This window comes from Citrus sinensis, chromosome 3 (assembly GCF_022201045.2).
Source record: "Citrus sinensis cultivar Valencia sweet orange chromosome 3, DVS_A1.0, whole genome shotgun sequence".
NCBI classification, from domain to species: domain Eukaryota; kingdom Viridiplantae; phylum Streptophyta; class Magnoliopsida; order Sapindales; family Rutaceae; genus Citrus; species Citrus sinensis.
The window spans coordinates 29,785,513-29,857,601 of NC_068558.1; the positions used below are offsets into that span (position 1 = coordinate 29,785,513).

Here is a 72,089-nt window from a genome sequence, read left to right on the forward strand (position 1 = left end):
TTAAAATTACTTACCTCCCCGGCAACGGCGCCAAAAACTTGTTGTACAAATTTTATTGAACTCGCAAGCGCACGAATCTATTGTAGGATAGATTAATGGTGACGAGTGTCGATCCCACGAGGAGGTGGATTTTAATTGTGTAGAATTAATTTTGTAAATGAGTGGTTGGATTTCTGGTGAAATTAATTTGGAATATTCTAAAACTTAAACTAAAATGGCGAGAATAAATTGAAGATAAATCTATTGAAATAAAGCACTTGGGTATCTGGATCCGTATCAACATGCACCATGGGCTAAATATTCCTTATTAATGCTAATTAAATCATGAGGGGGGAATCCACACCTCATGAACCGCACTCTAATCAATATGGTGCTAAGGGCTTATCGTGTCAAATAATAATAACCTTGTACTAGGGAGCCGGTGAAACAAGGGCGGTACTAGACAAGATTATTATTATTTGTTAACGAAAAGTCAAAACATCCACAAAAACTAGAGGGGAAAAGAAAATAAATTTACCAAATAAAGCCCATGACACATGTTGAGACTTCACCTTCATCCCAAGCTTGAAAGAAAATTAGCCACTCATAATTGAACTAGGGGCAAAATGGGAATTTATTAAAATACGTAGAAAATACAAGATGGAGAAGGAATTATAGAAAATAGAGTCCAAAAATGAATTCAGAGATGCCAAATTAGGGGGAGAGGCCCCCCTTTTTATAGATACATGGAGTAAATCATAGCCATTGGATTAAAAACAGTTTGGACGCTCAGGATTGCGCCACGTCATCAGTCAACAGTACGCGGTTTGACCACGTGGATGAACAGCAACACGGTTTGACCTGAGTTGAACAGTGACGCGGTTTGGTTGAAAATAATCCTGTGTGATGCATGTACCGTACGCGAGATTTTTGGTCCACTGATATGCTGCCACGCCACCATCAACAGTACATAAGAATCAATCAACCCAATCCAACAACAAGCCTTCCAGTAAGACTCCCAGCTAAAATACCATATTCCCGCAGCACTCTAGTTCCAGCCACACACCTAGCAATACTCCAACTCATGCGCAACAACTGTCATATTCCAACAACACTCTAATTCCAACCATATACCCAGCCACATTCCAAACCAAATCCAGCAAACAGGTTTATATAGAATCAATCAACCCAATTTATAAACTTAATAAAAGGCACATTGCATAATAGCATTAGCATACCAACTTTACATGCATAATCAAACATGAAATGTTGAAAATGCATAATAGAAAAAATTATTGGAATAAATACATGAACTGATACAAACTACAAGCATTATTTAAGAATATAGTAAATTAGAACAAGGCACATCTTTATTTAAATTTTCTAAAATATGGATGTCCATATTTTCTAGCTTGCTTGAATTCTATAGAGTTACAAGTGCACACACCCAAAGGTTCACATTTTGTGAAATGCGAATATCTTCACAAAACACTCACTCCAAACATTTATAATTGAAGTTAGAAATGCAGAATTTCACATGCATTGAATGGACAATCATTATTCAAAAATGCAGATTTTCAATCCCTTAAAACAATAAACTAGATCTTTCATCAATTTAACCCAACAATAGAATAGTAAATTAAAGGTTTTATTAATTTGTCACCACATTAAAATGTTTGTGTTCCAAACCCATTATTAAAAAATTATAGAGAAAATAAAGGAAACCAAACACACTCTTTGACTTTCAGCTTTTTATCTCTACATCAATGTTTCTTTAACATGCTTAAGAAAACATGCAAAGAACCTCAAAGCTCAAATTTTAAAGTATATAAATAAAAAGATAAACACATGTACTAAGAACATTTGCCTAAAAAGTAAAAGCCTTTTTCCCTTTTGTCCTTTTTTCTTTACTCTCGAAGCTTCCAGCCTCCAAACAAAGTTTTAAGCTTAATAAAAAACACAATCTAAAGTTTAAAAAATTTAATCAAGCATTAAAAGAAAATTAAAAAAGAAAAGATAACTTTTTCTTACACAATAAACCTTCAAAAGTGAATGTAAAAGCATGGCTCACAATTGCTTTCACTGAAGCAAAATGCTCTCACAGATACAAAGTTTTTAATAAGATGGCGTTTCAAGTTTCTTGCATGTCAAACAAAAGAATTGCCATTTCTTACACATATAGGGACATTCATTATCCGAGCTCATCAAGTCTGTACACAAGTTAAGACCAAGTTAAGACCACTGCAAAAAAAAAAAGATGTTGTCTGTTAAATGGGTTCCTTGTAATTTTCAAGTCCCTCAGTTGCATTTAAAGGTAGAACCTCTCATAAATAAAAGCCTATAACAGTTTTTATCCTTTTAAGCATTCTATCAAACACTTGCTAGGCATAACTCTGTAAAATATCACCATTTCATTCCAAAACTTATCTTCAAGAGTTTGTCAAAAATTATATCTAGATGCAGTAAATAGTTCAATCCTTCAAAGCTAAAACAAAAAAATATAAATCGAGGCATAAATCGAGAAAGCACCTTAAAATTATATATATAATAACTTATAATCAACCTAAGCAAGAAAAATAAATCAAAACCCACATGCATTTGATTTTATAGTACCCAAATTTACCCCACATGTATTCTTTTTCCATATACTTTCATCATGAAAAATAAGTAAATGAAGAATTGTGGGCAAAAAAGGTTGAATAATTGGACTTACTGTGAGGTCCCGTAAATAACCGATCCATGTTGGGGCTATTTCTTATTGGTACTTTTGGTTGAATTTGCAAGTGTTTATTGACCCTCAACATCTCAATTACTAGTACAAATCTCTTCCCCTGCATAATTGAATAAATTAGCACAAAATCTCACAACATCATATCCAATTCAAAGATTGCCTATTCAAAATAGAAAGAGAAAAATGCATTACATTTTCTAATTAAAATTTCACAAATTTCATAAAATTGAACCATAGAAACTAAAGCTGAAATTCATACCTTCAATTTTAAGCAACAGTAGGGTTTGGGTTAGTGTCCAATTAGGGTTTGGCTGGGGCTTGTTCAATGATGTGTGGTTATTACGATGGTGTGCCCGATCACTGGTGATTCGTATTGCTAGTGAAGAAGCAATGACAACAAGCAACATTTGGTGTTTAAGCGGCTATTCCGACAACTGAGTGATAACTATGATAGGTGGGTTTGATCTCGAATTCTCGAAATCTTATGATGAGCTTAATTGGTGGTGAAGACTGATCGTGCAACTGCTTATAGTGGTGGTTGTAGGAGTTTCGGCTCTGAGTATTGAGTGTTGAGTGTTCGGTGGTAGCCATAGTATCTTAAAGCTTAGTGTCGGTAGTAGAAATTTGATTGATAAAGTATGGGTTTGACCTAGGGTTTTTAATTTGAGAGTTGAGACAGTGAGGTGGTGAGGATGAGCGTATAAATGGAGTTAGAAAATTTTTGGGTATTTTTAATCTAACACTATCTAAACAAACCGTTTGTTTTTTTCTTTTTTAATATTTATTTATTGTAAAATGCAACACTTCGATTTTTTTAATAAATAAAATAATTTAAAATTTAGTCAAATATGGTCAATCCTAGATTTCTATCATAAATTTCTTGATAGAAATAATTTCTATCACCATTCTTTCGTACATTTATGATAGAAAATAATTTTATCATAAGTTTATCGTTAATCCTTGATGGACAGTAATTCTATCAAGAATCCGACATTAATCCTTGATAGACCTGTAATTCTATCACGAGTCCATCATAATTTTATGACATAAGCCATTTTGTCTAGAATCTGTCATAAAGTGTCTGTCATCTATTATCAGTTTTCTTGTAGTGATTTCTTCCATGCTTGATTTTGAGATCTCAGTTATTGTGGGAACCTGAGGATACCGACTTAAGAAGTCACGGAGTACCATTATCCGCCATTTATACGGGAAAATAAATCAATGACACTACTTCCCTCATTCTCTTGAGTATTCCATTGCGAAGGCATTTTACCCGTAACAATGAAGTTAACAATGTTAGCATACCATGGTATTGAAATAACAGATAATAAAAATTCATTAGGAAATGAATCATTGATGGGTGTTATATCAGTACAGATTTCATATATGAGTCTTGATAAATGATCAGCAACGACATTTTTGGTACCCTTTTTATCTTTGATAGTGAGGTCAAATTCTTGAAGTAACAAAATCCAATGAATTAGTCTTGGTTTGGCATCCTGTTTAGTCATCAAATATCTCACAGCAACGTGATCAGTAAAAACAACTGTTTTAAAACCAAGCAAATAGAAGCGAAATTTGTTTAATGTAAACACCACAGCAAGTAATTATTTTTCAGTTGTGGAATAATTCATTTGAGCACTATCCAAAGTCTTACTCGCATAATAAATCACAAATGGCATTCCATCCTTTCTTTGTCCTAAAACAACACCAACAACAAAGTCACTTGCATCACACATTAATTCAAAAGGCAAAGACCAATCAGAAGATTGCATAATAGGTGTGGATGTCAAAAGACAAATTATTTTCTTAAAAGATCTTTGACAATAATCAGTCCATTCAAATGGTTCATCTTTTAATAAGAGGTTACAAAGTGGTTTAGATATGACACTAAAGTTTTTTATAAACCTCCTATAAAATCCTGCATGTCCTAAAAAGAATCGCATATCTCTAACTGTTTTTGGTTGTGGCAATTTAGATATGACTTTAATTTTTGCTTTATCAACTTCAATTCCTTTAACAGATACAACATGACCAAAACCAATTCCAGAAGTAACCATGTAATGTCATTTTTCCCAATTTAACACGAGTTCTTTTTAAACACATCTTTTTAAAATTTTTTCCAAATTATCAAGGCAATCATCAAAAGAATTCCCAAACACAATTAAATCATCTCTAAAGACCTCTAAACGGTGTTAAATCATATCGGTGAAAATACTTAGCATGCATTTTTGAAATGTTGCAGGAGCATTACAAAGTTCAAATAGCATTATTTTAAATGCAAATGTTCCAAAGGGACATGTAAATGTGGTTTTTTCTTGGTTTTCAAGTGATATAAGAATTTGATAATAACATGAATATCCATCTAAAAAGTAGTAGTAGGGATGTCCAGCTACTCTTTATAAGATTTGGTCAAGAAATGGTAATGGAAAATGATCTTTTCTAATGGCTTCATTTAATTTCCTAAAATCAATGCACATGCGCCAACTAGACGTAATTCGTGTTGGAATTAATTAACATTTTTCATTTCTAACCACAATGATTCTAGATTGTTTAGGCACTACTTGTGTAGGACTTACCCACTTAATATCAGAGATAGGGTAGATAATTTCCACATCAAGTAACTTAAGAACTGCATTTTTTACTACTTCTTTCATGTGTGGGTTTAATCTTCTTTGAGGTTGTTGACACGTTTTAGCATTTTCTTCCAAATTGATTCTATGTGTGCAAATTAAAGGATTAATACCTTTAATGTCATTTAAAGTCCATCCAATTACGTTTTTATGCTTTTTAAGAATAGATAACAACTTACCTTCGTGGTCGCTTGATATGGTCGAAGAAATCACAACAGGATAAGTTTGTTCTTCTCCAAGATAAGCATACCTCAATCCTTCTGGCAAAGGTTTCAATTCCAATTTGGGTGCTTCTTGTTGTTCAATCTTTTCAATGATTCCAAGCTCGTCAAATTTTGGTTTCCCATCGTCATTTTCCAAAGTCTGACAAGAATAAAAAAAAATTATATTAGAAGTATCATGTTCAAGTTGTTTATTTGATTCAATCGAATTAACCAAACAAATATCACTAAGTTCAGAAAATTCCCTTTTTGAATATTCTCATCTATACAAGATTCAAGCAATTCCTTTTGCTCATCAATTTCATCTTCATTCTCATTTTCCTCATTAGGTTGCCTACACATGTTCAAAACATTCAATTTCAGAGTCATATTTCCAAATGAAAAATTCATCAAACCATTCCTACAATTAATCAAAACAGTAGCAGTTGCAAAAAATGGTCAACACAAAATTGCAGGAATTAGTTTATAATTATTCACAACAGGTTCAATTTCTAAAACAATAAAATCCAAAGGGTATATGAATTTATCAATTTATACAAAAACAACTTTTACTATTCGTTTTGGTACTTTAACTGCTCTATCGGCAAGCAAAAGTGTAGTTGAAGTTGATTTTAACTGACCAAGATTAAGTTGAAGATAAATTGAATATGGAAGCAAATTAACACTAGCACCAAGGTCTAACAAAGCATGCTCAATTTTTTGATCTCCAATAATACAAGAAATAGTAGAACAGCCAGGATCTTTATATTTCAACTTATTATTGGCAGACAGAATGGTACTTACCTGTTCAGTAATAAAAGCACTATTTTTTACCTTCAATTTCCTCTTAACAATGCATAAGTCTTTTAAAAATTTGCATATGAAGGTACCTGCTTGATTGCATCTAATAGAGGAATGTTAACTTTCACTTGCTTAAAAATTTCATAAATTTCAGAAGAGTGATTTGATTTTCTTGGTTTATTCAATGCATGCGGAAATGGTGGTTCAGATGGAACAATAGTTATTTCTTCATTAGGTGTAAGTTTATTTAGTTCTTTCTTACCCTTTGAATTTTCATTGTTGTTATCTTCACAAGGTTCAGGAATAAGCCGATCAATAACCTTACCGCTACGAAAAGTTATAACTAACTTGACTTGGTCCATGGGTGCATTTTGAATCTCAGGATTTGGTTGTCATTGAGCTAAAAATTTTCATTTTTCTTGAATTGTGAGTGCAGAAGCAATTTTAGCAAGAATATCTTTCAAATCAGAAAAGGTTTGTGCATTTTGATTGTTAATAGCATCTTGCTTCCTAATGAATGAATGCATTGTATCTTCCAAATTTTTCCATGGTGGTGGAACATAGGGTGCATAAGGCTGAGTATTTTGAAAATTTTGTGGAGGTGGTGGTTGTGAAGATTGTGCATTATTATTATTCCTCCAACTAAAATTTGGATGATTTCTCCAACCAGGATTATAAGTTTGTGAATATGGGTTTGGCTTGTTAAAAGTGTTGATGGCATTAGCTTGATCATGCAAAGTGTAGGCAGAGTGGGACAATCTTGAGTGAAATAATCATTAGAACTACAAATATCACAAGCAATTTCTTGAACAGATTTTACTTGTTCACTTTTTTTTTTTATTTTCCAAAGCTTCAACCTTCCTAACTAGAGATGCAAATTTTGCTTGTAAATCATGATCTTCCCTAAGGTTATAGATTCCTCCACTAGATGGAGATGGTTGTGGTTTATTAGTTAATTCAAAAGTTCCAACAGTATCCCAATGTTGTGCATTTTTAGCTAATTAGTCAAGGTAATCTAGTGCATCTTCAGAATTTTTATCTCTAAATTCACCATTACACATCATTTCTACAACTTGTCTACTTTGTAGTGTTAAGCCCTCGTAGAAACAAGTGACCAATCGCCAAGTTTCAAAATCATGGTGTGGACATATGTTAAGCAATTCTTTAAATCTATCCCAACATTGGTATAATGTTTCTGCATTTTTTTTGAGTAAAATAAGTGATTTGTCTTTTAAAAGAATTGGTTCTATGAGGTAGAAAGAATTTTTTCAAAAAATGTTCTTGCATGTTATTCCAAGTTCTTATTGATCCTTATCTAAGGTTTTGTAGCCAAGTTTTAACTTTATCTTTTAATGAAAAAGGAAAAACCTTTAATCTAATTATGTTCATGCTACAATTTTGGTTTGTGTATGTATTACAAACTTTCTTAAAATCTCTTAGATGCAAGTATGGATTCTCATATTCTAAACCATGAAATGTTGGTAAAAGTTGATAATACTTGGTTTGAAATTGAATCGAGATGCTTCTAGAGGAAATACTATATACGACGATGCTTCGGTTCTCGTTGGATTCATGTAATCTCTCAAAATTCTTGGTTGATTCTGATCATGTTGAGATTAGTTGTCTTCTTGATCAACTGGAGGATAAAGTTGGCCTAAAATATTTTCGTCTTGAATTTCGTCTATGATTGGTGGTGGTGATTGAGATCTAAATTAACCTGCCACTTGAAGTTCGAGACCAACGTCTCATGCAATGATGATGTGTGATTATAAAATTATGTTGTAAAGATAATATACAAACAAATAAAAAAAACTGAAAATTACATAAATTAAAAAAACAAAATGAAAATTAAATAAACAAGATAAATGTAAAAAAATACAAGACAAAAATAATAAAATGAAAATTAATTAACTAAAATTAAAATAACAATAAACCAAATATATCAACAAAGTAAATGCAAAAAAAAGGAAAATAAAATAAATGCGAAAATTAAATTGCAGAAATAAATAAAAGAAAGAAAGAAAAGAAATAATTAAAGTGTAGACTCTTTTTCGTTTTTCAAATTTTAAAAATTACCAATCAATTAAGTGATTTCAAATTAATGGGCCTTATTATTTTTAAAGTCAATATTCTTTTTATTGAGTCCAAATTAGGTCCAAAGAAATCCAGTTATGGTCCAAGAAAGTTCAATTTATAGGTCCGAATTTGAGATTTATAGGATATTTTAGCTAGGGACCTATTTGAAAGTTTTCTATGATTTTGTGATCAAACTGTAATTATGAGAAGAATGAGCTCGAAACGAGAATTTTTAGGGTGAAATTGTAATTATGAAAGATGTGGGGATAGAAGAGAATTTAAGAAAAGAAAAAGGGGATAAAAAAAATTTACACAAAAAGTAAAAAAAAAAAAAGGAAAAATAAAACAAAATAAATACATCTCCCGAGCAACGACACCAAAAACTTGACACGACTTAAAAATATTTGATTTACTCTCAAGTATAAGAGTGTCTAGTTATAATATATCTTGGTGAGTCCGAGGTCGATCCACAGAGAAAGAATTTAATTTGTTTATTTAAGTTTATCAAAAAAATTAAAATTAAAAATATGCAATTTAATTTAAGAAAAATTATGAAATTGAATTAGTTAGGGTTATGGATCCACTCCTAGTAATAAATATAATTTAACAAGTTCTTTTCATTTTCCCAAAAGATTAATTGTATAAATTATAACCATTTTCCCATTAATTTTATTATAGATTAAGAACTTAATGGGTCAAAACTTAACTTATCTACAATAAGTCAAAATACCATTTTTCCATACTTTATACTAAGATATTAAGAATTCATTGTACCAAAATCTCATGTTTGTCTACAATAAATCAAAATTTCAAAATATAAAATATGGATAAAATTAAATAGAAAACAATTTAATTTATAAAATTAAAAATAGAATTTAATTAAATCATATTTTACTAAGAGTTTCACCTCCCCCTAACTACTAATATTTAGCTAAACATATTTAAAATAAAAGGTATTTTCTTTAAAAACAAAAAAGACATAATTAAAAAATGCTTAAAACTTGAAAATAAAACTAATTTGATTTATTGAAAATATATTTCAAAGAGAGATAAGAAGAAGAATTTGGGGGGAAAGAAGAGAAGAGAAGGTGTGAAGAGGTGTGTTCACCCCCTCTCTATTTATACTAGTACATGGTAAATCCACACCACACAAATAAAAAAAATTAATTACATTTTAACCTTACATTTGTCCCACTAATAAAACATAAACTTAACTTAATCCACTCAAGCATATCCAACACATTCCAGTAAAAATTACCTTACCTAACATGATAAAAATTTATAATTTTATAATTACCACATTTACCGTGGTGAAAATGTAAAAATTTACAACAAAAGTCTCGGATCCTCATCGACAAAGACATCATTTCTCAGACATCCGGAATCCAAATTTGACATCCGTACATTTGTTTGGAACCTCAAATTGGATGAAATTATTATTTTTACCTAATAAACACACAAAAATACACAAAATCAAATACTTAGAAAAATAATTAGAAATTCACAATATGTTACACAATTACATTAATAGCACAAAATAACATTTTTACCCCTTAATAAACATACAATTTTTAACACTAAAAAAGAAACACACAATGTAAAAAGAAAAACGAACTCACCTTTGTTTTCTTATTGAGTTAATCTCAAGCTCAAATTAAAATTCATATATACCACCCTCTATTTCTCTGAGTTGTCTTTCCAGACCCTCAACTAGGACACTAATGTTGGTGGTTGTCGTTCCCAAATTAGATGTGATTTACAGCTTTGTATCAGGCCTCTCAAGTGAACTTTTATTCAAAAGAGGTTTTTAAGATGTCTAAAGAGAATCTTCCTTATTGAGGTGCTCATGATGTATAATGATGAAGAAAACACAATTATTAAACACACTTAAATAAGAAACATCACATCGCATATCTTTCAAGACAGTCAAACAATTCAAATGGTAAAACAACAGTGAAAAGTTAAAACATTCATTAAAAACTTAATCAAGATTTGGTGGGTCACTCAAATTTATTTCGGTGCTTGCTTCACAAGGTTGGTATTCTAGATAGGGCTTTATTCTTTGTCCATTAACTTTAAATGTTTTTGGATTCTCAATTTCTACAGCCCCATGTGGATATAAATTTTTTACAACAAATGGGTCACTCCACTTTGACTTTAACTTTCCTGGAAACAAATGAAGACGAGAATTATAAAGCAACATTTTTTTACCAATCTCAAATGCTTTCAAAAAAATCTTTTATCATGAAAAGCTTTTGTTCTTGCCTTAATAATTCTTGAATTTTCATATGCATCATTTCTTAATTCCTCACGTTCATTCAACTACAATTTTCGCACATTATTAGCATCATTCAACTACAATTCTTGCCTTATACTTTTATTTGATTGCTATCATTAATTTGATTGAATAAATACGAGTGTTTCAAAAAAAAAATCATTTTGAATTTGAATTTTATTTTCGCTTTATTTGCTAGGGACTAGCAATAAGCTGGTTGGGGGGTGTGTTGAGTGTTAGAAAATGCATATTTATAAAGGAGAAAACCGTCATTTGACATTTCAAGTCTTGCTAACAACCCTTACTTTTATGTATTTAACCTTTTTGTGATTTAATTATATGTATTTTATTTTAATTAAGTATTTTATGTATTTTAGGGGCATTATAATCATTTCACAATAAAGGAGAGATCAGACGGCAAAACGGACATCACTTTTGAACTCAGGACGGTCGAAAACCTTAGGAGGAGCATAAAAGGAAAAATGGCACTATTCACATGTACGGTACTGTCTACATTACTGTTCACGACACTGTTCACATAGACGGATCGATGACGTGGCATTGACCGATGATGTGGCGTTGACTGATGAGGTGTCACGATCCTGTTGGACTAAAATGCTTATGCACTGTTGATGGTGACGTGGCAGCATATCAGTGGACGAAAAATCTCGCATACGGTACATGCATCACACAGGATTATTTTCAACCAAACCGCGTTACTGTTCATCCGGGTCAAACCGTGTTACTGTTCATCCACGTGGTCAAACCGTGAACTGTTGACTGATGACGTGGCACAATCCTGAGCGTCCAAACTGTTTTTAATCCGATGGCCATGATTTACTCCATGTATCTATAAAAAGGGGGTCTCCCCCCCTAATTTGATATCTCTGAATCCATTTTTAGGATCCATTTTCTGTAATTCCCTCTCCATCTTGTATTTTCTTCGTATTTTAATAAATTTCCATTTTACCTCTAGTTCAATTATAAGTAGCTAATTTTCTTTCAAGCTTGGGTTGAAGGTGAAGTCTCAACATGTGTCATGGGCTTAATTTGGTAAATTTATTTTCTCTTCCCCTCTAGTTTTTGTGGATGTTTTGACTTCTCGTCGACAAATAATAATAATCTTGTCTAGATACCGCCTTGGTTACACCGGCTCTCTAGTATAAGGTTATTATTATTTGGCACGATAAGCCCTTAGCACCATATTGATTAGAGTGTGGTTCATGAGGTGTGGATTCCCCCCTCATGATTTAATTGGCATCAATAAGGATTATTTAGCCCATGATGCATGTTGATACGGATCCAGATACCAAAGTACGTCAATTTAGTAGAATTTTCTCTTCAATTTATTCTCTCCATTGCAATTCCAATTTTAGAATTTATTCTCGCCATTTTAAATTAAATTTTAGCATATTCCAAATCATTTCCACCACAAATCCAATCAACCATTTGCAAAATTAATTCTATAAAAAATTAAAATCCACCTCCTCGTGGGATCGACACTCGTCACCATTGATCTACACTACAATAGATTCGTGCGCTTGCGAGTACATTAAAATTTGCACAACAAGTTTTTGGCGCCGTTGCTGGGGAGGTAAGTAATTTTAATTCATAGAATTAATTTTTGTGAATAATTTCTTTTAATTATTTTCTTGTAATTTTTTTATTAAAAAAAAGAAAAAAAAAGTGAATCTACATTTAAAGGTTAATATTTCTTTTCTTTTTCTCTTCTATAAAATTCTGTAATTTAATTTTCAATTTATTTTTCTTTGTAATTTTTTTTTGTTTATCTTATTAATTTATTTTTAGTTAATTTATTTCATGTATTTATTTTTGTGTATTTTTATAGAAAGGTTGTAATAGCGCAATAAGGTTAGTATCGTAATTTCTCCCTCTTCTTTATTTTTTATTTGTTTTGTTCCCATCTTTATTTTTATTTTATTTGTTTTGCATGCATGGTCGTAGGTCATTATTACCTAATCTTGAACCTATAGACCTTGAATTAGAAAAAACACTTCGCACACACAAACAAATTAAAAATAAAATGGATTTGCAACCACATGAGAGGTCATTTAAGGATTATTTTAGTCCTTTAGCTAATTTGAGCACATCATGCATAAGATACCCAAATGTAGCTGCTAGGAGTTTTGAATTAAAACCTAGTGTGCTAAATTGTCTCCCAACATTTTATGGCCTAGAAAATGAGGACCCATATAATCATTTGAATGATTTTCATGCCATTTGTCAAATATTTAAATATGAAAATTTTTCAGACGATGATGTTAAACTTAGACTATTCCCATTTTCTTTAAAGGATAGATCTCGTTCATGGCTTAATACATTGCCTGCCAATAGCATTTCATCATGGGAACAAATAGTAACAAAATTTTTGAATAAATATTTCCCAGTGCATAAAACCAATGCTATTCGCAGGGAAATCTCGGAGTTTACCCAGAGAGAGGACGAGCAATTTTTCGAAACACGGGAGCGATTCAATGGGCTACTCTTGAAGTGTCCACATCATGGGTACGAGAAATGGCACCAATGCCAATACTTTTTGGAGGGATTATTGCCGAATGTGCAAGAATGGCTAATGGCAACAAGTGGAGGAGAGCTAATGTCAAAAAGTGCATCAGAAATTTGGGAATTCTTCCAGAGACAAGCAGATAATTCCCAACAACGGAGTCGGTCACTCAGGAATACTAGAAGAATTAAGGGAGTAAATAAGGTTCACATTGGCGAATCCAGTTCAGAAATTAAAGAAGTCAAAGCAATAATTGAAGGTCTCTCTCGACAAATAGCATCGTTATCGACTGTTAAATCAACAGAGCCACATGACCATGACTCATACTCAGATCAAGCCAATGCCATTGGTGTAATGAGAAAATCATCGAATTACAACCCATACTCCAACATATATAACCCTGGATGGAGAGACCACCCCAATTTTTCATGGTCTCAAGGATTCCAACAGAATGGACCAGCAGCTCCAGCTCCACCAATGCAACCAATTCCTCAAGTTCCTCAAGCCTCTCAGCCCCCATTTAGACCATACAATCAGAACCAGAACTGCCTCAACCTAGACCATGGGAGGATTCATTCCAGAATCTTAAGAATCTTACTCACTCCACGATTGAGCAACAGAACTGCACCATTGATGGACTACGAAATGAGTTGAGAGCGGGCTTCAACTCACAAGCTCAATCAGTTTCAAGCCTCGAGAAGATGGTGAGACAACTTGCTTCTTCAGTTCAGACCTTGGCAATGACTGTTGAGAAAGGTAAATTTCCAAGTCAGCCAGTGCCTAGTCCTAAAGAAGTACATGAAGCAAGTACCAGTTCACCACAACAGCATGAAGAGGTCAAAGCAGTCATGACCTTACGAAAAGGAAAAGAAGTCGACAACAAAGTGGAGATGCCGGTGACAAAAGAAAATCAAATTGTACCTGTGAATGTTGAGGACTCATCACCGGAGGAGAAAGAAGAAACCAACCCAAGAGAATACGTCCCCAAAGCTCCATTCCCCCAAAGGTTAGCTAAAGGCAAGAAGGGAAAATCCACAGGTGAGGTTCTTGAGATCTTCAAACAGGTAAGTGTTAATATTCCTTTGCTTGATGCGATTAAACAAGTTCCATCTTATGCCAAGTTTCTTAAAGACCTTTGTACTAAAAAGAGAAATATGCATGTTCAAAAGAAGGCATTTTTAACAGAAAACGTTAGTTCTATACTCCAACATAAAATTCCTTTAAAATGCAAAGACCCAAGCTTCCTCACTATCTCATGTAGCATAGGGAACCACACAATTGAGAATGCTTTGTTGGATTTAGGAGCTAGTGTAAATCTATTACCTTACTCTGTATTCGTGAAACTTGGACTGAGAGAATTACACCCAACTCCAGTGGTGTTACAACTTGCAGATCGGTCCACGAAAATACCTCGTGGTATTGTGGAGGACGTGCTTATCCAGGTAGACAAGTTTTATTTTCCTATTGATTTCATTGTAATTGACACTCAACCAATACAGGACTCGAGGAAGCACATCCCCATTATTCTAGGCAGACCTTTCTTGGCAACTGCGGATGCTCACATTCAATGCAGGACTGGAAATATGCAGTTGTCCTTCGGCAACATGACTATGGAGCTAAATATTTTCAACATTGCCAAACAACCTCACAGTGCAGATGATGGAATTGTTGATGTGGATTTAATTGAAGCATTAGTTGATGACACTTTTATTTCAAACCTTAGTGATGACCCTTTACAGACATGCTTAACTCACTTTGGTTTGGATTTTGATATTGACAGATCAGTTGATGAGGTCAACGCCCTACTTGACTCAGCACCATCCATGGACACTAATAAATGGAAGTCAAGAGTTGAACAACTAGCACCATCAGAGAAGAAACACATTCCATCATCAGAATCACCACCGAAACTCGAGCTCAAACCATTACCCAATACATTGGAATATGCATTTTTGGGGGAAGAAAGTACTCTACCGGTAATCATCTCATCATCCCTCAATGACGAACAAAAAGGTAAGTTGTTGGATGTTTTGAAAGAGCACAAAGGGGCATTAGGATGGACCATAGCAGACATAAAAGGTATAAACCCAGCAGACTGCATGCATTACATTCATCTTGATGAAAATGCTAAATCTACTAGGGAAATGCAACGTCGGTTAAATCCTAATATGAAAGAAGTTGTTAGAACTGAAGTGCTTAAGCTATTAGATGCAGGTATCATTTACCCAATTTCTGATAGTTCATGGGTCAGTCCTGTACAAGTTATCCCCAAAAAGTCAGGAGTCACAGTAGTTACGAATGCTGATAATGAATTGATACCAACTAGAGTAACTACAGGATGGCGTGTATGCATTGATTATAGAAAATTAAATTCTGTCACACGTAAAGACCATTTTCCTTTACCATTTATTGATCAAATGCTTGATAGATTAGCAGGCCATGAATTTTATTGCTTTCTAGATGGCTACTCAGGATATAATCAGATTCCCATAGCACCAAAAGATCAAGAGAAAACTACTTTCACTTGCCCTTTTGGCACATTTGCATATAGGAGAATGCCATTTGGATTATGCAATGCACCTGCTACATTTCAACGATTCATGCTAAGCATTTTTTCTGATATGGTTGAACGATTCCTTGAAGTCTTTATGGATGATTTTTCTGTCTTTGGTGACTCGTTTGATCAATGTTTACGTCATCTAACACTAGTTCTGTAGAGATGTATCGAGAAAAACTTGGTCTTAAATTGGGAGAAATGCCATTTTATGGTAAAACAAGGTATTGTTCTCGGTCACATCATTTCGAGCAAAGGTATTGAGGTTGACAAAGCCAAGGTGAATCTCATTTATAATCTTCCTCCACCTAAAATAGTCAGAGAAGTAAGATCTTTCCTTGGGCATGCTGGTTTTTATAGACGTTTCATTAAAGATTTTAGCAAAGTTTCTAGACCCTTATGCAATTTACTTGCTAAGGATGTACCTTTTATCTTTAATGATTCATGTCTTGTGGCGTTTGAAAAATTAAAGCAGTTGTTGACATCATCACCCATCATTCAAGCCCCAAACTGGAGTTTACCATTTGAGCTCATGTGTGATGCATCTGATTATGCAGTAGGAGCAGTATTAGGACAAAGGGTTGATCGAATTCCTCATGTTATTTACTATGCTAGTATGACATTGAATGATGCACAGTTGAACTATTCAACTACTGAAAAAGAAATGCTAGCAGTAGTGTTTGCATTGGAAAAATTTCGATCTTATCTCATTGGTTGTAAAATAATTATATTCACAGATCATGCTGCTCTTAAATATCTTATCACAAAGAAAGATGCAAAAGCTAGACTAATTCGTTGGGTGTTACTTTTGCAGGAGTTTGACTTGGAATTCAAAGATAAGAAAGGCACAGAGAATGTTGTGGCGGACCACCTCTCTCGTCTCCATTTTGACACAATTACAGAATCATTACCATTGAATGAGTCATTTCCAGATGAACAATTAATGAATGTGGAAGTATTACCTTGGTATGCTGATATAGTTAATTATCTTGTTACAGGTAAACTTCCAAAGCATTGGACCAAGCAAGACAAGGGTAAATTCTTTGCAGAAATAAAGAATTTCTTTTGGGATGACCCGTATTTGTTCAAGTATTGTGCAGACCAAATTATTAGACGATGTGTCCCAGAAAGTGAAATTCAGAATATCCTTTCATTCTGCCATGAACAAGCTTGTGGAGGCCATTTCAGCGCTAAGAAAACAACGACTAAAGTTTTACAATGTGGTTTTTATTGGCCAACTATATTTCGAGATGCTTACACTTTCTGTTCTTCATGTGATAGGTGTCAACGAATGGGAAGCATTACAAGAAGGAACATGATGCCACTAAATCCAATTTTAGTGGTTGAGATTTTTGATGTATGGGGTATCGACTTCATGGGACCCTTTCCCCCTTCTTTTGGCCATCAATACATATTGGTTGCTGTTGACTATGTATCGAAATGGGTAGAAGCAATTCCATGCAGAACCAATGATCACAAGGTGGTGATAGGATTTTTGAAAAGTAATATTGTCTCACGCTTTGGATTCCCTCGAGCAATAATCAGTGATGGTGGTGCCCACTTTTGTAACAAAGCATTCAAAGCTCTTTTGACAAAGTATTCAATCACACACAAAGTGGCGACCCCGTATCATCCGCAAACTAGTGGCCAAGTTGAGATCTCCAATCGAGAAATAAAGCACATATTAGAAAAGACGGTGAGGCCAGACAGAAAAGATTGGTCATTAAGACTTGATGATGCATTATGGGCATATAGAACGGCTTTCAAGACCCCGATTGGGATGTCACCCTACAGGTTAGTATATGGAAAAGCTTGCCACCTACCTGTAGAACTCGAGCATCGTGCATATTGGGCCATCAAGAAATTCAATTTTGACATGCAGCAAGCCAGCTCAGAAAGAAGATTACAACTAGCAGAACTTGAAGAAATTCGCAATGACGCATACGAAAATGCCAAGATTTACAAGCAACGGATGAAAGTCTTTCATGACAAGCAAATTATGAGAAAATCGTTCACTCCAGGTCAGAAAGTGCTTTTATTCAATTCTCGCTTGCACTTATTCCCAGGTAAGTTACTCTCTCGATGGTCTGGTCCCTTTATTGTTCATACTGTTTTTCCACATGGAGCAATTGAAATTAAGGACCCAAAAAACGGTGTCACGTTTAAAGTTAATGGTCAAAGATTAAAGCCATATCTAGAGTACCAACCACATGGAGAAGACACCGAAATAAATTTGAGTGACCCACCAGATTTGAATTGATTTTTTTTTCTTTTCGTTGATTTGATTTTTTTTTCTTTCTTTATATTATTCTTCTGCTAATTGAAATTATTTTTGCATAAGTGTGTTTGTTTAACTATTAAGTTTTCTTTTATCATTTTTAATCATGAGTACCTTACTTAGACCGTTCCTCCTGAACATTCTTAAACCACTTCAACGTTTCAAAACTCATCTCAAAAGGCAGATTCAATTTTGTAAAACACATCGCATTTGGGCTCTACAACCACCAGAGTTAGTAGCCTATGTTGAGGGTTTAGAACGCCAACTTAGCGACATTGAGAGAAGTGTTTACGACATCCAGTTGGAGCTTGAGGTAAATTCAATAAGAGGACGATTTTAATTTTCTTTGTGTGTTTTAGTTTGTTTTTCTGTTTGTGTGCTTTAGTTTGTTACCCCGGTGAAGTGGCGGATAACGGTACTCCGTGACAATCAAGTCGGTTACTTCAGTTTCCCATAATAACTGATATTCTGAGGCGAAGGTATGGACAGAAACGAGATTCTAGCGAAACTTCACAAGCGATTCCCTTCACTTCCTCAGAATGCCCTCCTTACGATCTATAAAGCTCGGTCCGAACGCATGCGATTACTCATGAGGAATAACATACCTGCTGACATCCGTTGGTTAATCGAGGCTAAAGTACGATCGGCAGGTGAGTTACCTCCAAAATTTATTGCATACATGCCTGGTTGTGGTAAAGGAAATTATGCAAGAAAACGACGAGCTCGAAGAATTTCTGTTGCTTGTCATAAGTGTGCCAGAATGAGTTGCAATAAAAACCCATGTTCTTTAGGAATGGTGTCTGATAACAGGGAAGATAAGATTCAATTCATTAGGGATGGCTTGAATAAGGAGTCATTGGATGATATCCTTCTGTCTCTTGAAACGCATCCCAGTGGATATGTGCAAGGAGCGATTCTCCAGTTATGGCCATTATTCCAGAAAGAGCATGCATGATATAGTCTCGGGAATCTGACTATAAACGACCCTGTTTGCCAGTTTATAAGAAAACTGGATAGGAAGCCTATCCTCAACCCATAGAGGGCGTTCAAGCCGTTTCTGGACGTAAAACCAGAGGAAGATGTGAGCCACAGTCACAACTACCTGTAAATATCCTTTCACTTTACTATTATTTTATTTCACTATTGTTTTATTGTGTGCATTATTGTCTTTAATAATTTTATTACTGTTTGCTTTTTCCTTTTTACTGTTTTCTTTTTGACTTGCGAGCCACATGCTTTACGCGTTATTTGGCACTGACATATTACCTCATACACAACCATGACCCACTATTACCAAGACTCTTAAAATGTGATATCTTTTGTCAAGCACTCACAAATTATTTTTGAGAAGTATCGCAATGGCAGCTACTCCCAATAGACAATTCAAGAACATTTGTGTGCTTTCCGGATTTACCTATGGCAAACATAAAGAGTTCGTTGAGGCAGCCATAGATCTTGGCCGAAGTATAGCAGCGAGAAATTTATACTTGGTGTATGGAGGAGGTAATCGAGGGTTATCAAAAATGGTCTCAGAAGCAGCTTTTATCAGAGGCAGCCAAGTGTTAGGTATCATCCCAAGAGTTCTAAAACCATTGGGCAGTTCGTCTGACTCATCAACTGGAGAAGAATTAGTCGTCTCAGGTATGCAAGAAAGAATAACTGAAATACTTAATCATGCTGATGCTTTTATTTTCCTTCCAGGGGATCTTGCAACACTAGAGGCACTTATCACACTAGCATCTTGGGCCCATCTGCACATTCACCAGAAACCCATCGGTTTGTTAAATGTCAATAACTTTTATGATGGCTTTATCGCATTTCTTAACCATGCAATAAAAAACTATTTCATTCCCTCTAATGCGAAAAAACTCTTTATTTGTGCTCACACTGCTAATGAGCTACTTGATATGTTACAAGCTTATAAACCGGAGCCGGACCCCTGGACCTTTGTGTTGGAGCGTCCAAATAATGATGGTAACAGTAGCGGCAGTAAGAAGTACAAATTAGATTTAACTCTCCGCCTGTAAATATTTTCTTCTGTGTTGCACCACCCAGGTGATGTCTTCTAAACTCTACTTCTTTCCTTTAAAACATTGAGGACAATGTTTCGTTCTGGTTGGGGGGAGGGAATAGTCGACAACTGTGGAATCTTGGTTAAGTTTTTACTAATTTTTTGTTGTAGAAACTAACCGTTGCTAACTTTTTGTGTTGAAGATGGCTGAATATGGAGTGTAGTTTCTCTAGAAACGCATCTTCATTGTTCGAGAAAAAAAACCAAAAAAATAAAAAAAAAATTCTTTTTCTTTATTAAGTTTTGACGTTCATTTTTCTTCTTCTTTTTATTTTCTCCTCTATAAATATACATTTTCCAACTTGTGAGTAGAAGATGGCTGAATATGGAGTGTAGTGCCTCTAGAAATGCATCTTCTTAAAAAAAAAAAAACCATTTTCATTTTCTATCATTTTACGTGTAACTTTTCTAATTAGTTTTTATGCATCATTTTCACATTTCTGCATGCATATTTTCCTTTCATGTTTAGAATAGGTTGGGGGGTAGAATGTTGTTTAAAAAAAAAATTGTGTGATTTGTTTTAACATTGGATGACATGATTAATTTCAAATTTTAGTATTTGTATTATCTTTGGTCTTAAGTGATGTTACATTATGTTTGCTACTCTACATGTTGATGTCGGAGACAAATATGAGTTGCTTGAAGGAATGAACATGTCATAATAAGTACCAAGTGAGTTTTTGAGCCTATTATTTTTCTTGAAGAGTAACTCTTTTGCCCATTCTTTAAACAGCTTAGCAGTTTATTATTGTATACACGATCTCTAGATTTCTTTTGAGTTAACCCTTAAAAAAAAAAAAATGTGTGTGTTGCTACATTGGGAGGCCCATCTAACTAGTAGATATGGATGATTATTTAGAGCCCTAAAAGACGATGGAAAGGCCATCTTTGATCCGTTTGAGCCTTTCTAGCCATCCCTCTTATCAAGTATCCATAGTTAACCCATTTGAGCCTTTTAAAAAAAACTTTTCTTTGTTAAACTTATCATCTTGACCCACTCCGATTTGGAGTATTACCCAATATCTTACAAATTCCATCACCTATTTATGTTTGAGAAAATGTAAATAAACATTTTGCACAGTGAAGTTATGCCTAGTTCAAAAAAAAAAAATTTGTTGTTGCTGAAAAAAAAAAAAAGAAAAAAATTCTTGTTTCAAAAGAATAAAAATAACAATAATAGGTGAAATCCACCTTGCAACTTCCAAAAAAAAAAAAATTCCTCTGCATTTTTCTCAAACATACACTTTGTTTTCCTTATTTCCCTTCTTTGTTAACCATGTCCCTAGCCTATGTTACATCCTAATAAAAGTCCTTCCTGATTTTAGGGAACTATAATCTGAAGTAGAAGCTAGTTATGTGGGCTAAAAAGATGTAGTGGTGCATAATAAAAAAAAAAGAAAAAAAAAAGAAGATAAATAAATTGGGTTGACTAGCATTTTTATTTGACTTGAGATCGTATTATTTCTAAGCTGAGGGCATATTTATTTCATCTTGGTGAGAGCATGTGATATCACTTCTTTATTATTTTCTCTCTCAATTACCATTCATTGGAGTGACTATTTTTATTGGTTTTAATTTCTTTGTGAGAATGTCACTACTTCCAGTGAGATTTTGGGGTTTGACATGTCATTCTTGAAAGTAGCTATAACAAAGTCTACTGGGCTGATTTATGTGGATGGTTGATGTGGGTGTGATGTTTCTTTAGACTGGAGATAATGCTTATACTTTTATTTGATTGCTATCATTAATTTGATTGAATAAATACGAGTGTTTCAAAAAAAAAAATCATTTTGAATTTGAATTTTGTTTTCGCTTTATTTGCTAGGGACTAGCAATAAGCTGGTTGGGGGTGTGTCGAGTGTTAGAAAATGCATATTTATAAAGGAGAAAACCGTCATTTGACATTTCAAGTCTTGCTAACAACCCTTACTTTTATGTATTTAACCTTCTTGTGATTTAATTACATGTGTTTTATTTTAATTAAGTATTTTATGTATTTTAGGGGCATTATAATCATTTCACAATAAAGGAGAGATCAGACGGCAAAACGGACATCACTTTTGAACTTAGGACGGTCGAAAACCTTAGGAGGAGCATAAAAGGAAAAATGGCACTATTCACATGTACGGTACTATTCACATGTACGGTACTGTCTACGTTACTGTTCACGACACTGGTCACATAGACGGATCGATGACGTGGCATTGACCGATGATGTGGCATTGACTGATGAGGTGTCACGATCCTATTGGACTAAAATGCTTATGCACTGTTGATGGTGACGTGGCAGCATATCAGTGGACGAAAAATCTCGCGTACGGTACATGCATCACACATGATTATTTTCAACCAAACCGTGTTACTGTTCATCCGGGTCAAACCGTGTTACTGGTCATCCGCGTGGTCAAACCGTGGACTGTTGACTGATGACTTGGCGCAATCCTGAGCGTCCAAACTGTTTTTAATCCGATGGCCATGATTTACTCCATGTATCTATAAAAAGGGGGCCTCCCCCCCTAATTTGATATCTCTGAATCCATTTTTGGGATCCATTTTCTGTAATTCCCTCTCCATCTTGTATTTTCTTCGTATTTTAATAAATTTCCATTTTGCCCCTAGTTCAATTATGAGTAGCTAATTTTCTTTCAAGCTTGGGTTGAAGGTGAAGTCTCAACATGTGTCATGGGCTTAATTTGATAAATTTATTTTCTCTTGCCCTCTAGTTTTTGTGGATGTTTTGACTTATCGTCGACAAATAATAATAATCTTGTCTAGATACCGCCTTGGTTACACCGGCTCTCTAGTATAAGGTTATTATTATTTGGCACGATAAGCCCTTAGCACCATATTGATTAGAGTGTGGTTCATGAGGTGTGGATTCCCCCCTCATGATTTAATTGGCATTAATACGGATTATTTAGCCCATGATGCATGTTGATACGGATCTAGATACCCAAGTACGTCAATTTAGTAGAATTTTCTCTTCAATTTATTCTCTCCATTGCAATTCCAATTTTAGAATTTATTCTCGCCATTTTAAATTAAATTTTAGCATATTCCAAATCATTTCCACCACAAATCCAATCAACCATTTGCAAAATTAATTCTATAAAAAATTAAAATCCACCTCCTCGTGGGATCGACACTCGTCACCATTGATCTACAGTACAATAGATTCGTGCGCTTGCGAGTACATTAAAATTTGCACAACATTTACCATAAACTAGCCGATAATGTGACATTCCTAAAGACGTCTTAAATGCAGTACGGTAGGCCTATAGTACATCAGTCAATCGAAGAGACCAATCTTTGCGATTTGGATTAACTGGCTTTTCTAAAATTTGTTTTATCTCCCTATTTGCTAATTCAACTTGACTATTTGTTTGAGTAATTCTATATTTTTTCATTAAAGACTCAAATGACTTATTACAAAAATGCTTACCTCCATCATTGATAATAGCTCGAGGGATTCCAAATCAACTTAAAATGTTTTCTCTTAAGAATTTAACCATAGTTTTGCTATCATTATTTCGACAAGAAATCACTTCAATTCATTTTGAGACATAATCAACTGCAACTAATATGTACACAAATCCAAAAGATGGTGGAAATGGACCCATGAAATCAATTCCCCAACAGTCAAATATTTCAATCTCGAGTATAGGATTTAAGGGCATCATGTTTATTTTAGTAATTGATCCTAATTTTTGATAGTTTTCACAAGTTTTGCAAAATTCATATGTATCTTTGAATATGGTAGGCCCATAAAATCCACATTGCAAAATTTTAGCTGTAGTTTTTCTTGAAGAAAATTGTCCACCACATGCTTCAGAATGACAAAATTAATGACACTACTTACCTCAATATCAGGAATGCATCCCCGAAAATTCTGATCAGGACAATATTTAAACAAGTAAGGATCTTCCCAATAAAATTTCTTTACTTCAACCAAAAAATTTTTCTTTTCTTGAGTATTCCATTGCAAAGGCATTTTACCTGTAACAAGGAAATTAACAATGTTAGCATACCATGGCATTAAAAAAATAGAAAATAAAAATTCATCTGGGAATGAGTCATTGATGGGTGTTATGTCAGTGCAGAATTCAGATGTGAGTCTTGATAAATGATTAGCAACAACAATTTCGACACCTTTTTTATCTGTGATGGTGAGGTCAAATTCTTGAAGTAACAAAACCCAACGAATTAGTCTTGGTTTGGCATCCTGTTTAGTCATCAAATATCTCACAGCAGCGTGATCAGTGAAAACAACAGTTTAAAACCTAGTAAATATGAACGGAATTTGTTTAATGCAAACACCACAGCAAGTAATTCTTTTTTAGTTGTCGAATAATTCATTTGAGTACTATCCAAAGTCTTACTCGCTTAATAAATCACAAACGGCTTACCACCTCTTCTTTGTCCTAAAACAACACCAACAACAAAGTCACTTGTATCACACATTAATTCAAAAGGTAAAAACCAATCAGGAGATTGCATAATAGGTGCAGATGTCAAAAGACAAATTATTTTCTCAAAAGATTTTTTACAATCATTAGTCCATTTAAATAGTGCATTTCTTAATAAGAGGTTACAAAGTGGTTTAGATATGGCACTAAAGTTTTTTATAAATCTCCTATAAAATCCTACATGTCCTAAAAAGGATCGCACATTTCTAACTATTTTTTGTTGTGGTAATTTAGATATGACTTTAATTTTTGCTTTGTCAACTTCAATTCCTTTAATATATACAACATGACCCAAAACAATTGCAGAAGTAACCATGTAATGGCATTTTTCCCAATTTAACACGAGTTCTTTTTCAACACATCTTTTTAAAACTTTGTTCGAATTATCAAGGCAATCATCAAAAGAATTCCCAAACACAGTTAAATCATCCCTAAAGACCTCTAAATGGTGTTCAATCATATTGGTGAAAATACTTAGCATGCATTTTTGAAATGTTGCGGGAGCATTAAAAAGTCCAAATGACATTCTTTTAAATACAAATGTTCCAAAGGGACATGTAAATGTGGTTTTTTCTTGGTCATCAAGTGCTATAGGAAAATACTTAGCATGCATTTTTGAAATGTTGCGGGAGCATTAAAAAGTCCAAATGACATTCTTTTAAATACAAATGTTCCAAAGGGACATGTAAATGTGGTTTTTTCTTGGTCTTCAAGTGCTATAGGAATTTGATAATAACCTGAATATCCATCTAAAAAGCAGTAGTAGGGATGTCCAGCTACTCTTTCTAAGATTTGGTCAAGAAATGGTAATGAAAAATGATATTTTCTAATGGCTTCATTTAATTTCCTAAAATCAATGCACATGTGCCAACTAGATGTAATTTGTGTTGGAATTAATTCACCTTTGTCATTTCTAACAATAGTGATTCCAGATTTTTTAGGCACTACTTGTGTAGGGCTTACCCACTTAATATTAGAGATAGGGTAGATAATTTCCACATCAAGTAACTTAAGAACTTCATTTTTTACTACTTCTTTCATGTGTGGGTTTAATCTTCTTTGAGTTTGTTGACACGTTTTAGCATTTTCTTCCAAATTGATTCTATGTGTGCAAATTAAAGGATTAATACCTTTAATGTCATTTAAAGTCCATCCAATTACGTTTCTATGCTTTTTAAGAATAAATAGCAATTTACCTTCGTGGTCGCTTGATAAGGTCGAAGAAATCACAACAGGATAAGTTTGTTCTTCTCCAAGATAAGCATACCTCAATCCCTCTGGCAAAGGTTTCAATTCCAATTTGGGTGCTTCTTGTTGTTCAATCTTCTCAATGATTCCAAGCTCGTCAAATTTTGGTTTCCCATCGTCATTTTCCAAAGTCTGACAAGAATAAAAAAAAAATTATATTAGAAGTATCATGTTCAAGTTGTTTATTTGATTCAATCGAATTAACCAAACAAATATCACTAAGTTCAGAAAATTCCCTTTTTGAATATTCTCCTCTATACAAGATTCAATCAAATTCTCCTTTTGCACAGCAATTAAAGTAGCTTCATTTTCTAGCACAATAAAGCATTTCTCCAAGACATCTCAAACATCATGTGCATCCAATAGAGCCTTCATTTTGATACTCCAGTTGTCAAACTTACTTCTCTTTAAGTGTGGAATTTGAAATGACATCATACCACCATTTATCATAACTCACACATTGAGTAAGAATTTGGAGATTCTAAATGCACGTATGAATCCGGAATGTCGAAAAACCTTGGGAGGGACTCGAGTCAACTTTCGGTCAATGGTCAACGACAGTCGACGGCCGACGCTGGTCAACAGTCAACACTAGTCGATGGTCAACAGCTCAGCTAGGCTTAGTTGACTTGGCTCAGTCCGGCTCGGTGCAGTTCGGCATGGCTTGGCTCGGTTGGACTTGGTTCAATGTGGTTCAAGTCATTGAGTCGACTCAGTATCGAGATAGCAAACTTCCAACGGCGATTGCAAGCGCGTCCAGACTCCAATCGGATTGATTTTTCAAGCGTTGTGTTCGTCTCATCGAGATCTTCAATTTGATATGCTTTATGACTATATATAGCAACGAACACTAACTTTGATACCACTTTATTGGAGAATTTAAAGAATAAAACACAAACTTCATTGGAGAAAGCTCAAGAACATTACAAGAACAAAGCTCGTTGTGAAAGATTGCGTCTGTTAATGATCAATGGAATTCCTTGGTCAAAAAGACCAAAAAGAGATAAGCATAATGAAGCCACATTTTTCTTTAGCGTAAATAATTATTTCTCATTTATATAGGGATTAGGGAACTTCAAACATATAAGAAGATAAATACCAATGACTGACAAATATTTTTCTTTACAACAAAAATACATAATGATATAAGTACACTTACGGATCCAGTATCCAATAGCTACGCCTCTGAAAACTAGGATTTCACTCGCCATGTGCATAATAACAACTTAAAGCTTCAGTTTTTCTAACCTTACAATGAAGATAAAATTAATGTCATACTTCAAACTGAAACAAACAATACACAGTACAACATTCTCGTCGGACCACCACTGAAGTAAGAGAGAATTGCTTCAAAGAAAACATTTGTGCAATGCTACCCAAGTCCTAAGGCTCTATTTGGCATTGTGGTGAGCCTGACAAATAGTTTGTTCAAAAAAAAATTTATTGTGTCAGTTTGGTAAACATACGACTTTAAAAATTTTGACCAACCTTGAGTGGTTCATGTGCTTCTCCAACTGTTATCCCATCTTTCTTTTTACGCCATTTATAACCATCCTTACAGAAAAATCGAAGGACTCTATTAAATAGAAACAAAGATCTGCCTGTTGAGAATGTATTAGAAACAATTAAAGTTGACAAAGGAGAGATTTATGAATGAATTCAATTCTTAGTGCAAAGTTTACTTTGTTTTTTAATTGTTATTTGCAACTCATGCACCCATTGAACTCGAATTCAGGACCAGAGTTCTATGAAGGTTACTCCTTACCTTAGAGCTAGACATTGTTTTCATATATGAAGCTTACTTACTAAGTGGCTTTTGAGGTGGCTCCTGCGTAAGACCTAATTTCTCATGATTTTGTAATTCAAACAGCATCTCCTCTGGCTTCAGCCAGCGTGATTGTGCTTCTTCGAATAAAACGTCAATCTCATATTCTGCAATAATTTCATACACAAAAAATGGCTGTGTAAAACTGACTCTACACCAAACGACGTCGTTTTCCTACACACATTTCATCTGGTTGTCATGGTGAAGTATAATGACAACGAAATGTAGAAACTGGGATGAGAAAAAGAATAATTCATGGTCCAATGCAGGGACGATTGAAGAATAATTATTTAATTTTTCTAAAATTCTGTTGCCCGAATTTTACTTTTGAAGAGAAATTAAAATTAAATTTGGATAATTATTAAGAGATTTTGACCAGAAATAAATTTGGAATCCCGAAGCAAATGAGTTTGTATGGCTATGCTATTCAGATTTTTATTAAATAAAATTATATTCATTCAGAAATTTTGTTTTAACGATTCCATTTCGTCAACTATACTATGTAGTGAGTTCCAACACAGAAGAAAATATATCATATTATGAAATAAAATCTAGCCCTGCCCTTACAAGAAAATATATCACATTATGAAATAAAATATTGCAAAATCTGTAGGTAGCATTTATTTTTCAGATCGGAGTGGAAATCCTAAGGAATTAGAATCCTGTGATTAGGAATATGGAATAAGATTGGGAGTAGGTTGTTTATTTACACTTAAATGAGAATTAGAATCTCATTTATATATTTACTTTGTCTTAAATTGGAAGTAAATTGTTCTAAATTATAATTTTACCCTTGTTTAAGGAATTGTAGTCTTTAATTACAAAGTAAAAATTATATTTGTAAAATAAACTATTTATTTTATTATTAACTTTAACTAAATTAATTAATTATTATTATTAATATTCCTAATTAGGTAAATCATAATTTTTTATTAATTTTAATTTTAATTATGTAAATTAAAAATTATTGATAAGAGCAACACAAATGAAACATTATTATTAATAATATTAATATTTTCTAATAATAAACTACTTAACATTATTAATTATTAATATTAAATAAATATAATACTATTAAAATTTTTTTTTGAAAGGATTACTATTAAAAATTAAATAAATATTATAACATTATATTTTCAAATAAAGATATTTTATAGTAATATTATTAATTCTCTATGAATGCAATAATATTATTTTTAAGTAATTTTAACTTAGAATCAATTTAAATTATTATTTTCAACTAAATATAATAATATTATATTTAAATAAGTTTAATATTTATCATTTTTAATAAATGTAATATTATTTTTTTAATAATCTAATCATATTATATTTAATATAAATGATTAAAAAAAAAAGAGAAGAGAGTGAATTCCCACTCCCACCTTCCCCCATGAGAGTGGGAATCCCACTTCTCACTCCAAAAATGAGTGGGACTTAGGGAGTGAGACTCCCACTCTCCTCTTTAAATGCGCAAGTAAACACTGAAGTGGGAGAAATTCACATTCCCCACTCCCACTCCAACATGTAAATGCACCATTATTGTTCCATCAAAATTAATTAAGTTAAAATTTTTCCTTCCATCTATGTTGTTATCTAACAAACTTGCAAAATCCTTTCAAAATTTGTTCATCCTTAAGATATAGAAGAATATGTTTTCTTTTCTTTTCTTTTTTTGGTTTTTTCATTCAGTTAGTTTTGCTTTGAATTATTCAGAGGTTTTGAAGGGAAATCAAAGGTAAAGGCAGTTTTCTTTTTCATTTTTATTTTGGTTGAATCATAAAAAAAGCATACTTTTTTTTTTGAGAAGAAAATTAAACTTTCATTAAAGCAAATGAGAGAATACAGATTCCACATTAACTGGCAAAGGTTCTGTCCATACAACATTTCCATTACTCCTTAAAGCTAGCTTAGCCAAGGAATGGGCATGAGCATTACATGATCTAGGGATGTAATGGAAGCTAATGTGCTGGAAATCCTTACTTTGATTTTGGATTTTTGAAATCACCCAAATAATCTCTATACAACATTTCCATTACTCCTTAAAGCTAGCTTAACCAAGGAATGGGCATGAGCATTACATGATCTAGGGGTGTAGTGGAAGCTAATGTGCTGGAAATCCTTACTTTGATTTTGGATTTTTGAAATCACCCAAATAATCTTTGTTCTGCTGCCCTCTTTGTTGTTAACCAACTTCACCACATCTTGACAATCTGTCTCCACCATTAAGGAACTAAGAGCTGCATTTTTTGCCACAACTAATCCCCATTCAACAACTTCTGCTTCTGCAGCCTTTACATCTCCCATAAATTGCGGGGTCTTGATAGCAGCCACTATAATTCTGCTGTTTGAATCTCTTATTACAATACCTAAGCCTGCTATCCCTTTTTCAGAATTAACAGCAGCATCAACATTAGCCTTGAAAACATTTACAGGTAGAGGGCACCACTTTTGATTATTCATTGGATTATGCTTTCCCCCTGGTCCTTGCCCTTGCTGACTCACTCGTTTAAAGACCTCAACTACAAGCTCTGCTTTAGCCACAACTCGACAGCAATCCATCTTTTTTCCTTAAAAAATCTGGCAATTTCTACAATACTAGATAACCCAGCAGTATGCAACAAAAATTTCTATATTTGACTTGCTCAACTTCTTAACTATTTCAAGCATAATATTCCACATGTGTTGGTTAGCAGTATCAGGGAAGTATATTTCAAAAGAGGCATGAACCCATACTTTCCTTGCAGCTTTGCAATGTACCCATGCATGAGATACACTTTCCACTCCTTGTTTACATACTTGATAGTGAGGCTCCAACAATATCTTTCTTTTCCACAAGTTCTCGGCAGTGGGCAGTAGGTTTTGGGTAGCTCTCCACGTAAATATTTTGATTTTTTCTGGCAGTTGGAGAGTCCATAAAAAGGTTCCAGTGATTGAAACCCTTGGATGAACAGCTTGGCTTATTGGGGTACTTTATTTTTAAAACTGGCTAATATCCGTGTTTCATAGAATATAATCTTTTTTTATCAAAATGCCAAATTATCTCATCCTTCCTCAGTTTTCTCAGTAGTGGAATTCTCAAAATCTCCTTTACATCCTCTTCCATAAACCACTCCATCACCTTTCTGTGATCCCACCGATTTTCAGATTAATAAGCTCTGAGACTGTAGCTTTTGCTGGCAGATTTTGGATTGAGAGAGGCATAAAGGTTTCAGGCCTTGGAATCCAATTATCCCTGCAAATGTGTATCTTTTCACCATTACTGATCCTCCACCAAATTCCTTTTTGAAGAACTTGTCTTCCCCACAATATGCTCCTCCATATGTAAGACGGATTAGATCCAGCTTGAGCTCTCAAGAAGTCTAACTTCTTGAAATACTTAGCCTTCAACAATTTGGTAACCAATGATTGAGGGTACCGCAGCAATCTCCATCCTTACTTTGCTACTAATGCCTGATTAAAATTGGACATCTCTCTAAATTCGAGGCCTTCTCTACTCTTTGCTTGGCTCATTTTTTCCCATCTTCGCCATTACCTTCTGAATGTCATCGCATAGTCCAAAAGGAAGCTTAAAAACACTCATTGTATAGGCTGGAACTGCTTGAGCCACTGCTTTGATAAGGACTTCTTTGCCTCTACTCGAAAAATTAATGCTGCCTGTTTGAAATCTTGCTTAGCACTTTGAGTTTCACTTCATTAAAAAAGTTTGTCTTGTTTCTTCCAACCATAGATGGTAAGCCTAGATACTTTTCATGTATAGACACTACGTTAAGTTGAAAGATGTTCTTTATTCCATTAACTCTATCTGCTGGGATTTTTCCACTGAAAACCATAGACGACTTATCAAAATTGAAGAGTTGTCCTGAGGCAGCAGCATAACAGTCAAAAATTGCTTTGAGTGCCTTACAACTGTCAACTGAGGCTTTTGTGAACATCAGGCTATCATCAGCAAAAAGCAAATGCGCAACAGTAATCTCCTTTCCAAATTTCAGCCCTTGGAATTGATGATTCTGCTCTACTTGCAGCAACAAGTTGGAAAAAGATTCCACACACAGAATGAACAAATATGGAGATAGAGGACAACCTTGTCTAAGGTCTCTTTGAGGATGAATCATTCCTTTAGGACTCCCACTTATAAGTACAGAGAAAGATGATGTGGTGATACAATTCATTACTAAATCTACCCATCTATTTGGAAATCCTAGCTTTGTCATTGTTTGTTTCAAAAATCTCATTCCACCCTATCATAAGATTTGCTAATATCTAACTTTAAAGCTGCTAACCCATTTCTTTTCCCTTTAATGTGCCTAATTTTATGAAGGCACTCATAACCAATAATAATATTGTCAATAATTCTTGCCCATATTATTTCACCTTCACAGAGTGCATTCATACCAAAAAAAGCATACTTATGTTGTGGTATATGTTCTTTTTTTTAATGTATTTTGAAGTTTATCATGTAACTTATAATCGTAAATGAATATATTGTTAATTTTAATACCATATATTATCAATAATTTTTGCTCATCAATAGAAATGAGTTTAATGATAGATTAATTATGTGTTTATATAGTTTTGGTGATATTTATATTTTGATGGATAACATAGGTGAACATCCAATATTTAACTTTATACAATGCTAACAAAAGCAGCATAATAATATTAAAAAATTGTAATCAAGATTACAATAGATAGCATTTTCAGAAAGCTATAACTGTAATTTCATAGCATTTTCATAAAGCTATTAATGCAATTTGGCCGTATTTTCTAAATTATGTTAGTAATCCAATGCAGCACATACACAAAGCACTAATAGCTTTTCTTGGATGCTATACAAATTAAGTGATAGCATCTAGTAAATGCTACTACATTCAAACACTTTTAGTTACACAGGCAAACTTAGCTTAGTGTTGGCCAAAATGCTATCTTTCAGTTCAGATAGCCTTTTTTGGATGCTACTACACGTCGTCTTTGTTGTAGTGTGGCATTGATTGCTTCCGTCCCCTGACAATAAGATGGGAGACTGATGGTATATAATTGAAGCTAACAAATAAACAATTATTTTAAGCGGTCAAAACCATGTAGAAATGTTAGTATTACTTTATATTGAACCATGCAGGTAATTGTTTTAGCAATTATAAAATAGAAAAGTTGAAGAAAATGTTTAACCCGTAAATTCTAATACTAATTTACGACATTTCCATGAAATATTATTCCATAAAATTAGAAATACTTGCTATTTACATTAGTATTTCATTTCAATTAAGGGGGGAGAGCTTGAGTTGGAAAGGAAAAGCAATTTTTTTTTCAATGAAAAAGATTGAGGTCTTTTTTTTTTTTTTTTTTGCTTGGGGGACTTTGAACTTAGCCTAACCGGGCCACGTTACACACTGAGCGGGGAAAACAAAGGATCTATCTATTTTATTTTACTACTTTTATAATATTATTCTTCCAATAATTTTAAGCAGCATAAGTTCTATTCTTATTCAAAAAGAAAAGTTCAGACAAACTATTAATAAAAATGTAACATAAATAAGATATAATTGAAAACCTATTCTTGCTCACCGTATTTTTCTCCAAAACTTATAAATATTCTTGTGATGCCATAATCGACTGCGCTTTCCTAAATAATTGATAGATTCCTTTTGAATAATTTTCTTCTCATATCTCATAGTAAGTCTAGATTCTTATTTGGTAAAAAAAAAGTGTCTAGATTCTTATCTGATCAAAGAAGTCTATATTTATGAGAGACTTACTGTTGAGTGTTAGAAAGTGTATATTTATAAAGGAGAAAATCGTCATTTTACACTTCAAGTCTTACTAACATTCCAATTTTTATGTATTTAAGTCTCTTGTGATTTATTTATGTGTGTTGTATTATAATTAAGTATTTTATGTATTTTAGGGGCATCATGGTCATTTCACAATGAACGAGAGATCAGACAGCAAAAACAGACATCACTTTTGAACTCAGGACAGCCGAAAACCTTAGGAGGAGCATAAAAAGAAAAATGACATTGTTCAAATGTACGATACTATTCACATATTGACCGATGATGTGGCATTGACCGATGAGCTGTCACGATCCTATTCGACTAAAATTCTTATATATTGTTGATCGATGACGTGGCAGCATATTAGTGGATCAAAAATCATGCGTACGATACATCATATACATGGAATTATTTTCAACCAAACCGCGTCACTATTCAAACCGTGTCACTATTCAAGTCGCCTCACTATTCAAACCGTGTGGTCAAACTGCGTACTGTTGACTAATGACGTGGCGCAATCCTGAGCATTCAAATTTTTTTTAATCCGATGGCTTTGATTTACTCAATGTATCTATAAAAAAGGGGGCTCCCCCCCTAATTTGACACCCCTGAATTTATTTTTGAGTTTTATTTTCTGTAATTCCTTCTCCATCTTGTATTTTCTACGTATTTTAATAAATTTTCATTTTACCCCTAGTTCAATTATGAGTAGCTAATTTTCTTTCAAGCTTGGGTTGAAGGTGAAGTCTCAACATATTCCATGAGCTTTATTTGGTAAATTTATTTTCTCTTCTCCTCTAATTTTTGTGGATGTTTTGACTTTTCATCGACATATAGCAATAATCTTGTCTAGATACCGCACTGGTTTAACCGGCTCCCTAGTACAAGGTTATTACTGTTTGGCACAATAAGTCCTTAGCACCATATTGATTAGAGTGTGGTTCATGAGGAGTGGAAATCTCCCTCATGATTTAATTGGCATTAATAAGGAATATTTAGCCCATTGAGCATGTTGATGCCGATCTAGATACTCAAGTGCTTCCATTATAATAGTTTCCAGTTTAATTTAATTCCGCCATTCCCATTTAAATTCTAGGATAGTTTAAATCACTTTCAACATAAATCCAACCACCCACTTAGAAAATTAATTCTACACATAATTAAAATTCATCTCCTCGTGGGATCGACACTCGTCACCATTAATCTATTCTAGGATAGATTCGGGCACTTGAGAGTTCAATAAAATTTGCACAATAAGTTTTTGGCGCCGTTGCCAAGGAGGTAAGTTATTTTAATTTGTAGAATTAATTTTTATAAATAATTTCTTTTAGTTATTTTCTTGTATTTTTTAATTTTAAAAAAACGAAAAAAAAGTGAATATGCATTTAGAGGTAAAAATTTCTTCACTTCTTTAAAATTCTATAATTTAATTTTCAAGTTATTTTTCTTTGTAATTTTTCGTTTATCTTATTAATTTATTTTAATTCTAGCTAATTTATTTCATGTATTTTTCTTGAGTGTGTTTTCATAGTAAGGTTGTAACAGCGCGATAAGATTAGTATCATAATTTCTCCTTCTTCTTTATTTTTATTTGTTTTGTTCTCATTTTTGTATTTTTTGCATGCATGGTCGAACGTCACAATTACCTAATCTTGAGCCTATAAATCTTGAACTTGAAAAAACACTTCGCACACACAAACACGTTGTAATTAAAAATAAAATTGAAATGGATTTGCAACAACAACAAGCACCACAGGAGAGGCCATTTAAGGATTACTTTAGTCTCTTAGCTAATTTGAGCACATCATGCATAAGATACCCAAATATAGCTGATAGGAGTTTTGAGTTAAAACCTAGCGTGCTAAATTGTCTCCCAACATTCTATGGCCTAGAAAATGAAGACACATATAATCATCTGAATGATTTTCATACTGTTTGTCAAACTTTTAAATATGAGAATTTTTCAGATGATGATGTTAAACTTAGATTATTCCCATTTTCTTTAAAGGATAGAGCTCGTTCATGGTTCAATACATTGCCTGCTAATAGCATTACATCATGGGAACAAACGATAACTAAATTTTTGAATAAATACTTCCCGGTGTATAAAACCAATGTTATTCGCAGGGAAATTTCAGAGTTTACCCAGAGAGAATACGAGCAGTTTTTCGAAGCATGGGAGTGATTCAATGGGCTACTCTTGAAGTGTCCACATCATGAATACGAGAAATGACACCAATGCCAATACTTTTTAGAGGGATTATTGCCGCATGTGCAAGAATAGCTAATGGCAACAAGTGGATGAGAGCTAATGTCAAAAAGTGCATCAGAGATTTGGGATTTCTTTCAGCGACAAGCGGATAATTCCCAATAACGGATCACTCAGGAATACTTAAAAAATTAAGAGAGTGAATGAGGTTCATATTAGCGAGTCAAGTTCGGAAATTAAAGAAGTCAAAACGATAATTGAAGGTCTTTTCCGAAAAATTGCATCGTTAACGACTGCTAAATCAATAGAACCACATTATCATGACTCATACTCAGATCAAGCCAATGCTATAAGTGTAATGAGAAAGCCATCAAACTACAACCCTTACTCCAACACATATAACCCTGAATGGAGAGATCACCCCAATTTTTCATGGTCTCAAGGATTCCAATAGAATGGACCAGTAGCTCCAGCTCCAGCTCCACCAATGCAACCAATTCCTCAAGTTCCTCAAGCTTCTCACCCACCATTTAAACCATACAATCAGAACCCAAACCACTCTCAACCTAGACCGTGGGAGGATGCATTCCAGAATTTTAAGAATTTTAAGAATCTTACTCATTCCACGATCGAGCAACAGAACCGCACCATCGATGAACTACGAAATAAGATGAGAGCAGGCTTCAACTCACATGCCCAATCAATTTCAAACGTTGAGAAGATGGTGGGACAACTTGCTTCTTCAGTTCAAACTTTGGCAATGACTTTTGAAAAAGGTAAATTCCCAAGTCAACCTATGCCTAATCCCAAAGGAGTGCATGAAGCAAGTACCAGTTCACCACAGCAGCATGGAGAGGTCAAAGCCGTCATGACCTTACGAAAAGGGAAAGAAGTCGACAACAAAATAGAGATACCAGTGACAAAAATGAATCAAATTGTACCTGTGAATGTTGATGACTCATCATCAGAGGAGAAAAAAGAAACCAACCCACGAGAATACGTTCCTATAGCTCCATTTCCTCAGCGGTTAGCTAAAGGAAAGAAGGAAAAATCCACAGGTGAGATTTTTGAAATCTTCAAACAGGTAAGTGTTAACATCCGTTTACTTGATACTATAAAACAAGTGTCATCTTATCCCAAGTTTCTTAAAGACCTTTGCATTAAAAAGAGAAACATTTATGTTCAAAAGAAGGTCTTTTTAACAGAAAACGTTAGTTTTATACTCCAACACAAAATTCCTCCAAAATGCAAAGACCCAGGCTCTCCCACTATCTCATGTAGTATAGGGAACTACACAATTGAGAATGCTTTGTTGGACTTAGGAGTTAGTGTAAATATGTTGCCTTACTCAGTATTCGTGAAACTTGGATTGGGCGAATTACACCCAACTCCAGTGGTGTTATAGCTTGTAGATCGGTCCATGAAAATATCTCGTGGTATTGTGGAGGACGTGCTTATCCAGGTAGACAAGTTTTATTTTCCTGTTAATTTCATTGTAATTAACACTCAACCAGTCCAGGATTCAAAGAAGCACATCCCCATTATCCTGGGCCGACCTTTCTTGGCCACTGCCAATGCTCACATTCAATGCAGGACTGGAAATATGCAGTTGTCCTTTGGCAATATGACTATAGAGCTAAATATCTTCAACATTACAAAACAACCTCACAATACAGATGATAGAATTGTTGATGTAGATTTAATAGAAGCATTAGCTGATAATACTTTTTTTTCAAACCTTAGTGATGACCTTTTACAAACATTTTTAACTCACTTTGGTTTGGATTTTGATGATATTGACATATCAGTCCATGAGATCAACGCTCTACTTGACTTAACACCATCCATGGACACTAATAAATGGAAGTCAAGAGTTGAACAACTAGCACTATTAGAGAAGAAACTCAACCCATCATCAGAATCACCATCGAAACTCGAGCTCAAACTATTACCCAACACTTTGGAATATCCATTTTTGGGAGAAGAAAGCACTTTGCCGGTAATCATCTCATCATCCCTAAATGACGAACAAAAAGGTAAGTTGTTGGATGTTTTAAAAGAGTACAAAGGAGCATTAGGATAGACCATAGCCGACATAAAAGGTATAAACCTAGTAGACTGCATGCATTACATTCACCTTAATAAAAATGCTAAACCTACTAGGGAAATGCAATGTCAATTGAATTCTAACATGGAAGAAGTTCTTAGAACTGAAGTCCTTAAACTATTAGATGCAGGTATCATTTACCTCATTTCTAATAGTTCATGGGTCAGTCTTGTGCAAGTGGTCCCCAAAACGTCAGGAGTCACAGTAGTTACCAATGCTGATAATGAATTGATACCCACTAGAGTGACTATAGGATGGCGTGTATGCATTGATTATAGAAAGTTGAATTCTGTCACACGTAAAGACCATTTTCATTTACCATTTATCGATCAAATGCTTGATAGATTAACAGGCTATGAATTTTATTGCTTTCTAGATGGCTACTCAGGATATAATTAGATTCCTATAGCACCAAAAGATCAAGAGAAAACCATTTTCACTTGTCCTTTTGGCACTTTTACATATAGGAGGATGCCATTTGGATTATGTAATGCACCTGTTACATTTCAACGATGCATGTTAAGCATTTTTTCTGATGACACAACTTAAAAGTAATTTTTAACTCCCAAGTATAAGAGTGTCTTGTTGTATTATAACTCGGTGAGTCTGAGGTCGATCCACAGAGAAAATATTTAATTTGTTTACTTTATTTTAACTAAAAATTGAAATTAAAACTTAAATATAAACAACTTAATTTAAATGAAACTATGAAATTGAACTAGTTAGGGTTACGGATCCACTCTTAGAAGTAAATAACACTTAATAAATTCTTTTTGCCTTTTTTTTTTTAGATTTATTGCCCAAAAGATTAATTATATAAATTATTATTATTTTCCCTTTAATTTTATGATGGATTAAGTATTTATTGTGCCAAAATTTAATTTGTCTACAATAAGTCAAAATACCATTTTACCATACCTTATATTAAGATATTAAAAATTTATTGTGCCAAATTCATTTGTTTGTCTACAATAAATCAAAATTTCAAAATATAAAATATGTATAAAATTAAATAGAAAATAATTTAATTTATAAAATTAAAAATAGAATTTGCTTAAATCATATTTATTTCCTAAGAGTTTCACCTTCCCCTAACTAATATTATTTAGTTAAGCATAATTAAAATAAAAAGAAGTAGTAAAATTGAATTACTTATAATTAAAAGAAATAAAAACAACTAAAATTGGAAATAAAACTAATTTTATTTATAAAAATAATTATACAAAATATTAAAAACACTCTTGGAAATCAAGATTACAAGGAGATGGAGAGAATTTGAGAAGAAGAGAGTTGTAGAGAGATGATTAAAAACATAAAAATGAGGCTCTATTTATAGAAAAATAAATTCATAATCCAGTGCTTTGCGGTCCATCATAAGCTTCATGCATGTGCTCCTTACAACCTTTAGATCAAGATCCAATGGCTGGTCAAACTTCAAAAGTCAACATCACACTTGGCATCGTTTGACTCGTCCAATTTGCCCAAAGAACGGTTGAGATTTGGCGGGTTAATGGGTGGATCGGGTCGACCCAAATACAAAGATTCGGATCCTACAACTTGCTTCACCAACCATTACCACATGGCACAATCATGGCCATTAAATCATGAACGGTTGAGATTTACTCAAAATTGCCAGCTATCCCATGCACTCATATCTATTGTAAACTCATTTCATCATCCAATCAGTGCTCGGTCAACAGGAAAAGTTAACTTTTTTTACACAAACCCAATTTTAAGCCGATCTTAACTGATCTTAAGGTTTTCGGACCTCCGGAATCTAAATTTGACCTTCGTTTATCGGTTTGGAACCTCGAAGTACGTGAAATTAATATTTTTCCTAATAAACACATAAAAATACACAAAATTAAATATATTTAAAACATAATTCATAATTTATAATATATTACATAAACACAAATATAAATTATAACATAAGCATAAAATAACATATTATTGCTTGATAATTAAACAATTTTTAATACTAATCATCTGATATGGTTGAACGATTCCTTAACGTCTTTATGGATGACTTTTCTGTCTTTGGTGATTCATTCGATCAATGTTTACATTATCTAACACTAGTTCTGCAGAGATGTATCGAGAATAACTTAGTCTTAAATTGGGAGAAGTGTCATTTTATGGTAAAACAAGGTCTTATTCTCGGTCACTTCATTTCGAGTAAAGGTATTAAGGTTGATAAAGCCAAGGTGGATCTCATTTCCAATCTTCCTCCACTTAAAACAATCATAGAAGTAAGATATTTTCTTGGGCATGCTGGTTTTATAGACGTTTCATTAAAGATTTTATCAAAGTTTCTAAACCCTTATGCAATCTACTTGCTAAGGATGTACATTTTGTCTTTGATGATTCATGTCTTGTGGCATTTGAAAAACTAAAACAATTGTTGACATCATCACCCATCATTCAGCCCCCAAACTGGAGCTTACTATTCGAGCTCATGTGTGATGCATCTGATTTCGCAGTAGGAGCAGTATTAGGACAAAGAGTTGATCGAATTCCCTATGTTATTTACTATACTAGTATGATATTAAATGATGCACAATTGAACTATTCAACCACTGAAAAAGAAATGCTAGCAGTAGTGTTTGCATTAGAGAAGTTTCGATCTTATCTCATTGGTTGTAAAATAATTGTATTCACCGATCATGCTGCTCTTAAATATCTTCTCACAAAGAAAGATGCAAAAGCTAGACTAATTCATTGGGTGTTACTTTTGCAGGAATTTGACTTGGAATTTAAAGGTAAGAAAGGGACATAAAATGTTGTGGCTGACCATCTCTCTTGTCTCCATTTTGACACAATTATAGAACCCTTAACATTGAATGAGTCATTTTTAGATGAACAATTGATGAGTGTGGAAGTATTACTTTGGTATGCTGATATCGTTAGTTATCTTGTTACAGGTCAACTTTCAAAGCATTGAACCAAGTAAGATAAGACCACATTTTTTGCAGAAATAAAGAATTTCTTTTGGGATGACCCTTATCTGTTCAAGTATTGTGCAGATCAAATTGTTAGACGATGTGTCCCAAAAAATGAATTTCAAAGTATCATTTCATTCTGCCATGAACAAGCTTGTGGAGGCTATTTCAGCACTAAGAAAACAGCTACCAAAGTTTTATAATGTGGTTTCTATTGGCCAACTATATTTCGTGATGCTTACACTTTCTGCTATTCATGTGATAGGTGTCAACGAATGGCGAGTATTACTCGAAGGAATATGATGTATGGGGTATTGACTTCATGGGACCTTTTCCCCCTTCTTTTGGCCATCAATACATATTACTTGTTGTTAACTATGTATCGAAATGGGTAAAAGCAATTTCATGTAGAAACAATGATCATAAGGTGGTGATAGGATTTTTGAAAAGCAACATTGTTTCACGCTTTGGATTCCCTCGAGCAATAATCAGTGATGGTGGTACTCACTTTTGCAACAAATCATTCAAATATCTTTTGACAAAGTATTCCATCACTCACAAAGTGGCGACCCCATATCATCCGCAAACCAGTGGCCAAGTTGAGATTTCAAATCAAGAAATAAAGCACATATTAGAAAAGACGGTGAGGCCAGACAGAAAAGATTGGTCATTAAGACTCAATAATGCATTATGGGCATATAGAATGGCTTTTAAGACCCCGATTGGGATGTCACCCTACAGGCTAGTGTATGAAAAAGCTTGCCACCTACCTGTGGAACTAGAGCATCGTGCACACTGGGCCATTAAGAAATTCAACTTTGACATGCTGCAAGCTAGCTCAGAAAGAAGATTACACCTGGCAGAACTTGAAGTAATTCGCAATGATGCATATGAAAATGCAAAGATTTACAAGCAACGAATGAAAGTCTTTCATGACAAGCAAATTTTGAGGAAATCTTTCACTCTAGGTTAGAAAGTGCTTTTATTCAATTCTCGCTTGCACCTATTCCCAGGTAAGTTACGCTCTCGATGGTCTGGCCCATTTATTGTTCACACTGTTTTTCCACATACAGGAATTAAAATTAAGGACCCAAAGAACGGCGTTACTTTTAAAGTTAATGGTCAAAGATTAAAGCCATGTCTAGAGTACCAACCCCATGGAGAAGACACCGAAATAAATTTGAGTGACCCACCAAATTTGAATTGAGATTTTTTTTCTTTTCGGTGATTTGATTTCTTTTCTTTCTTTTTACTATTCTTTTGCTAATTGAAATTATTTTTACATAAGTGTGTTTATTTAATCATTAAGTTTTTTTATCATTATTAATCATGAGTACCTCAGCTAAACAGATCCTCTTGGACAATCTTAGACGATTTCAACGTGTAAAATCTCATCTCAGAGACCAGATACAATTTTGTGAAACACATCGTATCTGGGATCTACAACCACCAGAGTTAGTATCTTATGTTGAGGATTTAGAAAGACAACTCAGAGACATTGAGGGAGGTATTTTCGACATCCAGTTGGAGCTTGAGGTAAATTCAATAAGAGGACGATTATAATTTTCTTTTTGTGTTTTAGTTTGTTACTTCGTTTGTATGTTTTATTTTGTTATCTCGGTTAAGTGGCGGATAACGGTACTCTGTGACAATTAAGTCGGTTACTTTAGTTTCCTATAATAACTGATCTTCTAAGGCAAAGGTATGGACAGAAACGAGATTTTAGCAAAGCTTCACAATCAATTCCCTTCACTTCTTCAAAATGCCATCCTTACAATTTATAAAGCTCGGTCCGAATGCATGCGATTACTTATGAGGAATAACATACCTGCTGACATCCGCTGGTTAATCGAGGCCAAAGTACGATTGGCAAGTGAGTTGCCTCCCAACTTTATTGCATACATGCCGGGTTGTGGTAAACGAAATTATACAAGAAAACAAAGAGCTCGAACAATTTCTGTTGCTTGTCATAAGTGTGCTAGAATGAGATGCGATAAAAAACCATGTTCTTTAGGAATGGTGTCTGATAACAGAGAAGACAGGATTCAATTCATTAGGGATGCCTTGAATAAGGAGTCATTGGATGATATCATTTTGTCTCTTAAAACGCATCCCAGTGGATATGTACAAGGAGCGATTCTCCAGTTATGGCCATTATTCCAGAAAGAGCATGCACGATACAGTCTCGGGAATCTGACTATAAACGACCATGTTTTCCAGTTTATAAGAAAAATGGATAGGAAGCCTATCCTCGACCCATAGAGGGCGTTCAAGCCGTTTCTGGACGTAAAACCAGAGGAAAATGTGGGCCACAGTCACAACTACCTGTAAATATCCTTTCACTTTACTGTTGTTTTATCATTTGCATTGTTGTCTTTAATAATTTTATTTTATCATTGTTTGCTTTTTCCTTTTTACTGTTTCTTTTTTTACTTTCGACCCATGTGCTTTACATGTTAATTGACATTGACATGCTACCTCATACACAGTTGTGACCCACTGTCACCAAGATCTTTAAATATGATTTTTTTATAAGCACTCACAAATTATTTTTGAGAAGTATCCCAATGGCAGCTACTCCCAATAAACAATTCAAGAACATTTGTGTGCTCTCTGGGTTTAACTATGGCAAATACAAAGAGTTCGTTAAGGTAGCCATAGATCTTGGTCGAAGCATAGCAGTAAGGAAATTACATTTGGTATATGGAGGAGGTAACCGAGGGTTATCAAAACTGGTCTCAGAAACTGCTTATGTCAGAGGGAGCCAAGTGTTAGGCATCATCCCAACACCCTAAAACCTTTGCGTTGTTTGTTTGACTCACCTACTGGAGAAGAGTTAGTCGTCTCTGGTATGCAAGAAAGAATAACTGAAATACTAAATTATGCTGATGCTTTTATTTTCCTACTAGGAGATCTTATAACTCTTGAGGCACTAATCACATTAGCATCTTGGGCCCATCTAAACATTCACCAGAAACCCATCGGTTTGTTAAATATCAATAACTTTTATGATGGCTTTATCGCATTTCTTAACCATGCAATAAAAAACTATTTCATTCCTTCCTCAGCGAAAAAAGTTTTTATTTGTGCTCACACTACTAATGAGCTACTTGATTTGTTACAAGCTTATCAACCAGAGCCAGATCCCAGGACCTTTGTGTTAGAGTATCCAAATAATGATGGTAACAGTAACCGCAGTAAGAAGTACAAATTAGATTTAACTCTCTACTTATAAATATTTTCTTCTGTGTTGCAATACCCAGGTGATGTCTTCTAAACTCTACTTCCTTTAAAACATTGAGGACAATGTTTCGTTCTGGTTGGGGGGAGGGAATAGTTGACAATTGTGGAATCTTGGTTAAATTTTTACTATTTTTTGTTTTAGAGACTAACTGTGGGTAACTTTTTTAGTAGAAGATGGCCGAATATGGAGTGTAGTGACTCTAAAAACGCATCTTCTTAGTTTGAAAGTTCAAAAAAATTTGTCTTATTTTAAGTGTGATCATTCTAACTTTTTCTTTTTGACTTCTCTTTTATAAATATATATTTTCAAATTTTTGAGTCGAAGATGGCTGAATATGGAGTGTAATGACTCTAGAAACGCATCTTCTTAGTATAAATAAATATAAAAAAAATTCTAGACATTTTCTTTTTCAATCATTTTAAGTGTAACCTTTCTAATTAGTTTTTTGGCATCATTTTCTCCTTTCTGCATGCATATTTTCCTTTTATGTTTAGAATATGTTGGGGGGTAGAATGTCATTAAAAAAAATTGTGTAATTTTCTTTTTAACATTGGATGACATGATGACTTTCGAATTTTAGTATTTGTATTATCTTTGGTCTTGAGTGATGTTACACCATGTTTGCTACTTTACATGTTGATGTCGGAGACAAATATGAGTTGCTTGAATGAATGCACATGTCATAATAAATACCAAGTGAGTTTTTTAGCCTATCATTTTTCTTGGAGAGTAACCTTTTTTGCCCATTCTTCATACAACTTAGCAGTTTATTATGTTATACATGATCTTTAGGTTTCCTTTGAGTCAACCCCTAAAAAAAAAAAAGAGGTTAAATAAAATTTTTAAAAAAGGAGAAAAAAAATATGTGGCTACATCTGAAGGTCCATCTAATTAGTAGATATGAAATATTATTTAGAGCCCTAAAAGATGACATAAATGTCATCTTTGACCCATTTGAGCCTTTCTAGCCATCTCTTTTGTGAAATATCCATAGTTAACTCTTTTGAGCCTTTTAGTTTAAAAAAAATAACTTTTCTTTGTCAACTTATCATCTTGACCCACTCCGATTTGAAGTATTACCTGATGTCTTACAAATTTCATCACCTATTCATGTTTGAGAAAAAAATGTAAATAATTATTCTATTCAGTGAAGTTGTGCCAAACAAAAGAAACAAAACAAAAAGAAGAAAAAAAAAGATATACAATAATAATAGATAAGCGAAATGCACCTTGTAATTTCCAAAAGATCTCTATTTTTTCTCAAACATATATTTTGTTTTCCCTATTTTCCCTTCTTTGTTAGCCATGTCCCTAGCCTACGTTACGTCCTAATAAAAGTCTTTCTTGATTTTAGGGATCTATAGTCTGAAATAGAAGCTAGTTACATAGGCTAAAAAGATGTAGTGATGCATAAGCAAAAAAAAAGTAAAAAATAAATAAATAAATACATTGGGTTGACTAATATTTTGTTTGAGATCGCATTATTTCTAAGCTGTGGACATATTCCTTTCATTTTGGTGAGAGTGTGTGATACTTCTTTATTATTTTCTCTTAATATACCGTTCATTGAAGTGACAATTTTTATTGGGATTAATTTCCTTGTGAGAGTGTCACTACTACCGGTGAGATTTTGGGGTTTGACATGTCATTCTTGAAAGTGGCTTAATTACTATAGTTATGACAAAGTCTGCTGGACTAATGCATGTGGATGGTTGATATGGGTGTGATGTTTCTTTAGACTGGAAATAATGCTTATACTTTTATTTGATTGCTATCATTAGTCTAATTGAATAAACACGATTGTTTAAAAAAAAAATCTTGTGTTTGAATTTTGTCTTCGCTTCAGTTGCTAGAGACTAACAATAAGCTGGTTGGGGGTATGTTGAGTGTTAGAAAGTGTATATTTATAAAGGAGAAAATCGTCATTTTACACTTCAAGTCTTACTAACATTCCTATTTTTATGTATTTAAGTCTCTTGTGATTTAATTATGTGTGTTGTATTATAATTAAGTATTTTATGTATTTTAGGGGCATCATGGTTATTTCACAATTAACGAGAGATCAGATAGCAAAACGGACATCACTTTTGAACTCAGGGCAGTCGAAAACCTTAGGAGAAGCATAAAAGGAAAAATGACACTATTCACATGTACGGTACTATTCACATATACAGTACTATTCATATTACTGTTCGCATATACGGAACAATGACATGGCATTGACCGATGATGTGGCATTGACCAATGAGCTGTCACGATCCTATTGGACTAAAATTCTTATATACTGTTGATCGGTGACGTGGCAGCATGTTAGTGGACCAAAAATCGTGCGTACTGTACATGCATATACACGGAATTATTTTCAACCAAACCGCGTCCCTATTCAAGCCGCCTCACTAATCAAACCGTGTGGTCAAACCGCGTACTGTTTACTGATGACGTGGCGCAATCCTGAGCATTTAAATTATTTTTAATCTGATGGCTAGATTTACTCAGTGTATCTATAAAAAGGGGGGCTCCCCCCTTCCCTAATTTGACACCCCTGAATTCATTTTTGAGTTTCATTTTCTATAATTCCTTCTCCATCTTGTATTTTCTATGTATTTTAATAAATTTTCATTTTACCCCTAGTTCAATTACGAGTAGCTAATTTTCTTTCAAGTTTGGGTTGAAGGTGAAGTCTCAACATATTCCATGAGCTTTATTTGGTAAATTTATTTTCTCTTTCCCTCTAATTTTTGTGGATGTTTTGACATTTCATCGACAGATAGTAATAATCTTGTTTAGATACCGCACTGGTTTAACCAGCTCCCTAGTACAAGGTTATTACTATTTGACACGATAAGCTCTTAGCACCATATTGATTAGAGTGTGGCTCATGAGGAGTGGAAATCCCCCTCATGATTTAATTGGCATTAATAAGGAATATTTAGCCCATGGAGCATGTTGATGCTGATCCAAATACCCAAGTGCGTCCATTATAATAGTTTCCATTTTAATTTAATTTCGTCATTCCTATTTAAATTCTAGGATAGTTTAAATCACTTTCAACTTAAATACAACCACCCACTTAGAAAATTAATTCTACACATAATTAAAATCCACCTCCTCATGGAATCGACACTCGTCGCCATTAATCTATTCTACAATAGATTCGCGTGCTTGCGAGTTCAATAAAATTTGCACAACACTTACCCTTAAGAACACTTATGCTGCGTTTACTTCCCGAATTGGGGAATCGGAATCCGGAATTGGAATGATTGACGGCATTTACTTCACAAAAATAGAACAAGAATCATATTCGGAATCGTGGGGCCCACCACTATTTGGGAATGGAGAATGGGAGATTGATTCCCATGCCCTAGAGTTCCCATTTTGCCCCCATTAATATTTAAATATTCCTAAAATGCCCTCCTTTAAATCAAAAATAAAAAAGCCAAATATATAATTAATTAATATATTATTATAATTAATTAATTAGTATATTGTAGTTCATTAGTATATTGATACATTATTAACAAGAATTATTAATAATTGTAATTTTTGAATAAATAATCACAATAATTAATATATTGTTAGTAATTAATTAATTACTATACTATTATAATAATTATTAATATAGTTATTATAACTAATTCATATATTACATTAATTAATTGAAATAATTATTACTATTAATTAATATAAAAACTATATTTATTAATAATAATCATTAATATAATTATTATAATTGATTCATATATTATTATTATTAATTAATATATATAATTATTACTATTAATTAATATATTAATACATTATTAACAATAATATATTAATAATTATAGCTTTTGAATAAATAATCGCAATAATTAATATATTTTTATTATTATAATTAATTCATATTATTATAATTATAATTAATTCATATTATTATTATTAATTCATTAATATAATTATTACATTAATTAATATATTAATAAATTATTAACAACAATATATTAACAATTATATTTTTTGAATAAATAAGCACAATAATTAATATATTATTATAATTAAATAGGTAATATTAATATATTAATTAATATATTTTATAATAATCGTTAATATAATTATTATAATTAATTAATTAATAATTTTTATAATTAATTAATAGATCAATAGATTATTGACAATAATTAATAATAATAATAATTTTTGAATAAATTATCACTATAATTAAAACATAAAATAATAATTATGGCAATAATTCATTAAGTACTTTTTAGTAATGTTTTACAATCTAACTCATTCTAATTCCAATTGTAAGACAAAGTAAACACATTTATGGCAATCTAGCTCATTCCGATTTCGATTCCTACAGTTCACGTAAACAACCTATTCTGATTCTCATTCCCTATTCCCATTCCAGCCCATTTTCATTCATGTTTATTTCGATTACAGCTCATTCTGATTCCAGTTTAGCAAATGCAGTATTAATTCTATTTTCACTTGGAAGCCACTAGCATAAAAAGACCTTATCACCTCATCTCTTCTTTCTAACCTATGAAAGAGGTTTAGAACCTGAACTTTCATACACACAAATCTGTTGAGCCAGAGCATCTACCAAGCTATTCTGCCTAACTTGCTATGAGTGCGAGTCAATATGGACATGAGACTTTCACACTTTACCCTCCATACAATTTATAAGGAGCTCTTTGATTCGGGTTGCGTGCCTTTTGGATGACCTTCATTTAATAGGAGAGCCTCCACAGAAGGCGGAACTTTCTAGCTTGCATGAGAATTTAGGGGGTGGAAAAATGAATAAACGAATTGAATTTGAATTGAATTGTAAACGAATTGGGTCAAAATTCTGCTAATTCGGATTCAAATAATTTATTAAACGAATTGAAATTTCAGGATTCGGATTCAATTCATTTATTAAACGAATATTCGGTTCGATTCGTTTAATTCATTTAGTAGAATTAATAAACGAATCGAATCGAATCTAGATTCATTTATTATTCATTTATTCTATTATGAATCCATAACGAATTGAATCGAATCAGAATTCGTTTACAAATTGTTTACAAAAATATAATAAATAAAGAAAATTAAGCAAAATAAAATATAAAAAAACCACAAATTTAATATCCTACAACAAAATATGGATAACCCAAATCATATTCTATGATTAAATATACAGTCATCCAAATTACAATATTAACCTTCAAATTTAAAAAAAATCAAATAAATTTAAGGACAATAAAGTAATTTAATTAAACAAATAATAAACGAATTGACTTGTATTCGATTTGTTTATGATCCATTTATTAAACGAATAAACGAATCAATATCTTCAAACCCAAATTCGATTCATTTAATTAGCGAACCAAATCGAATTCACTCATTTATTTAGCAAATCAATTTTTTCAAACCCAAACCCATTTAATTCGCATCGAATCAAATCGAATCAAATAAATAAATCCCGATCCATATTGCCACCCCTACATAAGATCAATTTTACTTATTGCACCAACTGCTCCGGAACCCGTGTCATCAATAAAGTAAGATCCCAATAAACGTCCTGTCATTTGAAGAGCACTGCAAAGAATGTCTAGTGTACTGAAGCTTATGAAAAACAAGCTTAATACACCTTGGGTTAGAAATCCACAATGTACCAACAAAATTATCTTCGAAAGAAATAAAACGTCTAAGCCGATTATCGTCTCCACAAAACTCCTTGGCAATTCTAAGAGCTTGAGATGAAGCAATTTCAGGTGCTTGGGTTGCAGGACTTATGACTGGTAAAATAGCATCATTGCGCTCAACATGTAACTAACCTACACAAGTGCTGGGGGGCCATAAGAAAAGATTATTGCTATAACTTGTGATCTACCTCCATACGACATAGAAAAACACAATGACCCACATTTTTCCGTCCATTAAAATTTAAAGCAGACCAACACATAGAAACATTGACAAAAGTGAATAGTTCAGTGGTTCAATAATGAAAGATGCAGAACACCTTGAATAATTCTGCAATCCATTTGTAAAGCCATGCCAGGTAAATTGCTTTATGGCATTGCACTATCAAATCGGCAAACTACAAAATGGTTCCTCAGTCTCTTGTTCAGCAAAAATTACTTCCAAGTCTATCGTTGCTTGTGCCTAACTGCACAGCCACAGAACTTGAGCTATAGAATCTTCAATATAAAAAACGCTACCAAGGAGTTCATTTTGGGCACATAGCAGGTCAAAACTCTGTGAAATGAATCATGCTTAGGTTCAACAGGATGTTAGACTAATGAAGTTAAAAGAGATAGAAGACTTAAAAATAATAAAATTTCCTACCTTATGTAGCCGTAGATATATTTCTTTTCATCTTGACTCTTGCCTCTGAGGCACCCTGCCTAGCCGATCCAGACTCCACTAAAGAATGTCCTAAAGCACCTGCAAAACAATGATGATTTATATAGCGCATGAGAATGTCACGACGGAACCTATACAACAATGTTTTCTGGTAATTCTAACACCACCACATAACCTGACGCTTCTATCAACTTCATCCGCGTAGACTTACTAACAAATAATGACTGAAATCAACTTGGAAAAGCGATAAAAGGTTTCGAGTGCTGAAGATATAGTTACGAAAAGCAATTACCAACTTGATAGAGTTAGATCAGCCAAAACTCTTCGGGTATCATCCCATGAACTACAAACTTTTCAGTAACATTAAGAAATTATTAATAGATGTTAGAAATTTCATGAAAAAATAACACGCCAATTAGAGAGTTTTGATGTGCAGGAAACTAAAAGAAGATCTATCATTTCATCGTAGCATTAGCATGATCATTGGAACTGATGTCTATTTGTTATTGTTTGTAATTTTTAAAATTTGGTATTTGATATGTTAAACTGAGCCTGTAATTTTATCACAAGTATAATAGGTACTTTGCTGTCTTGCTGTCACTACTCACAGGAATAATAATTTTCACAACATCATACACCTTCTCATACCTAATTAGTAATAATTTAAAACAAGATAAATTTAATCCTCAAGAGTAAATTTATTTCAAATTCAAATCTCAAGACTTAGCAAAACAATTTTATTCTTATGCGCGCTTGTTTTTTTAATTTCAAACGTGAGATTATTGAAAACAGAAAAAAGTAAGTATAACAAAAATAATCATAATAAGCGTTTATTTTGTAATTTCAAATGTGAGATTATGTTATTAGTTATTACATGCATATGTCACTTCTGGGATCAGACATAAACTGAACACAAATTAAAGACAAAACAAAAGGAATTCATAAATGTGCATCCTCAATTAATTACCATTTATTTTGAATTTATTGATTAATCCATCCAATAACAAACAGTTTATAAATATTACATAAATGAATGCATCGAAAAACGCATATATGAAAAGAAGACGAAAACAAGGTCTACAGAACGATTTTCTTGCCAAAAAGTAGCAGCTGCTATGGAGTTCAACAATATTTCAGTCTTTTAGGATGTGGTCTGCAGAATCTTGAGCGTACACAAAATGAATCCCACATTTTTTCACTTCGCCACGTTCCAGATATGGAGGAAAATGAAAGGAACAATGAATGCGGAAAGAGAACTCATCATAATTCGGACCAAAATACTCACCACCGAATGAATTGCATCCCAAAAACACGTGATCTGACTCAACATAACTAATTTTCCCCAAAAACCAAGAGTAAAGATGTCCTTCGGATTTGCGTTTCCAATCACAGCACACTGCATAGACGTTGCCGTCCCAGTCATCCTCTCCACTTTTATGCCTAAAGTACTTTAGAAATGCTGGAAACACTACAACAGCGCAAAAAGCAAAGCTGATTAATTTGTTATAGCCTGCTGGTCGTGGTGGTCGCGTCTTTAAGGTTGCAGAAGATCCCATACTTTGATGCCTAAACCACTTTGGAATTTCATTCCCAGGGAAATACATACTTTTCTTTATCCCTCTTTCTTCATATAACGACTGCAACCCAAAAATAAAAAAATTATGAATTTTAAAAGTAATTTTAATTTTAATTAAAGTAAAAAGAAAAAGAAAATAGAATGAAAGGAGTGAGTTAAGAGACACACATGCTTCATCCACCCATCTTTGACGATTTCACTGAGCTCATTCGGGTCCAATTTCAAAAAATTGCACAAGTTAACATATAAAACGGATGACATTGATGATAAACCAGCAGGTAATTTTTCCAGAGATGTGCAATTCCTTGCACTCAGAAGTCCTAGATTGCATGGAAGCTCCGGTAACGTTTGAAGCCTCTCACAATGGCTTATAAAGAGAAATGTCAACTTAGAAAGATGTCTGATGCTTTCCGGTATTCTCTCCAAATTGCTATTGTTACTTAGAATCAACCTTTTTACCCAAGATAACCGACCAAGGCTTTCTGGTAGTTCTCTTATTGTTGTTCCTTTAACTGTCAAGTATTCTAAATTTTCAAGTTCATCAGGCAATCTCTCGAGCATTTTGCAATCAATGATTTCAAAAGTTATTGGAGTTTTGAACGTACATAGGCTGCTTGGGAGGCGCTGAAGACTTGAACAGTTCCTTCAAAGCTCAACTTCTCTAAGACTTCTAATGGTGCGTTTACTTCATGGAATGGAAATGAGCTGGAATGAAAATAAGGAATGAGAATAAGATTCTAATATTTACTTGACAAAAATAAATGGGAATGGAAATGTGCTGGAATGCCATCGATGTATTTACTTGCCAAAATAAATGGGAACGAGGAATGAGAATGAGAATTAATTTACCAAAATACTCATAGTATTAATAATTAATAAAAATAAATAATTTATCATTATTAACAATATTATCATTATTATTGTTGTTGTTGTTATTGTTGTTGTTATTATTATTAAAAATAATAATAACAATAATTAATAATAAATAAAATAATAAGATTATTATTATTAAATTTTATTAACTTTATTATTTTAGTTATTATTAATTATTTTTATTTTTATTAATATTATCATTATTAACATTTATTATTATTAATATTATTAAATTTTATTAACTTTATTATTTTAGTTATTATCATTATTGTTGTTGTTGTTATTATTATTATTATTATTATTCTTATTAACAACAATAATGATAATATTGTTAATAATGATGAATTAATTATTTTTATTAATTTTTATTTTTATTATTATTTTTATTGTTAATAATGATAATATTAATAATAATAATAATAATAATAATAATAACAACAATTAATAATAACTAAAATAATAAAGTTAATAAAATTAATTGTGATTTGAATGAGGGTAATTTGGGAAATATGAAAACATTAGAGGGATACAAAAATAAACATATATTTCATTCTCATTCCCTCATTTTCATTCCCAACCCCCCATGAGAATGGAATTCCCATTCCTTATTCCCAAATTGTGTAGGACCCACACATTTTATTCTCGTTCCCAAATTACATTTTGCCAAGTAAACATAGGTTTTATTCTTATTCCTTCATTCCCATTCTCCATTCCATGAAGTAAACATACCATAAATTTCCAATTTCATCCGGCAATCTCTCAAGATTTGGGCAATGATGGATTTCAAGAGAAGTAAGAGATTTGAACATACACAGGCTGCTAGGGAGACTCTCAAGACTTGACAGTTCTCCAGTATTAACGTTGATAAGGATGGTCGCTCGATTCTAATTCCATCTGTATTACAAGATGGAATCTCTAGAAACCTCTTCAAATTTGAACAACTAGAGATTTCAAAATAATTAAGACGCTGCAGCTTAAATATGCTACTCGGGATGTTCTCAAGCCTCGAACACTCCTTAACATATAGTGTTTTGAGTTTGGATAGGCACTCGATGGATGAGGGCAGTTCTTCAATTTTAATTTTTACAAAACCAAATTCATCTATATGAGCGGATGAGATCTCTTAGAAGTTCTTCAAATTTGAGCAACCCGAAAAATGAAGTTCCTTGAGACATTTGGAATGAATGCTAGTTGGAAGACTCCTCAGGCTTTCGCGGCGGTGTAGACTAAGGACTTCAAGCTTATTTAGATATTGAATTGATGAGTGAGTCACCGTCAAACTTAAACAGCTGTCTAACCTTAGAAAATTTTCAGCCTGTGAAAAGTCTGGGAGTTTCCTTAACGATCGTGAAGAATGGAGGTCTATCTCTTTTAAGTTAACAAGATTCTGCGCCCCCACACCACACCCCCTCCCCCCGCGCCGCCCCCACCCCAAAAAAAAATTATTATTATCTTTATAAATAAACAGATGCCATCACATATATTAATAATAGCATCAATTGTATTTAGAATTTAATACTGAAAGAATTTCGAATAAATATGTACCTGAACATCATCCCAAAGTTGTTCAACTTTAGTGCAAGGCATTTTAAGTGAAACAAGTTTCTCCGCACATATATTCAAAGTTTTCAAAGGACATTGAGGCCACTCGAGGTGCCTCACTTCAGCAAATGGCACACCCTCCAAATGAGACACCATACATTTGTTCTTATCTCCATAGAATCTCAAGAATCTCAATTTAGGCATCTTTGAGAAAGCATAGGAATTCATGTGTATCTCTCTATTGACTTTATTCATATCCAAGGAGATACCCTCGATTGCTTCAGTTCCCTAACAATCAAATAGGAGATCATAAGTTGGAATATAATTGAAGCAAACAAATAAACAATTATTTTTAAGCCGTCAAACCCAAACAGAAATATTACAATCACTTTATAATAACTACTTGGGTAAATTTATTAGGAATTGTAAAATAGAAAATTCAAGAAAATGCTTAATATGTAAACTCTAAAATTAATTCAATCATGTTTTTTTAGTGAAAATAAGGATAGGGGCAAAGCTTGAGTTGAAAAGGAAGTGCAATTTTTTTTTTTTCAGTGAAAAAGGTTGAGGTGTTTGTTTTTTTTTTTTTTTTGATCTATCTCCCAAAGCGCTAGTTTGCTGGGGGATTTTGAACTTAGCCCAATAGAGGCATGTTGCAAATTGAGTGGGGGAAACATCGGATCTAGCTATTTTATTTTACCAATTTTTTAATATTATTCTTCAATTAATTTTAAGCTGTATTAATTATATTCTTATTCAAAAAGAAAAATTCAGATAAACTACTACTATAAATGTAACACAAATAAGATATAGTGAAGAATCTATTGTTGCTCACCGTATTTTTCTTCAAAACTTGATAAATATCCTTGTGATGCCACAATCGATTTCGCTTTCCTGGATGATTGATAGACTCTTTTCGAACAATTTCTCTTCCCATATCTCGTAGCAAGTCATGCATTCTTATCCGGTAAAATAAGTCTAAATTTATGAGAGACTTACCTTCAAGAACACTTCACTCTATTTTAGCTTCGAACCCACTGGCATCAAAAATGCTTATCACCTCATCTCTATGCTCTCCTTCCAAGAAACATGCAATATCTAGAAAAACATTCTTCTGAGAGTCATCCAAGCTATCATAACTTATTTTTAACACCTCCTCGATTTCCACATGAGGAATTATTTCTAGTTTTCTCATTGCACTTTCCCATACCTCTTTGCTCCTTCCGCATAGATAGCAACCCAAAACTTTAAGAGCTAAAGGAACTCCCTGTGCATATTTGATTGCCTTGTCTGTGAGCTCTATATGACTTGCATCTAGATGGTCTCCTCCAAAAGCCCACTGACAGAAAAGCTTATGAGCATCAGCATATACTAATTCCTTCATCCGATATTTTTTATTGGCCCAACAATTTTTAAGGACTTGTTTATCTCTTGTTGTTATTATTACTCGACTCCCTGAAGCTAACGCATCAAGGCATCCAATTAATGACTCTATTTATGTTCGATGACTCACATCATCAAAAACAATTCGAACCTTCTTGCGAGCAAGTCTGTTGAGTTGAGACTCGATGTTTCTCATATTTCCATCCTTTGATAACTCGGACAGAAGTTTCTTTTGTAAGTCCTTTATTCCGCCAGTTTCTTCTGCTTCTCTAACATTAAGCGCAAAGTAAGAACCTTCAAAATGCCTAGAGATTTTGTTAAAAACAGCACCGGCGATTGTTATCTTGCTTATACCACCGATGCCCCAAATCCTTAGTTTGCAAACACCCTCAGACCCAATGCATAATAATGATTCAATTTCTTCAATGGAGCATTCAACTCCAACCAAGCCTTTGTTTTTACTTTGAAAAGTCGCATCTAGCCTCTTCAAAACGTCATTGGCAATTTCCTCAATAAGTTTAGATTCAGGCCTAGTGAAAAAATAACAGCAATTACATAGTTCAATATATGTAAACAAGACAGAGAATCGTGTGTTTTTAATTTGTTGCAATATAAAATAGCTAATTAATATAATGTGCAGAACAATTTCATCAAATAAAATAATTGGAAAGCTATTCAAATGTGCAAGAAAATAACCTAATCCCCATAATTAAGAATGATTTAATTAATATATTACTGATAAATATTTAAACTCATTTTCATAGTTAATGTCATATATTATTACTTGTACTAGACTAATGCTAAGAATTAGATAGAAAATTACTGTACCTAATGACATTCGAATCAAAGCCAGAGAGATCGGCTGCTTCGGTCAAAGCATTCTTCCATCTTTTCATCTTCTCTGGAAAACGTTTTCGAAGCCTACTAAAATGCCTTCCAAAAGAATGGCTTTGCTTTCTCACATGTGATGGATCAACACGATAGAAAACTGGCATCACAATTTGTCCATGATTGTGCATGCAATTGAGGAAGTTCATCGAGACACCATCTGGAAGAAGCATACCTTTCCGAGAAGATGATAATTGCGATGCATGATGCTTCAATTGTACCAAGAAGAGACTGTGAAATGTTATCTCCTCTGATAAGTTGGTCATCAATGAAAGTTTTAATACTTTTCAGAGACAAAACATGATGAAGATGGCTAGTAAAGTTGTCACGGGTGTCCTCTCCTCTGAAACTCAGGAAAACATCATACATCTTCTTATCGTTTCGAGATGGACAAGAAGAAGAAGAAGCCGTAACTCCGGGGCAGTCGATGGAGTTGTTGGAGTGGGAGCAGTGGTGGATGTAGATGTAGAAGAAGCCCATGAAGAAGAGAGCCGAAATCAACACGACGATTATTATGGCGATTAAATGGCTGAATTTCATGTTGGCGTGGGGGTCGACGGCGCCAGGGGGCTCGGGGCTGCGTTAGGCGAACGAGAGGGGAAGCGCGTGGGCGACGGAGAGGATCAGGAGGTGGAGAAAAAGGGGATTGATCTCATGTTTCGCGGAGCAGCGCAAGAGTCGCGACCCCATTATTGAATGAGATGTGGAAAGAGAATTAGAGAGAGAGAGAGGAGGTTGTGAGATTTCAAAAATGTATTTGGAGAGTGGCTCTGAGACAGAGAGAATAGAGAGATCGTGTCGGACAAGGAAAAGATAGAGAAAGTGAGTGGGAGATGTTGGGCCCCTCTGACGATAAATTATTGAACTAGTTGCCTACAACAAGTTGAGAAAATGATAATTGAGATGCTTGATCCTTCAAATGAATCAATGAAAGTTTTAGTTCGACAAAAACATAATGAAGAAGGCTAGTAAAGTTTTCACGGATGTTCTCTCCTCTGAAACTCAGAAAAACATCATAACAGGTCAGTAGATGAGAGATTTGCATTTAATCAGATGAGAAAATTTGGGATGTGAAAATAATTTAATTTGACTGTGGTCTGTGGAGGTTATATTATATAAAGGGGTGAGGCTATGGTGCCCCTGCGACACCATACCCCCACTTTTTTTTCATTTTCTTATCAGCTATTATGAACTATCAAATTTAATATAAAAGTATTTCAATGGCTTAGATAGATTTAATAGGTTATTAACTCTACAATCCTTATTGTTTGCTTGCTCGTTAAAAAATGATAAAGTTTCAATATTTTGACACATAACTCTAAATTGTTTTAAACTTTTACACTTAGGTCCATTACCTAGTTTGACTTTTTTATAACTTATTTTAAAATTTGCATTAATATATATTAATTATTTAATATATAATAGATATATGTATTATTTAATAATCACTATTTAGCATAGGATAAAATTGACTGCACACTAAATATTTTAACATGTGTCACTATACTCTCAATATTTTGAAATGTGATTAGTTCATCCTCATCTATTAAATTTTTTTATTTATTTAACCATTAACCACCTTGATCATATAGAATTTGATTATACCGTTATTATAATTAAGGCAAAAAAAGATTAATTACCATCATGATTGGTTCCAAAAATGTTTTTCTCATTTAGGTTCTAATCATTATAAGTTAAAACAAAATTTGCATACAATCACTGGTAATTTTATTGTCATGATTACAAATAAATTGCTCAAAACTTTCTATTTAAACCACTAAACCTTTTAGCCGCTTCTAAACATGAAGAATTTAAAGCTATAATTTCTAGGTGCAATTGCATTTGCATATGCCATGAGACAATACTCACTAACATTATTTTAATTTTTAATCGTTACTCTTTTCTTTTCTCTTTTTTTCTCTCTCCTCTCTCTCTCATTTCCCCCATTTTCCTTCATTTTCTCACTTCCTAAACACCCATTATAAAATAGATTTTTTAGATTTTATTATCTTAGAGAATTAAATTTTGTACATGATGAAATAACTTTAATGGGTGAAAACTAAAATTAAAGGATAAGACTATTTGAATTCATAAATATATTCATTATATGAGGATAGTTTGGGAATAAAAAATTTTAGATGAAAATGCATTTGAACTTTGAAGAGTAATTTTAGGGGTTAGAGAAACGAGCTAACTATAATTTTTCATTACATTAGAGTGAAAATGTAAATAAAAGAAAGAGTAAGGAGCTAACTACAATTTGCCAATAACAAAAGACAAAAAGTGAGGGTATAGTGTCTGTGGGGCACATAGCCTGACCCTGTATATAAAGATGCATTATAAGATGGACTCGCCTATCGTGCAACCATGATACCGTATCATGGTTTTTGTTTGTATTCAGACAATCCGTTGGATGAAAAATTAGTGCATCTAACAGTTGAAATTAGCCAATATATGTGTTTATTGAAACCGGGGATGTCGGTTAGGAAAAGGTAAAATAATCGTTAAGTAACGGACATCGGGGAAAGGACAAAATTCCGTGAAAAAATAGGAAATAATTTTATTTGGATTAAAGGGGTTCCAGTTATCGATCCCACAGGAAACAAAAGATTATGAAAAAGGAAGATTTGTGTTCTGGAAAAAGGTGGAATATGGATTACGTATAGTGTACAGGAGATATAAGGATTTTTGGGTGAAGACGAGGTAATTTTTTTTATTTTGACGATTGACGGAATAATATGAAATTGGGGTTTGTGTGAGTGGAAGGATTGTTGTTATTTCATATTATTGTGGATCACTGAAGTTGGTTTTGTTTGTATTATACAAGTGGGTTGGTTGTAGGCGTTGCAGCGATATTGTCATTTTATGCGAAGTTTGTAAATGTGGACGAAATCTGAGAAAAGCATTTGGTTGGTCTGGTGATGTAGGTTATAGATTTATGATTGAGTGTAAAGTGGATATTGCGTCATGGATTACTGGTAAAAAAGATTTGATTGGGAGGGGGAAAATGGTGGCGAAGAAAAGTTGGACTTGAAATGATCAAAGGGGTTTGAGCAATGGGATAAGCACATGGTAAGCCATAATGTTAATTAGTATGATATTGGAAGTAATTAAAAGATGTATATTGAGGTTAAACATAGGAACATATTTTGATAGTCCAGTGATCTGCAGTGGTTTGAGTTTTTTTTTATCTGAAAGAGTGAAAATTGACAGGCTGTGCATGTTGCAGATGTGTAATTATGTACATTTGGTGGCTTGTTATTTGATGAATGCATCAGAGATGGGAAAAATGGCAAAATCTGTCTGCAGATATGCCTGTTTCGTAAGCTTTCACTACCGCTCCCTATGCGTCGCAGGTCCTGCTACCATCACAAATTCACCCTCGATTTCGCAACGCTCAGGCACCATTTCGCAACAGTGACATTCATCCAGGACTTCCCCTCCTTCATTTGCAACTGAAATTGCGATTTTCACCTTTCAATTTCGTTCTCTGCACACTAGGTATAAACTCAACACGCATTCGATTCAGAAACAAATTAACGATCGGATTACAATGTTTCACAACCCATGTTCATATACGATTCATCAAATGTTTTCTCCCCAACAAATACCTATCTCCTTCGATTGATTTCCACATCAACACAAATCAATCGAACCCTAATTTGTTTTCGAAAATCTAAAATACAACCGTTGTTACCCAATGCAAGTTTACCACCTTCAACGGTTGCCGATCGTTACCTCACTTATTCGATATCTATTTTGAACCGTTAGATGGACTCACATTTCATCCAACGGCTTGTCCGAATATAAACAAAAAACGTGATACGGTATCACGGTTGTACCGTCGTTGGATCCTTATAAGATACTTCCTTAAAACCTGCGGGAAGTTTTGTGATATAGTTTTTTTTTAAAAATAAAATAAAATAAAAAGCCATGTTCGTTTAAACAAATAACGAAATAATGCAAAATGCAAATTTTATTTTCACCTTTTGATATTAACAGTATCTACAAGAATTTTGGACAAAAGTTGTATACTTTTTTTTTTTTTTTGGCATTCAACCAATTAAATTTAACTAGAAGAAATCACTACTAAATATTTTCTCTGAACCTTCCACGGTGTTTCGTGACAATTTTCATCTGATTTTTGTAGTATTGAGAGAGAACTTTTTAGCCTTTCGTAAAGTATAGATGCAATAATTTCAATGAAGATGCCTAAAATAACAGTTTAACTTGCTGACTGTAGTTTGAAATTAGAACACAGAGAAAAAAGAGTTACCATATAATAAATATGTATGCTGGAAACTATCTTGAAACAAAATTCAAAATTTAATTTGTTTTTCCTTTTCGAAATCCACCAGTATTTTCTTTTTATTTAATCTCTTATATTTATTTTCATACACACTTATCCCCTTTTCTTTAGATTATGTAAGTCTTGTATCAATTGTTAGTCATGTCTCATAACTTTTAATAACGTAACTAGATGCAAATAAATATGTAAATCATTTACTGAAGAGATAAGAAAATTAATATTGACGGGCACCAATAAATTTTATGTTGATGTTGATCCCGTATCATCATCATCATCATCACTACTATTGTTATTATATTACCTTAAGTTAACTGAAAATAGTTACTTGAACTTTGGCCAAAATTTTAATAAAAAGATTTTTTTTTAAAATGTTGAAACCTCATCAGTGCCTTCTATACTTGTGACATTTACTTGAGTGTTTCCCCCCCCACCCCGAAAGTTGGCTTGTGATTTCATCTTATCTTTGTACTACTGTGAAATTTTTTTTCTGTCTCTTTTCTATAATTGATATAATAATTTCAATAAAGATTCCTATTAATTATTCGGACAATGCAAGTTGAAATAATAATGTAGGATGTGATAATACCTAATTAATAGAATGAAATGCGTGTATGACGTATGGATGTTTCACTACTATTGAAGACCGACTACTGTGAGGCAAATGAGAAAAAGGTAAAATATTTCCCGGAAAATTCGACGTGTCTTTCTCTGGCAAGTCAAAATCAACAATTGCTCAAAGATTTTGACCAAAAATTTTCTTTTTCCTCATAAATTTACATTTGTAAATTCACATCTCAAGTCACAGTCATCTAATTAACTACAAAGTGTCTGTTAACAACTCACATGTACATCAATATATGACTTTAGATTTTTCAACACATTTTTTCAATAAATACACTATTTACACCACTTCCACAGACCAAAATGTATAGAGTTATTTATTATCTTTTTAATGCTACATGTTTTTAATGCTTCTTCTTGAATACATGATTTATTTAAATTTGGGCTCGGCTGCCTTACAAAGGTACATTTAAGTTAAGCCAAATGGATTAATTGGAGGTCGGTCTAAGTGGAGCAGGCACCCTATTTTACAAGGACTGTCTTACATAAGGTAGCATGATCCATTAAATTTATCTGTTAATTGTGGTACTGGTACCCGAGGTCATAACAGAAACAGTTCAATTGATTAGAGAGATTTTGATCATATAAAACATTAATTGAATCAAAGCACTGTGGAATATATTAATGCTCGTAATCTTCCTGGAAGTTTCACATTTTTCAAACGCAGGGGACGGCAAGTTTTTCTCCGATTTCACAGAAGATGCAGCTTTGTTGACTTTTCATTTCAAATGGAGAAAGAAAATAGGGAATGCCAGCTAAAAAGGTCAAAGTGTATATTTGATATTTCCCGACAAATTTAAAATAAAGTAGCACTACTCGCGGCTTTTTTATCCAACTCTTTTCTTTTTCAATTTTCTTTTTTCAAGGTAATACTAGCTTTTGACTTTCCGTACTTATTTCTCATATTGATCCGAGCAAAATTGTTGCTTGGCAAGGACTGGTCTAGGCTTTTTATTTATTTATTTATCGTTAAAAGATGAGCGGTAACAAAAATAGTTTATAGAGAAAAACTACTTACTTTAAAATATTAAAAACATGCACCGGATTATTCTCAAGCAAACTGGGTGGATAACAATTGGTATTAAAAATAAAAATAAAATAATTTTTAAGAAAGAAAGACACCTACACCCCTCAAAGTATGAGGAAATAATCATAAAGACCTCTAAGTTTTTAAAAAAGGACACAAAGATTCCTTTTTTACCATAATATCCTTTCCATTAAAGTCAATTTTTTAATTAACAAACTTAACATAAATAATATAATATGTCTAGTAGACTAATAATGTTAAATTATTTTTAACATTTAAAATAATATTAAATTTTTAAATTGTTCTATTTGTTTTAATAATATATTGATATTTATTATAGTGATTTTAAATAAATCTTTGGGCTAAATGGATTTTACAATTAACGAAATTCTTCCTATAAATAATATTAAAATTATTTTTTACTTAATATTCAAAATAATTGTAATTTATTTATTTTAATATTATGTTTCTATTTATTATTAAATATTACTTTAATATAATAAAAATAGGTCTAATATATTGTAAAATATTAAAATATTTTTTTAAATATTAAAATTATTTCAAAATGTATATATTATTGTATTTATTTAATTGTCATATTTCTATTTATTATAAAATTTTGGGGTCAACTTTTTTAGGTTTACAGGGCTAAAGGTTATAGTCAAAAGGAGATCTTAATGTCCCTCGTTCAAAATTTGGGAGTCTTTATGATGATTTCTCTAGACCTTGGTGGTGTAGGTGTCATTTTCCCCAATTTTTAAACAAATAATGAGAAGGAAAAAACATATTAAATGTTTTGGTGTTGTCCCCGCTTCATTAAATATCCAAGACAAAAAAAAAAATTATATAATGAGATACCGACACCCTAGCATCATACCAACTCAAAAATAATTTAAAAAGTTACATTTTTGGTTTAAAAAAATTCAAAATTCAGTTGAGACCGTGCCCCAACTAATCCTATGCTGGATCCGTCCAATGACTTCATGGATCACTTCGTGACTTTGGAGAACGATTACGGAGACATTTGTTCGTTTTAAATCGTTCTATGTGAAGTTTTTAACATTCTTGTAATCTTTAGATCGTTAAATCCATGAAGTCAATCGATATATCAGGGAAAGACAACAGAGAAAATGCAAGTGGAAAGAAAAGATCAAGCGGAAAATCAAATGAAATGCTGCGAAAGACACAGGCAATTTACACTTTGGAGTCAAAAGAAACTAAACTTCAATAATGAAGAACCAATAAAATGAAAAATGCAGTTAACTTGGCTGATGTGGCAGTAAAGTTTAGGGAAGCTCTGAAGTTAGCTAATATACGTAGCAACATTGTTCCATATGGCCAACATTTGTAAACTGATTCCTTGAAAAATATGTAATACAGTAGACCAAAGGCAAAGAAGAATGACCAAATGGAACTTTTAACAGGATTAAATGAAGGCTCAAAATTAACCCTTGTAGCAAAGAGTTTGTCAGAGAGTTTAAACTAATTCAAAAACATAATTGTTTCACATCCCAATTTGCAAGCAATAAAATTCTGTATTAATTTGTACCCTAAAAAACAATCCCAAGTTGACATACACACCAAATTCAACAGAAAAATAAATAGATTAGGATAGTTTATCCACTAAAACGCATAATGTGGGGTCATTGTCTGATGGAACATGTTGAATGGAGCATCTCATCTTTACGAAATAGCACCTCTTTCTTTCAAGTACCTTAAACTAATTAATTTAATTGCAAGTAATAAAAACTTATGAAAAATAAAGGACACAGAATTTTTAAAATGTAGGCTATGTCTAATTATAAATATAGAAAGATTACAACCTATTATATTCCTTCATAATTTCAGACTTTCTCTTATTACCTCAGTTGAATCAATTTAATCAAACTTGCATAATAATCATCACTCATCTTCTTGTCTGCAACTCTTGATGTGAAATTTCATCATTACTGCAAATGGTCCTTTCTCCCAAAGAGCCCAATTTACAAAATATTTCTAACAATAAATTGAGATGAATAGAGAATATAAAGATTAAAATTTCATGAATAGTTGTGCAGGTATTGTTCACAGCATTTATCGCTGGTACTATTCATGGAATTTTAGGAAAATAACTAATGAAGAAGTTTTTCAATTAAAGTAGAGTTTAGTTTGGGAATTATAATTCAATAAGGACACAAATGCCAACTTAAATAAGACTCTAGATCATAACAAAAATGAAAATGTGGGTACCCTTATCAATACTTTTTAACACTTATGGTATCTTCTTGAATTTGCAAAAATAAATATGAACAAAATTAAAGACATAAGCAAATGTTGATTAGGCGCGTTGATCTCACGTTACTTTGACTGAGAATTGGTAAAGCAAATAGAAAAATGCAGGTGTTCGTACCGCATTTTGCAAATCATATATTTAGCTTAAAATTCAATGCCTTTTGATACTTGTCCACATTTTAGTCATACTTGTCCACATTTTAGTCGAAAGTCAAGTACCTTTTAATTACCATTCAATGTCAATTAAAATTTGAAAAAAAAAAGAGTAATTACTAAAAGCTTTCTTTGATCCTTCCGGGAAGGCTTGCGACAATTTCATCTTATTTTCGGGGGCCGGAAGGGCTCTTTATTTTTTTCATAATAATTTGTTATTCTATTAGAAATAACAAATTTTTTATGGGATCCGGCAACGTTACCCCGCGGGCAACTTATCCCGATCCTTGTCTATTAGCAAATACCCATCCAACGGCTGATATTTATTGTAGTTGTAATTCTGTGTAAACTTGCTAACTGACATCCCCTCCACTGAAACCTTCAGCTTTAATGAAACGTTTAACATCCATCTCGAATGAAACCTTTTATGTTTTGCTAAAGTTAACTGAATTAATAATTTTCATTTCACTGAAACTATTATTATATATTAAATATTTGAGATTTATTGGCAGATAATGCCAAATTACACTAATTTCATTCTAATAAGCAACTCTTATTTTCTAGAATTAGCCTCCATCTTCAATTTCATGCGTTTTTTCATTGAAGATTCAACCCTTGAAATGCCCGTCCAATTTGTTGGCTTTTAGATTTAATAGAAATTCGAACACCGCGTTATTTCAGATTTTCAATTAATTTTTTTTAGAAAAAAGGAATCGCAATTAGTGCCCCTTCAATTTTCTTATAATATTCCTTCTTTTTAATAGAAATTACATGTAGGGACAACTATTTATCTATTAAACTCTTTAATACTTCTCTTTTAGATAAAATGCTTAAAAAGAATAGACAGCCAACACAAGGTATAAAGAATGCTCTTTTAATTCCAACAGACTTGCATTACATTCTGCATTCTTTATTTGTACATCAGATTTTGTACTGTCATGGCAGCTATATTACTTCATTTGATCAATGGCTCTGATTTATTCCCTAATAGCACAGTGTTGATAAGGTTTGTTATTGTATTGCTGTAGCTCCAGCACCATTTGCAATATTGATTGGTGCAGCCCCCAATCCGATGCACCAAAACCATTCTTCTACGAAATAGTTTTGTACCACTCACTGTGACATTTAATTGAATAGGTCTTGGTCTGCCAACAGCCACTTTGTTTTAACTCTTTAAAAACTTTGCCGAGCAGGTCATAAAAGAGGAGGAATTATGTGATTCATTCATTTTGGAACACACGAAATTCTTGGCCTTGAACTTTAACGAGATCAATAATGGAAAGAAGATGTATAACTAATGACATTATGATATTTCGACTGCTGTGTCTTTGAGGATTTTGCTTCCACATCATGAGACCTTCCCATACAACTTTCAGAATGTGAAAAATCTATTGTGTGATATGCATATACTTGAGCTTTCCCAACAAATTTACTAATAAATAAATATTTAATTTTCAATTAAATAAGGCTCTAGCTCCTAACAAATAATAAAAAAAAAAGGTTCTTCATTTTTTGCCAAAAATTGTAGCCATTTAATTTTCATTCAAACAATTATATTAAAAAAAAACCTAATAAATATGTACTTCTTTGAACTTTCCAACAAGGTTCATGACAATTTCATCTTATTTTTGTAGTATTGGAAAACCACTTAGATAGATAACTTTTTTCTATTTTCATGAAGTCTTTCTAATTATGTTCATCACACAATTAGAATATTATTGGGTCTCTACACATTAAAGGCCCACACCCTATTAAATACACTAAAACCTAAAATACCGAAAATATTAATAGATCACTTGTAATTAAGTTTAATCTTATATGACAGTTTACAATATATAATTATTCAAATATAAACCCAACGTTGGATTAAGGATCCAATAATATTGGATTAAAAAAAATCCAACGATAAGGGTTTTAAAGAACTGGGTTGCTAATAGCTTCACTCATTAGTAAAGACCAACCTTGAGCCGTGCATGTGCTTCTGAAACAATTCTCCCATTTTTCTTTTTACACCGTTTATGCCCATTCTTATGGGAAAATTGAAGGACTCTCTTATTAAACAGAAACAAAGATGCAGCTGGTGAGAATATATAGGAAACCGTTAAAGTTGCCAAAGGAGAGATTTATGAATAAATTCGATTTTTCGTGCAAAGTTTAATTTGTCTTTTTATCGTTATTATCAATTCAAGGACACGTTGAAGCTTGAATTCAGGGCTTCAGCTCTATGAAGATTGCTCCTTACCTAGAGCTAGACCTTGGCTTCATACACGAAACTTACTTACTAGGTGGCTTTTGAGGTGGCTCCTGCGTTAGACCTAATTTCACATGATTTTGTAATACAAATACATCTCCTCTGGCGTCAGCCAGCGTGATTGGGCTTCTTCGAATAAAATGTCAATCTCACATCCTGCAATCATTTCATACACAAAAAAAGCTCCGTAAAACTGACTTTATACCAAACGACATCGTTTACCTACAAAAATTACAAATACTTACCTGCTTGCATCGTACTGTGTTAGGAAATTGATGGGTGAAGCAGACACGCAGCTACAATAAAATTGGAAGAAAAATAAAGAACAAGCACAAAGAGACACCAGGAAATTACGTGGTTCAGCTTTTAGCCTACGTACACGGGCGAAGACAGAAGGAAAATATTATACTAGTGAAATAAAGATTACAAGTATTGTAATATTTTCGCTCACTACCCAAAACTCCAATACACCCAGTCTCTCACTCACTAATTACACAAGAGTATTAAAACTCTTAATCTCTCACATAACTATTTCTCTTTTACAAGACAGAGAAGAGAAACTTAAGAAAATGGAATGAATAAAATGAGGAGGGAGCCTCTCTATTTATAGCCAAAATTGGCTATTAAATTTTTTTTTTCTTGGGCGGCATCCTATTCTTCCATTTTCTTCTTTCTTTTTTTTCTTCATTCCAAATTTGTTGTTGCCAAATTCTTCTTCAAACAAAGTTGTTGTTGACCATCTAGATGGCCACTTTATACCATCTAGAAGCCCACTTTGTTTGACATTTCTCCCACTTGGAGATTTGATTGAGAACCAATCAATCTCCACACAATCCTTTCTGCTTCGCCATAGTCATGTTGCTTACGTCTCTGTTAGGCCACAAGAGGATCTACTCCAGATAAACTTGTCATCATTTATCGGCTTGGTCAAAACATCTGCTAGGTTCTCCTTGGTATGGATTTTCTGCAAATCGACACTTCCGTCTTCCACTACTTCTCGAACGAAGTGATACTGTACCCCTATGTGTTTTGTCCTGGAATGAAATGTTGGATTCCTTGCAATGTGCAAGGCACTCTGACTATCACAAAACACAGAAATTTTCTGTTGTTTGTGCCCGAGCTCCTCCAATAATCTTTGTATCCAAATAGCTTCCTTGTAAACTTGTGTAGCTGCCATGTATTCTACTTTTGTTGTAGATAAAGCCACAACGGTTTGCAGTTTTGAAACCCAGCTTACAGCTCCTCTCGTAAGTGTAAACACATAGCTAGTAGTAGATTTTCTTTTATCAAGGTCTCCTACAAAATCTGAATCCACATATCCCTTAACAGTAAACTCTGGTCCTCCATAACATAATGCAACATCTGTGGTTTCTCTGATGTATCACAGAATCCTTTTCATAGCTATCCAATGCTCTCCACCAGGATTCGCCATGTATCGACTGACTGCTCCCACTGCTTGTGCAATGTATGGTCTTGTACAAATCATAGCGAACATTAAAATTCTCATTGCTGATGCATACGATACTCGAGACATCTCATTTCTCTCTGCTTCATTGCTAAGACACATACTTGAGGATAATTTGAAATTAACAGGAAGTGGGGTAGAAATTGGCTTACAATCTTGCATGTTTAAGCGCCGCAAGATTTTCTTCAAGTAGTTCTTCTGAGAAAGCCAAATCTACCTGTTATTTCTGTCTTGGTGAATTTGCATCCCTAGAATCTTGTTTGCTGGTCCCAAGTCCTTCATTTCAAACTCCCTAGCCAACTATGCCTTCAATTCTTGGATTCGATCTTTGTTGGAGTCTGCTACCAACATATCATCCACATACAACAGCAAAATAATGAAATCATTATCTTCAAACCTTTTGTAATATGCACAATGGTCTGAATTGAGTCTGTTGTATTCAAGGCTCATGATGAAGGAATCAAATCTCTTATACCAACATCTCGGCGCCTATTTGAGACCGTATAGAGATTTGTTCAACCTGCAAACCAAGTTTTCCTTTCCTTTTTCTATAAAACCTTCTGGTTGGAGCATATATATTTCTTCTTCAAGTTCTCCATGAAGAAATGCAGTTTTCATGTCTAACTGCTTTAGATGTAGGTCAAATGTAGCACACATTACCAAGACTATTCTGACTGTTGTGAGTCGAACCACCGGAGAAAATATCTCATTGAAGTCAATACCTTATTTCTGAGCATATTTTTTCACCACCAATCTTGCACGATATCGCTCCACTTGGTCATTACCATCACGTTTGATCTTGTAGACCCATTTGTTTCCAATAGCTTTTCTTCCATGTGGTAGTGGTACAAGTTCCCATGTCTTGTTTTTGTGTAGAGCCTCAATTTCTTCATGCATTGCTGTCATCCACAAAGTAACATCTGAGCTGTTTAAAGCTTTATGGAAAGTTGAAGGCTCTCCATCCTCCGTTAGAAGACAGTATGCAACATTGATCTCTGTGACATACTTCGAGTGCCACATTGGTGGTCGTCTCTCACGAGTTGACTGACGAACTTCTAGAGCCTCGGACTCGACTGGTTCTTGTTCTTCGTGCTCTGGTGCTGCTTCAGAAGAATCTAAATTTTCTGCATTATTTTCCACATATACCGACACAGTCTCTGACTTTTCTTTTACAGTGTTATCATCCTCATCTCTCATTTGTAATTGATCTTCTACAAAGATAACATCTCTGCTAATGATGATCTTATGGGTAGTGGGGTCCCACAGACGACCCCTTTACTCCATCAGTATACCCCAAGAAGATACATCTTCTAGATTTTGGATCCAGCTTTATTCTTTCTTGAGCATTGTACATCATGTACAAAGGACATCCAAATGCATGTAAGTATGAGCAATCGGTTGGCTTTCCAGTCCACATTTCCATCGTTGTCTTCAGCCCAATAGCTGTAGATGGCGACCGATTTACTATATAACAGGCAGTTTTGGCTGCTTCTGCCTAGAATGAATTGGGTAGACCAGCAATCTTCAACATAGCTCTTATTCGTTCTGTAAGAGTCCTATTCATCCGCTCCGCCACTCCATTTTGGTGAGGAGTGTATGCCACCGTGAACTGCCTCTGAATACCTTCTTGCTTACAGAAAGCAAGAAACTTGCCGTCTGTATACTCTCCACCATTATCCATCCTCAAACACTTTATCCTTTTTCTAGATTCAAGTTCCACCCGCACTTTGTATTCTTTAAACACTGGAAACACATCTGACTTTTTCTTAATTGGATACACTCAACATCTCCTGGAATAATCATTAATGAAAGCCACCATGTACTTTGCACCTCCCATGGACATATCCAGTGATTCCCAAACATCAGAATGAATTAAATCTAGAATGCATTTACTTCTAGCAATAGATCTACTGAACTTTAATCTATGCTGCTTACTTACAACACTATGCTCGCAAAATAGTAAACTTACCGATTTGAGCCCTGAAAGCAATTTTCGCTCAGAGAGAATCCTCAAACCTTGTTCCGACATGTGATCAAGTTTGAGGTGCCACATCATTGTTGATTCTTCTCCATTTGATGCGACACACGCATCAGCCTCCTATAGTGTTTCTCCTTTAAGCATGAATAGATTAGCATCGATCTTTTCTGCCTTCATCAATACAAGCATGCCTTTAACAATTTTCATAATTCCATTCTCCACATGAGTTTTGTACCCATGACTATCAATTTGTCCCAAAGACAATAGATTTTTCTTCAGGCCGTTGACATGTCGTACCTCCCCGATTGTGCGAATTGTACCATCAAATATTTTTATTTTGATTGTACCAATACCAGCGATCTCCAAGGCATGATCATTACCCATATATACATATCCTCCTGAGATAGGTTCATATGTGTGGAACCATTCTCTCCAAGAGGTCATGTGTCAAGTAGCTACTGAGTCTATAAGCCAGACATCAGATAGTCGTTTTCTGTCTTCTGAAATAGTTGTTGCCTCGCTGTATAGAATTCCGCCATCATCCGAGGTACTTGCTACACACCCCTGAGCATTTGATGACTCAGGTTCTTTGCCCTCTCTTTTCTTCTGGTTACTCCAACACTCTTTCTTGACGTGCCTTTTCTTACCATAGTTGTAGCATTTAACATTCTTCTTGCTTCTGCATTTTGATCTACCATAATTATGACTCCCACTAGGACCACGTTCCGTTGATCTCCCTCTCGTCACCGATAGCGCCTCCGCTTGCTGCAAACTTACTTGCCTGTTTTCCTTATTTTTCTGCCTGCTCTCCTCATTTAATACGGAGGCTGCAACATCGTCGAAAACCAGACTGTCTGTTGGTTTGTTGTTCGTCAGGTTGATGATGAGTTGATCATAAGAATTTGGTAGACTTTGAAGTAGAAGCTCTACACGTTCATTCTCCTCTATATTATGACCCAACGTTTTGAGTTGTGAAAATAGAGTCTTCAAGGTGTTGATGTGGTCGGTCACCATCGTCGATTCCGCTATTCGAAGAGTATAGAGTTTCCTCTTCAAGAAGATTTTGTTTTGTAGAGACTTGGCCTCGTACAATTTTGTGAGAGTATCTCATATTTCCTTTGCTGTATTTTTCTCTGCCACACTGGATAATACTTCATCTGTAAGTGCCAAGTATAGATCAGAAATGGCATTGCCATCTATCTCGTTCCACTTTTCATCAGTTATCTCCATGGGTCTTTCTCCAATTATTGCCAAGCAATTATTTTTCCTCAATACAGCTTTCATCTTCATTTTTCACAACGAAAAATTATTCCCGTTGAACTTCTCAATTTCATACTTTGCCGCTATTTTGTTGATAAATACCACACAAAAGCTAGTGTACCACCCTGAATAGTTGTGAGTATGTATGAGAATGCACACCAGGAAAGTTCCCAGGAAAGACTGGAGGGGTCACAATGGTCCCACTTAAGACCCAGACTCCTTAAT

General features: G+C 33.5%; 1 protein-coding gene and 1 non-coding gene across 2 annotated transcripts; both read right to left on the reverse strand.

The window, feature by feature from the left end:
* Positions 1–35,552: 35,552 nt before the first annotated feature.
* Positions 35,553–35,658, reverse strand: LOC127901641 (small nucleolar RNA R71). The gene has a single exon (XR_008053885.1). It is a non-coding gene; the product is annotated as a small nucleolar RNA R71 (small nucleolar RNA).
* A 17,972-nt stretch (positions 35,659–53,630) lies between these two features.
* Positions 53,631–57,576, reverse strand: LOC102613565 (disease resistance protein RPS6-like). The gene is made up of 4 exons (XM_052438005.1): positions 56,470–57,576; positions 55,094–56,171; positions 54,262–54,546; positions 53,631–54,103 (listed from the first exon to the last, which is right to left on the reverse strand). The coding sequence occupies exons 2-4, from the start codon at positions 55,214–55,216 to the stop codon at positions 53,840–53,842; spliced, it is 672 nt and encodes a 223-aa protein (XP_052293965.1). The 5' UTR covers positions 55,217–56,171; positions 56,470–57,576; the 3' UTR covers positions 53,631–53,839.
* Between the last annotated feature and the right edge of the window lie 14,513 nt (positions 57,577–72,089).

Coding starts and splice junctions, on each gene's coding strand:
- LOC102613565 (XM_052438005.1), bottom strand. CDS start 55,216: ATGCATGACTTGCTACGAGATATGGGAAGAGAAATTGTTCGAAAAGAG. Junction 54,547..55,093: donor AAGTTTTGAAGAAAAATACG/GTGAGCAACAAT, acceptor TTTGATTGTTAG/GGAACTGAAGCAATCGAGGG. Junction 54,104..54,261: donor AACTTTGGGATGATGTTCAG/GTACATATTTAT, acceptor GTGGGGGCGCAG/AATCTTGTTAACTTAAAAGA.